Below are 60,948 nucleotides of genomic sequence, written 5' to 3' on the forward strand. Positions count from 1 at the left end.
GCCTACTACCCTCCCAAGCGAAACTCTGGCTCTGGCAGCAGAGGTGACCCTTTTGTCCTGCTCTTGCCTAGGTGGTGGCAGCAGCTCCTCACAAGAGCAGCGACCAGGCAGTTGCTGCCTTGCAGCTGCTGCAGGCCCTCCGGGGCAGGATCCACGGAGCCTTGGGGGCAGTGTGGGTGACCGAGATCCCCCTCCTCCTGCAGTACCTGGAAGGTAAAGGGTGGGTGGGGAGGGAGAGGCAGGGAGAGGGTAGGGGAGTGGGGGAGAAAATGTGTGTTGCCGGTGCATGCTGGGACTCAGTGTTCGGAGCTGTTCTGGGAGCTGCAAGTGAAGCCACGGGGGTCAGTCGCAGTCAGCGGGTCCTTCCCCAGCTGAATCAGTGGCTCTGACTAATGCCCCCTGGGATCCCTTCTGTGTCTTTGGCCTTGCAAGGGCTTTGGAGTAGATGTTTGTGGGCCTTTTGTAGTGTGATGGGCCGGGACTCTTGGGAGGTGTGACTGCAGAGGAGGCCACTGGGCTCTTCTCTGGTGTGAGCTTCAGTAGCAACAAGGGCTTCTGCTTCCCCTTGCTTTCTAGGAGAAAAGGACATGTCCCTTGACTCTGCAGAGTGGGAGCACCGCCTGCTGAAGGTACAGCATCCCTGGGGGAGAAGAGGGAGCAGACAAAGTTGTGGGAGGAAGCTCAGGGCTGCCTGTGTAGGCAGCAGGGGCTGGGGCACCTCCTGAGCACCCTGCACCCCCCCCCACAGAGTGACTGGGTGCCTGCCTGCTCAGAGGAGCTGCTGTCTGCACAGGTGACACAGCTGATGGCTAATGCCCTCTAAAGCTGTGGCACACGCCTTAACACTGCATCCTCTAGGCCTGGCATGCTGGGGGAGGTGTGGGGGGTCTCGCCTGAGGTGTTAGAGGAGAAGAGGGAGGCTGGTGAAAAGAGGGTTGTCTGGGGCCGGCTCTTCCCCACCGCTGTCCTGGGACACTCGGGTGTCGCAAGGGTCTTGGCCAAGGGCTGGGGAACACTCGCTTCCTCTCATGTTCGCCCCAGTTTCTGCGAGCATCGCTGGAGCCCATTGAGGACGAGGTCTGGACCATGGACCTGAGCCAGGAGCTGAGCCGGCAGCTGGACAGCTCTGCCCGTGGCTCCTGGGAGAAGGTGGGTCTTCTGCCCCACGCCAGGGCTGGGGCTGGTGCCGGTGGTGTGCCACACTGGTGGTTTTCACTGCTTCCCCTTCCTTCCCCCCCAAAAGGCCCTTCCCCTGGGCTGCTCCAGCAACTGGCTACAGCCTGCTGCCATGGCTGGCCTTGCCTGCTCCCTCCTTGCTTGGGGCCGCCCTCTCCTGACAAGGTGGGGCTCTTCTCTTTCAGCTTTTCCTGTACAAGGCTTTTGGGGTGGTGCTGGCAGCTTGTCAGGACCTCAGACACATCGAAGGGCAGGTGCTGAGGTTCCTCCAGCAGGCGACCTCTGTGGAGCCATCTGAGGCCCAGGTGAGGTGACATTCATTTCCTGAGCATCCCCTGCCTATTCCTGGGAGAGAGGAAAGGCGGCTCCAGACCTCCTTGATCTCCCCATTTCTCTGCTGTTTCCCCCTTGTTGCAGTGGCCTGCCTGAACATTGGCACTGGCCATGGCTGAGTGCTGGGGCTGGAGCCAACTCCCCGTTTCTCTGTGGTTGCAGGGAATGATTTCTGTTGTGTCCCATGCTTCCGAGAGCCACTTCCGCCTGGTCTTGGACACGGTGACAACGTTCTCTGCCGCTTTCACAAACAACTGGCTTTATCCACCTGCCATGGAGCCGAGGGTAAAGGACTTTGCTGTTGGGCTTTCCTCTTTTTGCCTTATTTGCACTTCTACACCGGCAGCAGACAAAGTACGGCAGCCGTGTTTGAATAAGCAGCCTTGTGTTACAAGCTCCCCAAGAGCTGTGTTTCAGAGGGGACATCCTGGCACTGTGGCCCCTGAGGTGTCTTTGGGAAGGACGGGGCTTGACACTTGGTGGACCAGAGCCCTGCCCAGATGGGGCAGCTGCAGCAGTTACTCGCATGCAGCCCTGCTGCCCGTGACTTCAGCTGGAGGTGGTGACAAGGGGGCAGGCACAGTGTGTCACACTGCTCGTTCCCCAAAGCTGAGGTCTGGGAGCAGAAGCCTGGCCAGGTCTCACTGGCTCTGCTCCCGCCCTGGGAGGGAAAGGCGTGGGGAAGCCTTTCATGGCATGGCAGGTGCAGGATGCGTGGCTCTGAGCAGGACAATGACAGGCTGTGTCAGAAACCTTTCCACAGAAAGGTTCCAGACAGCTCCCCGACCCCCGCAAATCACTGGCAGAACCACCGTCAGGGCGCGTGAGGCTGGCTGCGCCTTCCAGCCCATCCTCATGCGAGAACCCGAGCTGTGGGATGGGAGCAGCTAGCATCCCTGGAGCTGGCAGCCTGGGGGCCTGCTGGGAGGTGCCCAGCTGAATGAGGAGCTGATGAGGGTGCAGAGCAGTAGCCTACTGCAGAATCCCACGGGAGTTCTGGGACTGACATCTTGTGTCATCTCTCTTGGCACAGCAGAAGCAGCAGCAGCAGATGGAGAGAGTCCAGGCCACCTGTGCTGCGCTCATGAACATCTACAGCAGCATTGCGCTGCATGCCCCCAAGGAACTGCTGCTGCCCTGCGTGGATGCAGAAATCATGGGCAGAATCCTGTGGCTCTCCAAAGCCCAACGGCGGGTAGGAGCGCAGGGCGTGCAGGGGGAGGGGAGGGATGCCTGTGCATCCCAGCTCCAGAGAGGGGGTACCAAGACAGACAATCTATTTCTCAAGATCCCCCGAGGAACGCTTTGTCCTCGATGACCAGATCCAAGCCCCCACCCTGCCCATACTCTTCTTTGACCCTTTAGCCCTCCAAAGAGTTCAATGTGTTCTTTGCTCTCTTTGGCCTCAGGACACGCAGCTGAAGCTGGCCTTGGTGCAGAGTATCTCCCAGGTCAGCAGTGCCATCCAGGCTGTGGGTGACTGTGGCAGCTTTGAGCTCTCCTCAAAGCAGGAGGCGACACAGACCCTGCTGGTGAGTGCGGGTAGCTGGGGCAGATGCACGGGGGAGTTTGGGCTGTGCCAGGAGGCTGCTCTCCCCAGGGGCGGGATGGTCTTGGCCTTAGGCGAGCGGCTCGTGTCCCAAGCTGGTGGGGCCCCTAGGTGCTTGTGCCGGCTGTGGGGGAGGAGCAGGGTCCATCCTTGGGGATGTGTGGGAGCGACGGGGCAGTGTCTGCCCAGGCCTGTCAGCAAAGGCTGTCCCCAGGGAAGGCGGGAGGGCTGTCCCCTGTCCCTGCCCGCAGCCAACTCTGTGCTTGTCTCTCGGGGTCTTGCAGGACTGGATAGAGGAGGAGCCTTGGGACACCGTGGTGTATGGAGTGTTTGGGGCTCTGGAGGAGTTGAGGTGAGGTCTGCTCCCCGGGATTTGGGGACTCGCCGTGTGCCCCAGCTCAGCTGGCTTGGCCTTGAGCGTGCGGCCAGGAGCTGCTGGGGCTGTGCAGTGGGAGGGTATTCCTCCTTCTGGGTGTTTCCCAAAGGAAGGGAGGGAGATGCAGGGTCTCCCTGACCTGGGAGGGGGCCAGGCTTTGCCTACCTCCTGGGAGGAGGCAGGACTTGCTGGAGCTGAAGGCGGAGCTTGCTGGCATGGGCTGGGAGGTGCTGGATTTGGGGCCCTTGGTTCCGAGGAAGCCAGCTGGGCTTTGAGCTGCTCTGGAGAGGGTCAGTAAATCACCTTTCTCTCTTTCTGTTCCCTCTGGCCAGCAAGCTGAGGCCCCCTCTGAGAAGGGAGGACAGTCGGAAGCTGCTGACTGTGTGCTACCACAAGGTCTTGTCTTATCCTTCTGCGGAACAGAGGTGGAAGGGAAGGAAGACAGCGAGGGCAGCTGTGAACATGACGGTACACCCCCCACCAGTGCCTGCCCACCTCTGGGTCAGGATCCCACCTCAGCGTGCCCTGGCAGCCCCCATGATGCTGAACCTCAGCTCTCCTTTCCTGCTTTCAGCTTCTGCACAGGAGATGCGTGGAAGATCTGGGCCAGCTCATACAAACCCTTGTGAAGGGGAGCCCTGCCTGCTTTGACGACCTGGTCTATGTGAGTAGCCACGGGGCAACAAGGAAAGCATCGTGGGGGCAGAGAATCAAGGCCTTAGCAGGTGATCAGAGATGGATGCCTTTCCTACGGGAAAGGTGGGCTTTGGCTCCTCACTCTGAGGTTGCACATCTGGCTGGGGCCAGGAGCTGAGCTGGGGGACCGGAGCGCCTGGCCACTGCAGCTTTGGGACAGGCAGAGAAGCGGGCCCTGATGGAGCAAAAGCCAAGAGCCAGCCCTCAGCTGGGTGAGAGCAGCCTGCGGGAAGGCCAGAGTGGGGAGATGTCGGGAGGGCTCGACCCTGTCGTGTAGGCAGAGGCAGCTGGAGAGAACGAGGCGCGTGGCAGCGGGGCTTTGTGGGGCTGGGGGCCACACCGGGAAGGGGCCAGAGCAGGAGAGAGATGGAGAGGGATCTCGGGGAGAGAAAGATGCCTGTGTCAAGAGCGATGCACCCTGCCTCAGGTCCTGAAGGGCTGGCTCACCTCAGACAACGCACGGGAGCAGGAGAGAGGCCTGGACTACTGTGCTTCTGTGCTGAGAGCCTGCCAGGAGCAGCTCAAGCTCATGGTGAGTAAGGACACCCTGAGTGCCCCACTGCCCCCTCCCCACCATTTGTGGGCCCAGAAGGGACCCCTGCCTGGCCAGACGCTGGGTTTCAGGGCTTCTGGGATTATGGGGCAGGCAGAAGGGTCTCTGCCTGGTCACTGCGCAGTGAGCAGGGTGGGAGGTAGAGGCAAGTGTGTGCTGGGGCTGCCTGCGACCCTTTTCCTGCTGCTCTCCACTGCAGGGAGGGCATTCGTGCAAGGAGTTGGGCTACCTGATGGGATTTCTGGCGGCTCTGGCCACTCACTGCCTGGACACGTGCTGGCAGAGGGCATGGGTCTGCCTTGGCTGCTTTCTTCAAATGCAAGGTGAGGAGAGTGGGCCTTTTCCAGCCTTGCCTGGCTGATGCTCCCTTCAGCCTGGCCTAGCACCACTGGGATGCCGCAGGGAGGGAAGAGGGAGGGCAAACTGGTTGGCTTTTTTTTGTGGAGCGTGCTTCAAAGGGTTGTGTTCAAACCCTTTCTTTCCTCTTCCAGCAGCAGGCTCTGCCTGTGCTGAGCAAGTGACAGGGAGGTTTCCTGCCTCCCAGAGATGATGGTGGCCTGTGCAGGGGATAGGGGATGCAGCTGCTGGGCGCAGAGGCCAGTGGCTGCTGAAAGCCTGAAGCCCCAGCGAACGGGCTTTTCCCGAGTGGGCCTGTCCAGCCCAGGATTTGTTAGCCATTTATCCGGCTGGGGAAGTCCTGCTGGAGTCCTTTTTTCTCCTGGTTTTTCTTCCAGACAAGACCATGACCGTGGCATCTCAGGACATTGAGACCAGGTGCCTGGCTGAGGAGCTGAACAGCCTAGACATCGAGACACTGGTGGAGACCCATGCCAAGGTAACTGGAGCAGATGCCCTGTGTGTGTGTGTCTGTGTCTGTGTGTCTGTGCGTGTGCACATGTGTGTGTGCTCTTGTCAGAATACAGACTTGGTGTACATGCAAGCAAAAGCAGGGAGACACTTCCAAATCAGTTAGTGCCCTGGTTTTCAGCCTGGGGCTTAGTTGCCAGCTGGGTGGGGTTAAGCCACATCACTTGGCTGCAGCAGAAGTAAACAGCACGGTCTCTTCTGTTCCTGAATTCTCTCCAGTCTGTCTGCAAATGGGTCCCTCCAGCACAGGCTACATCGTTTCTGACTCCCATCCTGGACACCCAGATGTTTTCCAGCTCCACACATTGGAAGGCTGCGTGGAAGTGGGTGTTCACCTTCCTGGTGGTATGCGGAAAGGAAATACTTCAGGAGGTAGAGGAGACCTTCATTTTTTTTCCCGTTTGAATTTGTGTCTCTTCCTGTTGGCATTTGCACTGCACCCTGTGCCACTGGCATGGGCTCAAGACTCAGCTGCTGATGGTCTGAGTGAGCACGGGCTGCTGGTGTCTGGGGACAAGGACATGGGAATGTCTTTGCAGAGTCTCCCAATGGTCCAGGGCTTTGCCATGAGTGAGGCACTGTGAGGCACCAACCTTGCTGTTGCCACACTTCCCTGGGATCATTGTCAGTCCTCCCTGCCCCGAGACCCACTTCACCCTGGGTTTCAACGTTTGATGGTTTCAGGCTTGATCTGGACTCTGTGCCAAGGGAGCAGGCATTGCTCACGTGCTGAATGGGGTTTCTGGGTCCTGCAGGAGGGGGTAAAGGCTTCATCGAGCGCTTCTTTCTCCTCCTCGTCCATTCAGGTGCCAAAAATCCAGAGCCTCTTTTACACCTTCTTGGAGCGGGACGCCCACAGGAGCTACTCAATGGAGGCAGTACTGCTCCTTGCCCAGTATCAGAAGAAAGCCACAGTCACCAGCCTCCTCCAGAAGAGCATGTACCTCATGGACAGGTAAGTGCTCTACCCGGTTGTCCTACTGAAGGGAAAGCCAGACCCTGCAGCTTGCTGGCACCGGATGGGCCCGGTTGGGAAGCAGGTCTTTTCCCTGCCTGAACCCTCTGGAGTGTTGTGAAACCACGCGGTTGTGTTGGAAGCTGCACTGCGGAAGAGGGGAGGGGAAGGTTTGAGGGCACTGCAAGACTGCGATGATGCGGGCTCAGGGGTGAACGTCTGTTCCCTTGCAGTGGAGCAGTGGAGCTGTGGAGGAGCCTGGGAAGACACACCACTGGGATTCCGGTCCTGAGGTGCTTGGCAGACAAGCTGAACGAAGCAGGAAACAACCGCCAGCAGAGACACTCCTCTGCTCCTGAGCTGTGCAACCGTCAGACTGCTCTGGAGGCACTGACAGTACGTTCAATGGCAGACACATTCCGCAGCTTTGCACCTGCTTTACAAGTCACAGTGCAGCATGAAGAACTGGGGTGCCCTTTGTGGATGCTCGCGGAGACTCCCACGTGGAGACCGTGCTGGGCCGGCCTCAAGGAGTGTGGGGAGCCGGGACAGTCTTGAGCTCCTGAGCCACAGGGCTGTTGCAGAAGTGGCAATTGCGGCCAGTAACGTGTCCCCCGCCCGCGAGCTCCAGGCAGGTGGGGAAACGAGGCTGGTGGGAAAAGGCCTTGCCTGAACAGGTGGTTCTTCCTCATGTTTCTCTGTAGATCACCCGTGCCATCTGCGAGATGATGATTGCCATGAAGAGCACGCAGCTCAGGAAACTGTTTTCCCACCTCCTTCCCAGCCTCCTGAGGTGGGCCAGTGAAACCCTGGGTGAGGAAAGGCAGCTTTCCCCCGTGAGCATCTGGGGACAGCTGTACCTGGAGGGCCTGATACTTGAGAGGAAGCCGTGTAGGTAAGGAGCCAAAGGGGCCTGTGGAGGGCTTGGCTTCAGTTCCTCAGGGGAACTGAGGGGCGTGGGTCGAGGGGCATGGCTTTTCTTCCACTTCAGTTGGTTTGGGGCTGGAAGAAAATAAATGCCGGTGGTGTTTGCTTCAGCCATGAAGGTGCTGAGGCACCATTTCAAGGGTGTTTAGCTCTGCATCCCCTCACCTGCTGTGATTTGAGAGTTCTTTGAGTTCGTGGTAGTGCTGCTACTTTGCTTTGCTTTGCTTTGCTTTGCTTTGCTTTGCTTTGGTCGGCTGCGTCTTTGACTTCCCTTGTGCTTTGTTTCTTTTGCCAGGGTCTTCCTTTCAGCTTTAGAGTCGCTGCTAGAAAAATGCATGCCCAGCAAATGGATGAAGCAGCTCATGCATCAGGCAGTGTGGGCTCGCCTGGAAGACCCCCTGGCTCACCCTGAGGGGATGTGTCTCCTGACCAAGTAAGAGCCGTGGGCATGAATTTGGCCACTCCTGCGGGGCTGTGCCCAGGGAAAGGGCTGCTGGGACACACTCTCCCAGCATGTCTGGGAAGCCATCCCCACTGGAAGAACAGCGCCTGCACTGGGGCGAGGGAATTTTGGAGCCTTTGCCTGCAGCCTTCCTGGCTAACTGTGTGGCCCTTGCTTGTGCTCCCTTGCGCAGCGTCCTGCTCAAAGCTGGCTTTGTCTCCCCCTGCCTGCTGAAGAAGATCTCGCCATGGCTGGATTCCTGCTCACCTAAGCTGCGGGTGACAGCTACAGCTTTCTTGGAAGAGGTGAGGCAGCGGTAGGGAAGGAAGGGTTCAGCGGGCTTTTGCTGAGATACCGCTGCTTGGGATGTCTTTTTTATGGGAAGATTCCTGCAGAAAGGGGCCCTGAAGTGGAACTGCCAGCAGAGCACCTGACTGGCACCAGGTCCCCACAGCTCTGCCTCTGTCATTGCAGGCTTCTCGAGGATCACGGTACATCAAGGGCCTGTTAGTGAGGCAGGCACCAGAGAAGACTCTCCACCATACCTGACCCCAGCCAGCACCAAGGAGTGAATTAAATAAAGTTCAGCACAAGATGCCTACAGGGTGGGGGTCTTCTGTCTTTTCCCCCCGCTGATTGCGCCAGGGTGGTTGGCAAGACCACATGTGGGTGACACCAAGGCTGGGACCTTCTTGGATCTTCCTGTACTGGGGACAATGGAGTGATGCTGGGACAGACCCCAGCACCGCTGTCTCCCCGTGGCGTCCTGCAGCACGTGCAAACACACCGCTTTCAAAATGCCAAGTCATAAACCTCCCACACTGGCTCTTGTCACCAAGTGCCTCAAAAGTTACAGAGAAGAAAACACCCCATGAGTTACATATGCAGGGCCAAGGAGTGTTTGCAGTTTTGGCTTTGGCGAGGCGATTCCAACAGCTGAACGGGGATTATGCTTTTCCTCGAGGTACCTGTGGGCAGGCGGTTCAGCCAGCAGAGCTGGCTGGGTCTCTGCAAGGTGAGCCTCGAGCTCTTCCTGGCAGGAGGCAGCGCTGGGAAGAGGGACAGGGTGGGCTGCAGGTGTTCCCTGTGCAGCTTGGCCCCTGGCAGGGGCAGTGCTGGTGCTTCCTGGCTTCTTCCTCCTCATTCCTGCTCCCCTGCTCATCTTCTCTGGCACAGCAGAGGCACGATGCTGTGCTCCATCTCCATCCACGATCGCAATCTCCCCCCTCACCACTGCAGCCCTTTTAGTATTTTAGTAGGTTTGTGGCATAGCTCCCTGGGGTGCTGGAACCCATAAAGGCCATGGCACCAACAAACCGGGTAACCAGATCATATCCCCAACCGCGATGATCCGCTCTGCTGCCTCTGCATCGGCATGCTGTGCTGCTGAGCAGTCCAGGGTGAGCAGGAGCCGACTGGGAGGTGGCACTGGAGGGCCCAAGAGCTGCATCATCCTGGCAAGTGCAGTTGCCACTTGGAAGAACAGAGCGCCTCCTCCTCCTCTTCCTCCTCCTCCTCACTGAGGCTGGTGGTTTTCATGAACCAGCTATGGAGTTCATTGTCCTGCTGCGATGTTCTGCTCTGCTCCCTCTGCATCAGCACACTTTGCTTCCAAGCAGCTTGGACCTGGCCATGCAGTGCAAGGGAGTGAGAGCAGATCAGCTGCAGACTTTGTTGCCCCACTGTGGCAGTCTGCTCTGCATCCTCTCCTCACAGCAGCAGGAAGGGCTGACTCCATGCCTTGAGGCTGTGAAGACAGCTGCTAGGTGGGAGGGTAAAGAGAGTATTGTCAGGGTCCCAGAAGGAGAACTATCCCCTGTCCCTCTGGTACCCTTAGCTACCCTCCGGAGTGACCTTAGTCCTCGCAGGCAGACCCTGTGGTCGCACAGAACCTGCCTTCAGGCCAAGAATCTTCCACGTCTCACGCATCCTCACGCTGTTTCAAGGCTATCCAGTACCAAAAGGCCATACTAAAACAAAACCTGCCTCTCATTCTTGTGCATTCAACCTATGGGAAAAGGGGACATGACACGCAGCAGCTTCCTGCAGGATCTAGTATTAATACATTGTTACTTGTCGTCTTACTTGCTCCATTTCAAGCAGGTGTTGCCAGCCATGTGCTCAGGTTTCACAAGGTCTTCCAGAGCTCCTGGAAGAGGGTGAAGGGAGAGCACTGAGCTAGCAGAAATGCTCCCCCCCCAACACAACCACTTCCTAGGAGTGGACAAGCAGTGTGCAGGAGGAGGCAGAGAGAGGATCTTCTGCTGAACCTTTCCCTCAATGCCCAGGGGTTCCCAGCGCCATCAAGAGCGAGCACTCTGGGGCACCACTCAGTTTAACAACCAATGGCGTGCAGGGTCATGAGCAATGGCAAAACATAAGACAAGCCATCAGCCCAGGAGCCAGCCAGCTGTGGAGGGCAAAGGGAAGGATGAGAGATCATCGAGGGTGCAGGGAGAATAATGTGCTCTCAAGCAGATGAAAGCCAGCAAGCTACAGAGAGACCACTGCCACGGCCTCCACAGGACACCATGGAGCCTGCCTCGCCAGGGTCTGCTCCAGGGGCGGCAGGGGAATCTCTGCTCCTGCACCTGGAGCACCTGCTGCCCCTCCTTCTGCACTGACTTGGGGGTCTGCAGAGTTGTTCCCCTCACATCTTCTCACTGCTCTCTCTGGCTGCAAAATGTGCTCCTGGTTGTTGGGTTTTTTCCTTCTTAACTCTGTTATCCCAGAGGCGCTGCCACCGTCACTGACGGGCTCGGCCTTGCTGAGCGGCGGGCCCGTCTTGGAGCCAACTGGCATTAGCTCAAAGGGACCTAGGGGAAGCTTCTAGCAGCTTCTTGCAGAAGCCCCCCACGTAGCCATCACCAAAGGTAGACTGCAGCTGGGCCCTTCTCCAGGCCTTGGGCAGAAGGGGCGCTATGGAAGACCAGCAACACAGGAAGCGAGCACTTGAGAGCCTACTTGCAGAAGCCCCTTGCTGCTCCGGGCCCACCCCCCGGCCTGTACCCACGCAGCATCATGCAGTGCCCATGGCAGCAAGGTTGGGACAGGGAAGGGTGCTGGCCCCAGCAGGCCCGACCCATAGCCTTGCCACAGGCCACTTCTCTGCATGCTGAGAATTATATATCATTATCTATTGTTGTTACAGCTGTGTAGACCAATAAAGTTCACCTTTGTTCAGTTTCTATATATCCTAAATTCTTCTACAGAAAATACAATAACCCTTTTCAATTTGCAAAAGCAACATTTCCCAGCGTTTTCCACAGTAATAAATTAGGTAGTTTCTCTCTTCTTCACTTTGTGCTGAGTCTGTTTTGCCCATGTCATTGCTGACAGAATGATCTCTCCCTGTCCTTATTTTGTCTCCTGGGCCTCTTAATATATATTTTCTCCCCTGCCCAACTAAGAAGGGGAGTAATAGACTGACTTTGGTGGGCGTCTGGCCTCCAGCCAGGGCGAAACCACCACAGGACCTAATGACTTTCCATAACTGGAATTTGTGTGTGTGCAGCAGAAAAAACCTTTTGTTTGGGAAAGTGTGTCTGAAGTTACTGACTTATCAATCCACCTTCAGAATTAAAGAAAAAGCATAGATTTGATGGCATGCAAATTTTAATCAAATCACCAGCAGGCATCTAGAGATTTCTCTAGTTAGGTGTTGGAATACGCTCAACTTTCTCTGGAAAGACCTTTGCTGTTCTGTATCTGCTGCTAAGCAGTGATTTGGCTACCTAAATCATAGAATGATACAATGTACTGCGTTGGAAGGGACCTTTAAAGATCATCTAGTCAAACCCCCCTGCAGTAAGCAGGGACATCTTCACTAGATCAGGTTGCTCTGGGGCCCCAACAAGCCTGACAGGGATGGGGCCTCCACTAACTCTCTGGGCAAACTGCTCCAGTGATCTACCACCCTCAAAGTGAAGAATCTTTTGCTACTATCCAACCTAAATTTCCCCTTTTCTAGTTTAAAACTATTACCCCTCGTCCTATTGCTACATGCCCTCATGAACAGTTCTTCCCCAGCTTTCTTACAGGCACCTTTCAGGTACTGGAAGGCCGCCATAAGGTCCCTCTGGAGCCTTCTCTTCTCCAGGCTGAACAACACAAACTCTCCACCTAGCTTCACAGGAGGGCTGCTCCAGCCCTTTGTTCATTTTTGTGGCCCTTCTCTGGACACAGTCCAACAGGTCCATGCCCTTCTTATGTTGAGGGCTCCAAAGCTGGACACAGTACTGCAGGTGAGGTGTCACCAGAGCAGAGCAGGCACTTCTTTTATTGCAGCGCTGGAGAACACAGGGGATATCTCCTCCAAAGACGTGTTCACCCAAAGGTACAAAGCAGAAGATATTTATAAAATTTTAGCAAAATTATTCTGCAAAAATGCTCACTTCTTAGCTTGACCTTTACAAGGATTGGCTTTTGATTGCTTTGCTTCATCTATATTCTTATTCTGTAAAAATCATTGGTTAACAATACTGATTGTTATAAATACAAAGAGGGGAGGGTAATGATTAGCACATTCTGGTGGAAATCATTATCATATGTAAATGTCCTCAGCACCTGCCTAGTTATGTTGAGTGGGGATCCTCTGGTGGTCATCGATAGTCTTCCTCACTGTGTCCGCCACTGAACCCATCCTTGCACAAGCTCACTTTGACTTCGGCTGCTCTTTTGTAACCATAGCCAGTTTCTTCATATACTTACTGTTTTAACTCAAGGTCCATAACCAGTACCCTTTGTTTTGCTTCCGAGTCCATAGAGATTTTCCATAGTGATAAAGGCACAAATCATCTTGTTCCTAACAGTCCTAACATGCTGTATAGTCTCATAGCTGCTATTACTCCTTTACAATCAAAATCAAATCCTACACTAGATCCAAAATAACCTACAAGTTAAGCTATTTTATTAGGGTGACTGTAACAACCATCCAGCCAATGCCTTATCCACTGAACAGTCCACCCATCAGATCCGTATCTCACCAACATAGGGAGAAGGATATTGTGGGCGACTGTGTCAAAGGTCTTGCAGAAATCCAGGTCGATGACATCCATAGTTCTTCCCTGTCTATTGACCATCAGCAACAGTCACAGCATCTCTGGAAATGACAATTAGGAGAAAAAAAACCCACAAGGAACTGCTTTTTGCCATCAGAGAAGGGAATGAGAAGATGTAAGAAACTGTGCAGGCACCAAGGTCAGAGAAGGCGGTGGGAGGAGGTGCCCCAGGTGCTGAAGAGAAGGATGCCTCTGCAGGCCATGGAGGAACCCACGGTGGAGCAGGTGTCCCGCCACAGCCCATGGGAAAGGCCAAGACCCCACCTGCAGCCCGCGAGAGGCCCCACGCTGGAGCAGATGGAGACATGCAGAAGACGCTGTGACTCGCGTTGGAGCAAGCCTCCACACACGAGTGTTGTATAGAGCAGGTTACTAGTGCCTGACTGTATCCACATGTATATGCTGCTAATGACTGGGAATCTTGATAGTTATATGGAGTACTGTTCTGATTTGGATTTGCCTTGTAAAGGTCTTGTGCAGGCGTGACTGAGACGTTTAAGTAATCATGCAGTGAGTGCGGAGTCCTGCTGCGTACTTCTGGTGACAGCGTACTGCTCAGTGGTTCAGTGGGAGGAGAACTGCCCGTCACACAGGAGACTAGGGTTCCATTCCCCAACAGTGAGTCACTTTTCAGGTGGCATTGATTTATTGGTACTGACTTTGGATATTGTTACAAGGAACTGAGTTTTGAAAATCGATTTAGATTTGACGACCTGTTGGTGTGAGTGAAATGCGTTAACTCTGGTGTGAGTGGTGAGTGACTGAGTTGCAGCATATCTGTGAGAGAGAGAAAAACCTACCCACTAGAAATGTATAGGTTGGGGTTTTTTTATATTTGATGTAATCAGCATGGAACTGAGAATGTAGGGGAGAAACTGTATCGTTCTCGTTAGTATTGCTGGAGAGCTAGACAGGAGTTGAGTTATAAACAAGAACAGGAATCAAGAGGTAAATGTGACTAAGGATGGGAGGGAAACAAAGTAGTGAAATCCCTGAGAAAAGCCCTCTGGCTTGTGTGATTTTGCATTGGAAAGATATCAGAGGAGAACCCGATGGAAGTGTGAATAAAAGAATTTGATGAAGTATTGCAATTCATGCTTTTTAAAGGGAAAAGGAAAATGGGATGAAATTGGCTATGCTGGTATGGTTTTCAATCTCCGAGATCATCCGGAATGGCAGAGGGAGTGTGGGCTTACAATAGCACAGCGCCGCTTAGTATTGCCTTTAGAAAAAAGATAAAGTGAGAGAAAGAGGAACACCTGAAGAGATGCTGCTCTGCTTGTAGTACAGGGGAGTGTTGTGTTCATAGCCTGAATGGTATGAAGACACGTCTGACCTCTCCAGCTCTCCTCACGTTGGAAGCTGAACCAGAAGTGAAACTAATGAAGGCCCACAATTATTAGCCGCTTCACGAGAAACTGTGGGACCGGCAGGGGAAACACTTAGAGTAAGGACCGCCTTTACGCTCAGTGATTTGGACAATTGGGAGGAAATTGCTAAAGGATGTAGGGATGACCCCTCTAAGGCGGCAAAAAGATTTGAATTGATTGTTGAGACTTTGGATCCAGACTGGAAGGATGTCGATCTAACGTGAAGTGAAATGATAGAGACTGGAAATATTGCAAGCTGCCCAGACTAATGTGCAGGCACGGGTAAAGGGACACTTCATATAATATGGATTGTGAGTGGAATGGGAATCAGAACAGAATACTCCTGTTTTACCAATTAAAAAGCCCAATGGAATGTATCGAGTACCGCAAGACTTCAGAGCAATAATTGATACTGTTAAAAATCTCCCCCCGGTGGTAGCTGATCCCTATACACTGCTGACAAAGCTTAAGAATACACAGATTTGGTTGAGAGTCCTAGATTGAAAAGAAGCTTTCTTCTGCCTGCCATTAGCCAAAACCAATCCAACGTTATTTGCAAGGGAATGGGAAGGTCCTACCACCGGTAGGAAAACCCAGCTTACACGGACAGGGTTACCCCAAGGTTTTTCAAATAAATAAAAAATCAATCAAGCATCAATCAATCCAACAATCTTTGGGGATCAATTTGCAGGAGAACTTGAAACATGGAACCCTCCCTCCAGAGACGGAATCTTTCTGCAGTAGGGGAATGACCTATAAATAGTAATAGAAAAAAAAAAACCCTGACTGTATCCAAGGGACAAGTTTGTTGCATTTTTGGGGGGCCTAAATGGATATCGAGTCTCTCAAGAGAAAGCTGAAATGTGCACCAATGAGTATCCTAACTGGGGTATGACATTTCTGGAGGGCAACAAGAATGGGATACCCAGCAAAAAGAAGCCATGTGTAAGACCGTAGCTGCCGTAATACCTAACGCTGAAGAAGCCTGGAAATTCACTTTAGGCCAGAAGACGACAGGAATGGTCTCCCATACCATGTCTGACGTTCTGGAACAAAAGGGAAATCATTGGCTTTCCCCATCCAGATTGCTGAAACACCGAGGTATTCTTGTGGAGACTGATGATGTTGTGATTGGAGGAACTACCACTGTGAATTAAGCTCCCTTCCTCAGTGAAACTACAACCGAACCACTGACACATGGTAGCTTGGAGACAACGGAAGCTGTGGATTCTAGCAGAATTTGAAAGAAGAGCTGGGCCAGTCCCTGTGAGACCACGTTGCCCCAGGTCCCTTCCAATGCAGGCTATTCCATGATTCTATGAGAGTTGAAGAGATGGAGAATGGGGAAAGCCTGTATTTCCGGGCCTGTGGGGACCCCCATGGTGCCTGGTGTCTCTAGCAGCAGCCCATTGTTAGGCGCTGAGTGATGTCATGAAGAGCCGGAGTTTCTACCTGGTTGCTGGGGCAGCCCCAGTTTCTCCTAGCACTCGCAGGAGTAGGACCCAGAGAGAGCGGTGTGCCCATCTGGGAGCTCCTGCTGCGATGAGGAGAGCATTGAGAGGTGAGGGGCTGGTGGGAGGTGGGGGGCTGATGCCTGCTGGAGGCAGTGTCCGTCCCAGCCAGGAGCTGGAGACCATTTTCCTGTCCCCTCTCCTCCTGGGCCAGAGTCCAGGTTGGGCTCTGGCTCCATCTTGTCCCTGCCCTGCGTGGGGCAGCTGGGGGGCTGTTCAGAGACGACCTCACCCAGCCAGACCTGCCTGGCTCAGGGACCCCACCCAGCCTGAATTCACTCTGGCACGTTGCTGCTGTTGTGGCACCAAGAATCCCAGAATGGTCCCGGTCCCCCAGTGTCCCTCCCCTCATCCCACGGACGCTGGGAAGATCCTCACTGCTCCCTGGTTCAAAGCCCTGCAGCCAGCAAGACTCTTTCCTTCTTTTCTTCCAGTTCTTTGCCCATGCCTGGGCTTTAGGCCCAGATCTGGACATCATGAGGATAGAGGCAGAGCGAAGGAATCTGTCCCTGCTGGCGCCACTACTGTAGCGGCCAGCGGGACTTCTCTGCTGAAACAACTGCAAGACCATGAGGTGAGTGAGGTAGGAGGGCTTGAGGGTTCCCCTCGATGCCCCTGGCTTCCCCGGGTAGCGTGGCAGAGGCGGATCTTGCTGGGGGCACCTCTGCAGCAGGTGTCTCTCTCGTGGCTCCCTGAGAACGAGGGCAAAGCGAGTCCCATCACTCTTTGTGATCTGTGCCCAGGGTGACCGAGTGGAGACCTATCGAGAGCTGGAGAGCGTCTTGCAGGGGGATGACAGTTGCCTGCAGAGCGGTGTCGTGAACCGCCTGATTGCAGAGGCCTCCAGTGACCTGCAGGCAGCCCAGGTGAGCTTGTTCCCTTTCAAGGCCATCCAAGCAGCGTGCAGGAAGGCAGAGCAGGCAGCAATGCAGGGCTGTGCCAGGGAAAAGCCTCCCTACCCTCAGCGGGGGAGCTGCTCGCCTTCCCCAGGGGAAGATGAGGCAGCAGACACCCAGCCCAAGCAAAGGTGCCCCAAGGGGGCTCACAGGGGAACCGGAGGTGTTTGGTTTGTCCGGGTGCCTCCACGTTTCTCCCGGGTGCGTTTAACCTGTGGCGCTTTTTCAGGGTGTGCCGGATGAGACAAAGTCGGCTGCCAGTGACGTGCTGATGGCTCTGGCCCGCTCCCACTTCCACTTCGTCATGTCCGAGCTCCAGCACCACCTGAAGGTCATGGCGAAGGCCCCTGAGGAGCCGGTGCTCCTCACCTTGGGCAAAATGGCCTGCAGCTACGGTACAGCACCCTCAGTCTGCTGGGTTGGGTAGGGGCCAGTGTTAACTGGGGGGCTATGAATTTGCCGTGCCCCCTTGCTCCATGCCAGGGCAGCCAGCAGCATTGCCTTACCAGCCCAGTCCTGGGTCCTGGAGGGTGGGAAGCCCTTGGAGACAAATCCACGGGGTTTCTGTTCCCCACCATCCTCCTCTTTTACCCAAGGGTCTTTTCAGTGTCCCCCTTGGGGAAGGCAGCCCTCCCCAATGCCTCTAGCATGTCCCGCGTGGCCCAGCACCCCAGCCTTGCCGGGGATTAACGCCAGTCTCCCATGTGTCTCCCTGACCCTCTGTGTCCCTCTGCCCTGCCTTCTCTGCAGCCCTGCAGTGCATCCCCTTTGTGGGAATGACACTGCTCTCCCTGCACGCCATGCTGAGCCAGGTGAGGAGCGGCCGGACCCTGCGCGTCATCTGCAGTGGTGAGTGTGGGTTCCCGGGCTGGGATCCCAGGGGTAGCAGCTGGGGTGGCCTTTGATGCCTCCATGCAATCTCAGAGGGAACACGGTGGGTGTCACCCTGCATTCGGGTCAGGCCTTGGCAATCCCAGACTGATGTGAGGGTGCCAGAGGAGCGGAGGAAACCTGGAATGTTTCTGTGGGCAGGCAGGATGCGGGGACGCTGCGCAGAGGAATTCCTGGGTGCGGGTGCAAGGTCCCATCCCTGCTGCAGCCTCTCACGTGCTGCCTTTTCCTTTCTCCTGGTGCAGTTCTGGAGCAGTGGTCCAAAGCAGTCATCGAGTACTTCTGCAGCCGGAAGCAGCGCCCCTTCCCTCGACCCGCGGAAGGGCAGCTCTCCGAGCACATGTACCCGGTCTTCTGCTACGTGGTGGCAAATTGGCTGGGCTGCAGGGAGGAAGAGGTGAGGAGTGCTGCTTTCCATGGCTGGGGCTTTGCAGGGATGTCCACGTCAGTGTGCACGGTGGGGTGCGAGCAGAGAGGGGAGGGAACGGTTTGGGTGAGAAAACACCCCAAGCCGGGAGCCGACCGGCACTGTGCTTGGGCCTGGGAGCTCCCTGGCAGGGAGCAGGCTGGGGCATTTCTGCAGGGGAGGCTGGAGTAGCAGCACAGGGAAGTAAGTGCTCTCCTCTGGAGTGAGCTCTTGTCCTGCTGGGGAGTAGAGCTTGGGAAGTCTGCCAGTGGGAAGGGCAGACTGGTGTCCAGGGGATGCTGAGCACTAGGCAGACCTTCAGGCCTCCAAGCAGAACCTCTCCTTTCCCTCTCCAGGACAAGCAGGCTGTCTTCAGGGCAGTGGCTGCCATGATGGACGTCCTTGTGCATGAGGGGCAGCACCGAGAGCATGCCTGGGAGCAAGTCCTGGCGCTCCTGCACCAGCGTTGGGACATCCGAGACACCTCCCAGGTCACCAAGGCAAGGAGCTGTGTGGGGCCTGGTGCGGCTGCTGGGCTGGCTCTGAGCAAGTGTCAGAAGGCACTGGGGAGCTGTGGGGTGCCAGGAGGAGCTGGGAAGCTCTTAGAGAAGGAACCCAGAGAGTGGGAAAGGCCTGAGGCTTCCGACAGAGTCAAGAATCAATGGCAAACAAGAAGCCCTGTGCAAGTGGCTTGGGCTATTTCCCTGGGAGCTGGTGTTAGAGGCTCCCATTATCCCTAGTTGTTTTCAGTTGCTTTAGCCTCTTCTTCCTCCCCCATGCTCTCACAGACCTTCCTGCAGGCCAGGGGCACGGCCAAGATTTGGGAGCCAGGCACCTTGGGGCTGCAGGAGGCCTGATCCTGGCTGTTTGGGGTGGGCCCAAGGGGCATCCCAGTTCCCACAGGGATTTCCCTCTCAGCCAAGTTACGGGAGGAGACTGGGAGAGGAAGGCAGAGAGCATCCCTCAAAAGCACTGGGAATTTCTTTAAAACAAACCTTGTTCCCACAGCTCCTGGATGTGACCGAAGAGCCTGGCCCAAGCCATAAGGCAGAGCTGTCCCACTGCATCGTGCGGCAGGGTAAGGAGAGGAGACTGGGCGATGCCCTGCCATGCCATGGCAGCGCTCCCCCTGTCCTGGGCAGCCCGAGGCACGTGCCTGCTAGTGCAGAAGGTGATTTCTTCCCTGCAGCGATAATCTGCCCGGAGGAGCCAGTGGTGCATCTGCACTCCTGGGAGAGCGGTGGGAGCGAGGCCAGCTGCGTGGGAGCTCTGGGCCTGCTGGCAGCGCTGGCCCACTCTGACGGTCAGTGCCATGGGCCAGGGACACAAGGCCCGGCTTGGGGCTGCTGGGCCGAGAGCAGGAACGGGCTGAAAGTGCTGCAGCTGCACCCAAAAGGAGCTGCCAAGAGCGGGTCCCCCAGCTGAACTGATGCCCCATGACAGGGCTCAGTCTCCCCCTTGGCAGTTAGAAATGGCAGCACACCAGGGGTGATGCTCCAAACCCAGTAGTGTGGGCGAGCTGGTGGGTGAGTAGGTGGGCTGGCAGGCACAGGAGTTGCTTGCACCTGTGCTATTTCTCTTAAGCTCTGGGCTGCCACACAGAGTGCTTACAAAGCAGCTGTGCCTCTAGACTAAAGCCAGAGCCAGGCCCTGCTTTGCTGTCCCCCTGGTGCATGAAAAGCTTGGGAGCTTCAAGGGATCCTTTCTGCCTCTGGGGCTGTGCCTCACGGCACACCTTATCTCTTCCAGCACCTGCAGTGAGAGAGAAGCTGCCCCAGGTGGTGGAGGCCCTGCAGTCATCGTGCCATGACCCCAGTGTCCAGGTGAGCTGGTTTGCGGGGGGGCACGGTGCTGCCAGGGGAGGCAGAGAAACCCTTTCCCTTTCCCAAGCCTGGCAGGGTCACAGCAGGAAGCAGTGGTTGGGAGTCTGTCCTAGGTGACGGCTCCCTTTCCCCGCTTCCTGATGCTGCTCAGAGAGCTGATGGCAAGAGGTGGCCCTGCTGCTGGAGAGGGCAAGACTGGGGTGCCTGGGCAAGTGCTGGTGCATTGTCCAGGCAGTGTGTGATGGCTCCTCCCTGGGGAGAGCTGTCAGAGCAGAGTGGGGAGGTGGTGGTGCTCTGCAGGGCAGATGCCCATCCAGCCTGGTGCTAAAGCCCATCCCTGAAGCCTGGAGCAAAAGCGGCTGCTGTGCCCTCCTCATCTCTGCGCAAGCCACAAAGGCTGCCCCCAAGCAAAGGCATCTTCCTTTTGGGTTTTGAACAGGAGGGTCGTAACCACACTCTCCCCTGGCAGGTGCGGCGCGCCGTGCTGGAATTCATCAGGGAGCTGCTCAGCTCCGGCTCCCAGACCAGCTGTGCGTGGGGTGTGGTGGGACTCATCTTCAACGAGTTCAGCCGGACTTCGGGCAGGCTGGTAAGGACAGAGTGGGAAAACCAAGGGCTTTGACCGGTGCCTTGACTGTGCTGAGAGCTCCTGCAGGTGTCCTTAGCCACAGAGAGCTCCACCCCGCAGGGCCATCAGCGCTGGCACTGCCGTCAGAGTGGCCTCCTAATGGTCATTCCTCAGGGGCGCCAGCGCTGATGTTGGCAGCGATGTCAGTGGATGACATGGGTTTGCACCCCTAGTGCCACAAAGGACCGCAGGGCTGCGTGTGCACCCCTTGGCCTGACCTGTGTCCACGCGTGCCTTCAGCACGGCCGCTTTGTGAAGGGAGGGGCTTGTAGGGACACCCCCATCCATAAATGCTGACGACCAGGAAATGACAGCTGGCGATGGCCAGGCCTCCTGCTGACGTGCTGAGGGTCTTCCCTCTGGCTGGAGGTGCAGGCAAGCAGCGTGTGTCTCTGCTCCCAGGCTTCCCAGCCGTTCACTGGGTCTGGGAACTGGCCATTGAGCTGGGTCTGGCTGTCCTTGTCCTCCTTCAGGAGGTCAGTGCTCCCGCGGGGTTGGTGCAGGAGCACCGGTGGGGCCATGCCTCAGCCCCATGCTGTCTTGCAGGCGGCAGGAGGCCTTTTTGCTTGGGAAACTCCAGAGGAAGGAGCTCTGCGAGCCCTTTGCATGGACATCGTGGGCTCACTGGATGTCTCCCTAAGAGGGATGACCAAAGTAAGTCACCCTGTGCCCTGCTGCTGCAGCCAGGTTTTTTGGCCTTGTGCTTCCAAGTGCTTCCATGTACCCTGAAACTTTTGCTTCAGAAGCACACAGGGCTCAGGAAAGCCCAGACCATCCTTTATGTCTTTGAGCTGAATGGGAATGCTGATGTGGCCAATTGCCTGGTGGTTCTCTGCAGCTCCTGTGGCCGAGGCTGCTGCAGTATGTGGTGCCAGCCCAATACAGCGGCATGCTGATCCCACTCTCCAAGTGCCTCGCAGCCCTGGCTGAGACACGGGACAGAGCAGGGTGTGAAGAAGAGGAGCCTGATGCTGTGGACTCCCAGGAGCAAGGTAGGAGCTGCTGGGCTTGTCTGGGGGCCTGGCCACTCAGTGTCTACATACGCTTTGCTGGCCCTGCGCAGGAGCCCGGGAGAAGCAAAGGGCAGAGCCAGGCTCTGCTGCTGGGCACAAGGAGCTCTTTTCTGCATGGCCCCTGGCCCGGCGCAGAGTCCTGGCTCTCACGCTTGCAGTGATGTCCCGGTGAGCCCGGGCTGGTTCTGGCCATGCGTGAGCTGCCTTGGTGTCACGCTGAGCAGCCCTTAGGAGCCCCCTGGGCCTGCGCTGTGGCAGCGCTGCTGCTCTCAGCCCTCAGCCCTGTGCAGGCTCATTAGAGCTACATGGGGCAGGGCATGGTAGGGGCTTGTCAGCTCACCCAGCCTTTCTTCTTCCCTGCAGCCCAGCTGCCAGCTCCCCAGGCCCTGCTGGCTCGACTGCTGGTGAGTAGTGGGGCCACGAGGAAAGAGATTTTCTGGCCAGGGGTGGTGGGAGAGCTTTGGGCAGAGATGCTCTTGAGGCTGGTGCTGGGATCCCCCCAAGGAGGAGGAGAAGGAGGAGGCAGTGTGCCTGAGCCTGCTCAGGCCTGCTGGGGATCTGACTCCCTTTGGGGCTGGCTGTGCCCCAGGCCATGGAGCGGTGCTGAGCCTACTACCCTCCCAAGCGAAACTCTGGCTCTGGCAGCAGAGGTGACCCTTTTGTCCTGCTCTTGCCTAGGTGGTGGCAGCAGCTCCTCACAAGAGCAGCGACCAGGCAGTTGCTGCCTTGCAGCTGCTGCAGGCCCTCCGGGGCAGGATCCACGGAGCCTTGGGGGCAGTGTGGGTGACCGAGATCCCCCTCCTCCTGCAGTACCTGGAAGGTAAAGGGTGGGTGGGGAGGGAGAGGCAGGGAGAGGGTAGGGGAGTGGGGGAGAAAATGTGTGTTGCCGGTGCATGCTGGGACTCAGTGTTCGGAGCTGTTCTGGGAGCTGCAAGTGAAGCCACGGGGGTCAGTCGCAGTCAGCGGGTCCTTCCCCAGCTGAATCAGTGGCTCTGACTAATGCCCCCTGGGATCCCTTCTGTGTCTTTGGCCTTGCAAGGGCTTTGGAGTAGATGTTTGTGGGCCTTTTGTAGTGTGATGGGCTGGGACTCTTGGGAGGTGTGACTGCAGAGGAGGCCACTGGGCTCTTCTCTGGTGTGAGCTTCAGTAGCAACAAGGGCTTCTGCTTCCCCTTGCTTTCTAGGAGAAAAGGACATGTCCCTTGACTCTGCAGAGTGGGAGCACCGCCTGCTGAAGGTACAGCATCCCTGGGGGAGAAGAGGGAGCAGACAAAGTTGTGGGAGGAAGCTCAGGGCTGCCTGTGTAGGCAGCAGGGGCTGGGGCACCTCCTGAGCACCCTGCACCTCCCCCACAGAGTGACTGGGTGCCTGCCTGCTCAGAGGAGCTGCTGTCTGCACAGGTGACACAGCTGATGGCTAATGCCCTCTAAAGCTGTGGCACACGCCTTTAACACTGCATCCTCTAGGCCTGGCATGCTGGGGGAGGTGTGGGGGGTCTCGCCTGAGGTGTTAGAGGAGAAGAGGGAGGCTGGTGAAAAGAGGGTTGTCTGGGGCCGGCTCTTCCCCACCGCTGTCCTGGGACACTCGGGTGTCGCAAGGGTCTTGGCCAAGGGCTGGGGAACACTCGCTTCCTCTCATGTTCGCCCCAGTTTCTGCGAGCATCGCTGGAGCCCATTGAGGACGAGGTCTGGACCATGGACCTGAGCCAGGAGCTGAGCCGGCAGCTGGACAGCTCTGCCCGTGGCTCCTGGGAGAAGGTGGGTCTTCTGCCCCACGCCAGGGCTGGGGCTGGTGCCGGTGGTGTGCCACACTGGTGGTTTTCACTGCTTCCCCTTCCTTCGCCCCCAAAAGGCCCTTCCCCTGGGCTGCTCCAGCAGCTGGCTACAGCCTGCTGCCATGGCTGGCCTTGCCTGCTCCCTCCTTGCCTGGGGCCGCCCTCTCCTGACAAGGTGGGGCTCTTCCCTTTCAGCTTTTCCTGTACAAGGCTTTTGGGGTGGTGCTGGCAGCTTGTCAGGACCTCAGACACGTCGAAGGGCAGGTGCTGAGGTTCCTCCAGCAGGCGACCTCTGTGGAGCCATCTGAGGCCCAGGTGAGGTGACATTCATTTCCTGAGCATCCCCTGCCTATTCCTGAGAGAGAGGAAAGGCGGCTCCAGACCTCCTTGATCTCCCCATTCCTCTGCTGTTTCCCCCTTGTTGCAGTGGCCTGCCTGAACATTGGCACTGGCCATGGCTGAGTGCTGGGGCTGGAGCCAACTCCCCGTTTCTCTGTGGTTGCAGGGAATGATTTCTGTTGTGTCCCATGCTTCCGAGAGCCACTTCCGCCTGGTCTTGGACACGGTGACAACGTTCTCTGCCGCTTTCACAAACAACTGGCTTTATCCACCTGCCATGGAGCCGAGGGTAAAGGACTTTGCTGTTGGGCTTTCCTCTTTTCGCCTTATTTGCACTTCTACACCGGCAGCAGACAAAGTACGGCAGCCGTGTTTGAATAAGCACCCTTGTGTTACAAGCTCCCTAAGAGCTGTGTTTCAGAGGGGACATCCTGGCACTGTGGCCCCTGAGGTGTCCTTGGGAAGGACGGGGCTTGACACTTGGTGGACCAGAGCCCTGCCCAGATGGGGCAGCTGCAGCAGTTACTCGCATGCAGCCCTGCTGCCCGTGACTTCAGCTGGAGCTGGTGACAAGGGGGCAGGCGCAGTGTGTCACACTGCTCGTTCCCCAAAGCTGAGGTCTGGGAGCAGAAGCCTGGCGAGGTCTCACTGGCTCTGCTCCCGCCCTGGGAGGGAAAGGCGTGGGGAAGCCTTTCATGGCATGGCAGGTGCAGGATGCGTGGCTCTGAGCAGGACCATGACAGGCTGTGTCAGAAACCTTTCCACAGAAAGGTTCCAGACAGCTCCCCGACCCCCGCAAATCACTGGCAAAACCACCGTCAGGGCGCGTGAGGCTGGCTGCGCCTTCCAGCCCATCCTCATGCGAGAACCCGAGCTGTGGGATGGGAGCAGCTAGCGTCCCTGGAGCTGGCAGCCTGGGGGCCTGCTGGGAGGTGCCCAGCTGAAGGAGGAGCTGGTGAGGGTGCAGAGCAGTAGCCTACTGCAGAATCCCACGGGAGTTCTGGGACTGACGTCTTGTGTCATCTCTCTTGGCACAGCAGAAGCAGCAGCAGCAGATGGAGAGAGTCCAGGCCACCTGTGCTGCGCTCATGAACATCTACAGCAGCATTGCGCTGCATGCCCCCAAGGAACTGCTGCTGCCCTGCGTGGATGCAGAAATCATGGGCAGAATCCTGTGGCTCTCCAAAGCCCAACGGCGGGTAGGAGCGCAGGGCGTGCAGGGGGAGGGGAGGGATGCCTGTGCATCCCAGCTCCAGCTGGGGGGTACCAAGACAGACAATCTATTTCTCAAGATCCCCCGAGGAACGCTTTGTCCTCGATGACCAGATCCAAGCCCCCACCCTGCCCATACTCTTCTTTGACCCTTTAGCCCTCCAAAGATTTCAATGTGTTCTTTGCTCTCTTTGGCCTCAGGACACGCAGCTGAAGCTGGCCTTGGTGCAGAGCATCTCCCAGGTCAGCAGTGCCATCCAGGCTGTGGGTGACTGTGGCAGCTTTGAGCTCTCCTCAAAGCAGGAGGCGACACAGACCCTGCTGGTGAGTGCGGGTAGCTGGGGCAGATGCACGGGGGAGTTTGGGCTGTGCCAGGAGGCTGCTCTCCCCAGGGGCGGGATGGTCTTGGCCTTAGGCGAGCAGCTCGTGTCCCAAGCTGGTGGGGCCCCTAGGTGCTTGTGCCGGCTGTGGGGGAGGAGCAGGGTCCATCCTTGGGGATGTGTGGGAGCGACGGGGCAGTGTCTGCCCAGGCCTGTCGGCAAAGGCTGTCCCCAGGGAAGGCGGGAGGGCTGTCCCCTGTCCCTGCCCGCAGCCAACTCTGTGCTTGTCTCTTGTGGTCTTGCAGGACTGGATAGAGGAGGAGCCTTGGGACACCGTGGTGTATGGAGTGTTTGGGGCTCTGGAGGAGTTGAGGTGAGGTCTGCTCCCCGGGATTTGGGGACTCGCCGTGTGCCCCAGCTCAGCTGGCTTGGCCTTGAGCGTGCAGCCAGGAGCTGCTGGGGCTGTGCAGTGGGAGGGTATTCCTCCTTCTGGGTGTTTCCCAAAGGAAGGGAGGGAGATGCAGGGTCTCCGTGACCTGGGAGGGGGCCAGGCTTTGCCTACCTCCTGGGAGGAGGCAGGACTTGCTGGAGCTGAAGGCGGAGCTTGCTGGCATGGGCTGGGGGGTGCTGGATTTGGGGCCCTTGGTTCCGAGGAAGCCAGCTGGGCTTTGAGCTGCTCTGGAGAGGGTCAGTAAATCACCTTTCTCTCTTTCTGTTCCCTCTGGCCAGCAAGCTGAGGCCCCCTCTGAGAAGGGAGGACAGTCGGAAGCTGCTGACTGTGTGCTACCACAAGGTCTTGTCTTATCCTTCTGCGGAACAGAGGTGGAAGGGAAGGAAGACAGCGAGGGCAGCTGTGAACATGACGGTACACCCCCCACCAGTGCCTGCCCACCTCTGGGTCAGGATCCCACCTCAGCGTGCCCTGGCAGCCCCCATGATGCTGAACCTCAGCTCTCCTTTCCTGCTTTCAGCTTCTGCACAGGAGATGCGTGGAAGATCTGGGCCAGCTCATACAAACCCTTGTGAAGGGGAGCCCTGCCTGCTTTGACGACCTGGTCTATGTGAGTAGCCACGGGGCAACAAGGAAAGCATCGTGGGGGCAGAGAATCAAGGCCTTAGCAGGTGATCAGAGATGGATGCCTTTCCTACGGGAAAGGTGGGCTTTGGCTCCTCACTCTGAGGTTGCACATCTGGCTGGGGCCAGGAGCTGAGCTGGGGGACCGGAGCGCCTGGCCACTGCAGCTTTGGGACAGGCAGAGAAGCGGGCCCTGATGGAGCAAAAGCCAAGAGCCAGCCCTCAGCTGGGTGAGAGCAGCCTGCGGGAAGGCCAGAGTGGGGAGATGTCGGGAGGGCTCGACCCTGTCGTGTAGGCAGAGGCAGCTGGAGAGAACGAGGCGCGTGGCAGCGGGGCTTTGTGGGGCTGGGGGCCACACCGGGAAGGGGCCAGAGCAGGAGAGAGATGGAGAGGGATCTCGGGGAGAGAAAGATGCCTGTGTCAAGAGCGATGCACCCTGCCTCAGGTCCTGAAGGGCTGGCTCACCTCAGACAACGCACGGGAGCAGGAGAGAGGCCTGGACTACTGTGCTTCTGTGCTGAGAGCCTGCCAGGAGCAGCTCAAGCTCATGGTGAGTAAGGACACCCTGAGTGCCCCACTGCCCCCTCCCCACCATTTGTGGGCCCAGAAGGGACCCCTGCCTGGCCAGACGCTGGGTTTCAGTGCTTCTGGGATTATGGGGCAGGCAGAAGGGTCTCTGCCTGGTCACTGCGCAGTGAGCAGGGTGGGAGGTAGAGGCAAGTGTGTGCTGGGGCTGCCTGCGACCCTTTTCCTGCTGCTCTCCACTGCAGGGAGGGCATTCGTGCAAGGAGTTGGGCTACCTGATGGGATTTCTGGCGGCTCTGGCCACTCACTGCCTGGACACGTGCTGGCAGAGGGCATGGGTCTGCCTTGGCTGCTTTCTTCAAATGCAAGGTGAGGAGAGTGGGCCTTTTCCAGCCTTGCCTGGCTGATGCTCCCTTCAGCCTGGCCTAGCACCACTGGGATGCCGCAGGGAGGGAAGAGGGAGGGCAAACTGGTTGGCTTTTTTTTGTGGAGCGTGCTTCCAAGGGTTGTGTTCAAACCCTTTCTTTCCTCTTCCAGCAGCAGGCTCTGCCTGTGCTGAGCAAGTGACAGGGAGGTTTCCTGCCTCCCAGAGATGATGGTGGCCTGTGCAGGGGATAGGGGATGCAGCTGCTGGGCGCAGAGGCCAGTGGCTGCTGAAAGCCTGAAGCCCCAGCGAACGGGCTTTTCCCGAGTGGGCCTTTCCAGCCCAGGATTTGTTAGCCATTTATCCGGCTGGGGAAGTCCTGCTGGAGTCCTTTTTTCTCCTGGTTTTTCTTCCAGACAAGACCATGACCGTGGCGTCTCAGGACAATGAGACCAGGTGCCTGGCTGAGGAGCTGAACAGCCTAGACATCGAGACACTGGTGGAGACCCATGCCAAGGTAACTGGAGCAGATGCCCTGTGTGTGTGTGTCTGTGTCTGTGTGTCTGTGCGTGTGCGCATGTGTGTGTGCTCTTGTCAGAATACAGACTTGGTGTACATGCAAGCAAAAGCAGGGAGACACTTCCAAATCAGTTAGTGCCCTGGTTTTCAGCCTGGGGCTTAGTTGCCAGCTGGGTGGGGTTAAGCCACATCACTTGGCTGCAGCAGAAGTAAACAGCACGGTCTCTTCTGTTCCTGAATTCTCTCCAGTCTGTCTGCAAATGGGTCCCTCCAGCACAGGCTACATCGTTTCTGACTCCCATCCTGGACACCCAGATGTTTTCCAGCTCCACACATTGGAAGGCTGCGTGGAAGTGGGTGTTCACCTTCCTGGTGGTATGCGGAAAGGAAATACTTCAGGAGGTAGAGGAGACCTTCATTTTTTTTCCCGTTTGAATTTGTGTCTCTTCCTGTTGGCATTTGCACTGCACCCTGTGCCACTGGCATGGGCTCAAGACTCAGCTGCTGATGGTCTGAGTGAGCACGGGCTGCTGGTGTCTGGGGACAAGGACATGGGAATGTCTTTGCAGAGTCTCCCAATGGTCCAGGGCTTTGCCATGAGTGAGGCACTGTGAGGCACCAACCTTGCTGTTGCCACACTTCCCCTGGGATCCTTTTCAGTCCTCCCTGCCCCGAGACCCACTTCACCCTGGGTTTCAACGTTTGATGGTTTCAGGCTTGATCTGGACTCTGTGCCAAGGGAGCAGGCATTGCTCACGTGCTGAATGGGGTTTCTGGGTCCTGCAGGAGGGGGTAAAGGCTTCATCGAGCGCTTCTTTCTCCTCCTCTTCCATTCAGGTGCCAAAAATCCAGAGCCTCTTTTACACCTTCTTGGAGCGGGACGCCCACAGGAGCTACTCAATGGAGGCAGTACTGCTCCTTGCCCAGTATCAGAAGAAAGCCACAGTCACCAGCCTCCTCCAGAAGAGCATGTACCTCATGGACAGGTAAGTGCTCTACCCGGTTGTCCCACTGAAGGGAAAGCCAGACCCTGCAGCTTGCTGGCACCGGATGGGCCCGGTTGGGAAGCAGGTCTTTTCCCTGCCTGAACCCTCCGGAGTGTTGCGAAACCACGCGGTTGTGTTGGAAGCTGCACTGCGGAAGAGGGGAGGGGAAGGTTTGAGGGTACTGCAAGACTGCGATGATGTGGGCTCAGGGGTGAACGTCTGTTCCCTTGCAGTGGAGCAGTGGAGCTGTGGAGGAGCCTGGGAAGACACACCACTGGGATTCCGGTCCTGAGGTGCTTGGCAGACAAGCTGAACGAAGCAGGAAACAACCGCCAGCAGAGACACTCCTCTGCTCCTGAGCTGTGCAACCGTCAGACTGCTCTGGAGGCACTGACAGTACGTTCAATGGCAGACACATTCCGCAGCTTTGCACCTGCTTTACAAGTCACAGTGCAGCATGAGGAACTGGGGTGCCCTTTGTGGATGCTCGCGGAGACTCCCACGTGGAGACCGTGCTGGGCCGGGACAGTCTTGAGCTCCTGAGCCACAGGGCTGTTGCAGAAGTGGCAATTGCGGCCAGTAACGTGTCCCCCGCCCGCAAGCTCCAGGCAGGTGGGGAAACGAGGCTGGTGGGAAAAGGCCTTGCCTGAACAGGTGGTTCTTCCTCATGTTTCTCTGTAGATCACCCGTGCCATCTGTGAGATGATGATTGCCATGAAGAGCACGCAGCTCAGGAAACTGTTTTCCCACCTCCTTCCCAGCCTCCTGAGGTGGGCCAGTGAAACCCTGGGTGAGGAAAGGCGGCTTTCCCCCGTGAGCATCTGGGGACAGCTGTACCTGGAGGGCCTGATACTTGAGAGGAAGCCGTGTAGGTAAGGAGCCAAAGGGGCCTGTGGAGGGCTTGGCTTCAGTTCCTCAGGGGAACTGAGGGGCGTGGGTCGAGGGGCATGGCTTTTCTTCCACTTCAGTTGGTTTGGGGCTGGAAGAAAATAAATGCCGGTGGTGTTTGCTTCAGCCATGAAGGTGCTGAGGCACCATTTCAAGGGTGTTTAGCTCTGCATCCCCTCACCTGCTGTGATTTGAGAGTTCTTTGAGTTCGTGGTGGTGCTGCTGCTTTGCTTTGCTTTGCTTTGCTTTGCTTTGCTTTGCTTTGGTCGGCTGCGTCTTTGACTTCCCTTGTGCTTTGTTTCTTTTGCCAGGGTCTTCCTTTCAGCTTTAGAGTCGCTGCTAGAAAAATGCATGCCCAGCAAGTGGATGAAGCAGCTCATGCATCAGGCAGTGTGGGCTCGCCTGGAAGACCCCCTGGCTCACCCTGAGGGGATGTGTCTCCTGACCAAGTAAGAGCAGTGGGCATGAATTTGGCCACTCCTGCGGGGCTGTGCCCAGGGAAAGGGCTGCTGGGACACACCCTCCCAGCATGTCTGGGAAGCCATCCCCACTGGAAGAACAGCTCCTGCACTGGGGCGAGGGAATTTTGGAGCCTTTGCCTGCAGCCTTCCTGGCTAACTGTGTGGCCCTTGCTTGTGCTCCCTTGCGCAGCGTCCTGCTCAAAGCTGGCTTTGTCTCCCCCTGCCTGCTGAAGAAGATCTCGCCATGGCTGGATTCCTGCTCACCTAAGCTGCGGGTGACAGCTACAGCTTTCTTGGAAGAGGTGAGGCAGCGGTAGGGAAGGAAGGGTTCAGCGGGCTTTTGCTGAGATACCGCTGCTTGGGATGTCTTTTTTGTGGGAAGATTCCTGCAGAAAGGGGCCCTGAAGTGGAACTGCCAGCAGAGCACCTGACTGGCACCAGGTCCCCACAGCTCTGCCTCTGTCATTGCAGGCTTCTCGAGGATCACGGTACATCAAGGGCCTGTTAGTGAGGCAGGCACCAGAGAAGACTCTCCACGACACCTGACCCCAGCCAGCACCAAGGAGTGAATTAAATAAAGTTCAGCACAAGATGCCTACAGGGTGGGGGTCTTCTGTCTTTTCCCCCCGCTGATTGCGCCAGGGTGGTTGGCAAGACCACATGTGGGTGACACCAAGGCTGGGACCTTCTTGGATCTTCCTGGGCTGGGGACAATGGAGTGATGCTGGGACAGACCCCAGCGCCGCTGTCTCCCTGTGGCGTCCTGCAGCATGTGCAAACACACTGCTTTCAAAATGCCAAGTCATAAACCTCCCACACTGGCTCTTGTCACCAAGTGCCTCAAAAGTTACAGAGAAGAAAACACCCCATGAGTTACATATGCAGGGCCAAGGAGTGTTTGCAGTTTTGGCTTTGGCGAGGCGATTCCAACAGCTGAACGGGGATTATGCTTTTCCTCGAGGTACCTGTGGGCAGGCGGTTCAGCCAGCAGAGCTGGCTGGGTCTCTGCAAGGTGAGTCTCGAGCTCTTCCTGGCAGGAGGCAGCGCTGGGAAGAGGGACAGGGTGGGCTGCAGGTGTTCCCTGTGCAGCTTGGCCCCTGGCAGGGGCAGTGCTGGTGCTTCCTGGCTTCTTCCTCCTCATTCCTGCTCCCCTGCTCATCTTCTCTGGCACAGCAGGGGCACGATGCTGTGCTCCATCTCCATCCACGATCGCAATCTCCCCCCTCACCACTGCAGCCCTTTTAGTATTTTAGTATGTTTGTGGCATAGCTCCCTGGGGTGCTGGAACCCATAAAGGCCATGGCACCAACAAACCGGGTAACCAGATCATATCCCCAACCGCGGTGATCCGCTCTGCTGCCTCTGTATCGGCACGATCTGCTGCTGAGCAGTCCAGGGTGAGCAGGAGCCGACTGGGAGGTGGCACTGGAGGGCCCAAGAGCTGCATCATCCTGGCAAGTGCAGTTGCCACTTGGAAGAACAGAGCGCCTCCTCCTCCTCTTCCTCCTCACTGAGGCTGGTGGTTTTCATGAACCAGCTATGGAGTTCATTGTCCTGCTGCGATGTTCTGCTCTGCTCCCTCTGCATCAGCACACTTTGTTTCCAAGCAGCTTGGACCTGGCCATGCAGTGCAAGGGAGCGAGAGCAGATCAGCTGCAGACTTTGTTTCCCCACTGTGGCAGTCTGCTCTGCATCCTCTCCTCACAGCAGCAGGAAGGGCTGACTCCATGCTTGGAGAGGGAGCAGCCTTGAGGCTGTGAAGACAGCTGCTAGGTGGGAGGGTAAAGAGAGTATTGTCAGGGTCCCAGAAGGAGAACTATCCCCTGTCCATCTGGTACCCTTAGCCACCCTCCGGAGTGACCTTAGTCCTCGCAGGCAGACCCTGTGGTCGCACAGAACCCGCCTTCAGGCCAAGAAGCTTTCACGTCTCATGCATCCTCACGCTGTTTCAAGGCTATCCAGTACCAAAAGGCCGTACTAAAACAAAACCCACCTCTCATTCTTGTGCATTCAACCTATGGGAAAAGGGGACATGACACGCAGCAGCTTCCTGCAGGATCTAGTATTAATACATTGTTACTCGTCGTCTTACTTGCTCCATTTCAAGCAGGTGTTGCCAGCCATGTGCTCAGGTTTCACAAGGTCTTCCAGAGCTCCTGGAAGAGAGTGAAGGGAGAGCACTGAGCTAGCAGAAATGCTCCCCCCCCCAACACAACCACTTCCTAGGAGTGGACAAGCAGTGTGCAGGAGGAGGCAGAGAGAGGATCTTCTGCTGAACCTTTCCCTCAATGCCCAGGAATTCCCAGCGGCATCAAGAGCGACCACTCTGGGGCACCACTCAGTTTAACAACCAATGGCGTGCAGGGTCATGAGCAATGGCAAAACATAATACAAGCCATCAGCCCAGGAGCCAGCCAGGTGTGGAGGGCAAAGGGAAGGATGAGAGATCATCGAGGGTGCAGGGAGAATAATGTGCGCTCAAGCAGATGAAAGCCAGCAAGCTACAGAGAGACCACTGCCATGGCCTCCACAGGACACCGTGGAGCCTGCCTCACCAGGGTCTGCTCCAGGGGCGGCAGGGGAATGTCCGCTCCCACACCTGGAGCACCTGGTGCCCCTCCTTCTGCACTGACTTGGGGGTCTGCAGAGTTGTTCCCCTCACATCTTCTCACTGCTCTCTCTGGCTGCAAAATGTGCTCCTGGTTGTTGGGTTTTTTCCTTCTTAACTCTGTTATCCCAGAGGCGCTGCCACCGTCACTGACGGGCTCGGCCTTGCTCAGCGGCGGGCCCGTCTTGGAGCCAACTGGCATTAGCTCAAAGGGACCTAGGGGAAGCTTCTAGCAGCTTCTTGCAGAAGCCCCCCACGTAGCCATCACCAAAGGTAGACTGCAGCTGGGCCCTTCTCCAGGCCTTGGGCAGAAGGGGCGCTATGGAAGACCAGCAACACAGGAAGCGAGCACTTGAGAGCCTACTTGCAGAAGCCCCTTGCTGCTCCGGGCCCACCTCCCGGCCTGTACCCACGCAGCATCATGCAGTGCCCATGGCAGCAAGGTTGGGACAGGGAAGGGTGCTGGCCCCAGCAGGCCCGACCCATAGCCTTGCCACAGGCCACTTCTCTGCATGCTGAGAATTATATATCATTATCTATTGTTGTTACAGCTGTGTAGACCAATAAAGTTCACCTTTGTTCAGTTTCTATATATCCTAAATTCTTCTACAGAAAATACAATAACCCTTTTCAATTTGCAAAAGCAACATTTCCCAGCGTTTTCCACAGTAATAAATTAGGTAGTTTCTCTCTTCTTCACTTTGTGCTGAGTCTGTTTTGCCCATGTCATTGCTGACAGAATGATCTCTCCCTGTCCTTATTTTGTCTCCTGGGCCTCTTAATATATATTTTCTCCCCTGCCCAACTAAGAAGGGGAGTAATAGACTGACTTTGGTGGGCGTCTGGCCTCCAGCCAGGGCGAAACCACCACAGGACCTAATGACTTTCCATAACTGGAATTTGTGTGTGTGCAGCAGAAAAAACCTTTTGTTTGGGAAAGTGTGTCTGAAGTTACTGACTTATCAATCCACCTTCAGAATTAAAGAAAAAGCATAGATTTGATGGCATGCAAATTTTAATCAAATCACCAGCAGGCATCTAGAGATTTCTCTAGTTAGGTGTTGGAATACGCTCAACTTTCTCTGGAAAGACCTTTGCTGTTCTGTATCTGCTGCTAAGCAGTGATTTGGCTACCTAAATCATAGAATGATACAATGTACTGCGTTGGAAGGGACCTTTAAAGATCATCTAGTCAAACCCCCCTGCAGTAAGCAGGGACATCTTCACTAGATCAGGTTGCTCTGGGGCCCCAACAAGCCTGACAGGGATGGGGCCTCCACTAACTCTCTGGGCAAACTGCTCCAGTGATCTACCACCCTCAAAGTGAAGAATCTTTTGCTACTATCCAACCTAAATTTCCCCTTTTCTAGTTTAAAACTATTACCCCTCGTCCTATTGCTACATGCCCTCATGAACAGTTCTTCCCCAGCTTTCTTACAGGCACCTTTCAGGTACTGGAAGGCCGCCATAAGGTCCCTCTGGAGCCTTCTCTTCTCCAGGCTGAACAACACAAACTCTCCATCTAGCTTCACAGGAGGGCTGCTCCAGCCCTTTGTTCATTTTTGTGGCCCTTCTCTGGACACAGTCCAACAGGTCCATGCCCTTCTTATGTTGAGGGCTCCAAAGCTGGACACAGTACTGCAGGTGAGGTGTCACCAGAGCAGAGCAGGCACTTCTTTTATTGCAGCGCTGGGGAACACAGGGGATATCTCCTCCAAAGACGTGTTCACCCAAAGGTACAAAGCAGAAGATATTTATAAAATTTTAGCAAAATTATTCTGCAAAAATGCTCACTTCTTAGCTTGACCTTTACAAGGATTGGCTTTTGATTGCTTCGCTTCATCTATATTCTTATTCTGTAAAAATCATTGGTTAACAATACTGATTGTTATAAATACAAAGAGGGGAGGGTAATGATTAGCACATTCTGGTGGAAATCATTATCATATGTAAATGTCCTCAGCACCTGCCTAGTTATGTTGAGTGGGGATCCTCTGGTGGTCATCGATAGTCTTCCTCGCTGTGTCCGCCACTGAACCCATCCTTGCACAAGCTCACTTTGACTTCGGCTGCTCTTTTGTAACCATAGCCAGTTTCTTCATATACTTACTGTTTTAACTCAAGGTCCATAACCAGTACCCTTTGTTTTGCTTCCGAGTCCATAGAGATTTTCCATAGTGATAAAGGCACAAATCATCTTGTTCCTAACAGTCCTAACATGCTGTATAGTCTCATAGCTGCTATTACTCCTTTACAATCAAAATCAAATCCTACACTAGATCCAAAATAACCTACAAGTTAAGCTATTTTATTAGGGTGACTGTAACAACCATCCAGCCAATGCCTTATCCACTGAACAGTCCACCCATCAGATCCGTATCTCACCAACATAGGGAGAAGGATATTGTGGGCGACTGTGTCAAAGGTCTTGCAGAAATCCAGGTCGATGACATCCATAGTTCTTCCCTGTCTATTGACCATCAGCAACAGTCACAGCATCTCTGGAAATGACAATTAGGAGAAAAAAAACCCACAAGGAACTGCTTTTTGCCATCAGAGAAGGGAATGAGAAGATGTAAGAAACTGTGCAGGCACCAAGGTCAGAGAAGGCGGTGGGAGGAGGTGCCCCAGGTGCTGAAGAGAAGGATGCCTCTGCAGGCCATGGAGGAACCCACGGTGGAGCAGGTGTCCCGCCACAGCCCATGGGAAAGGCCAAGACCCCACCTGCAGCCCGCGAGAGGCCCCACGCTGGAGCAGATGGAGACATGCAGAAGACGCTGTGACTCGCGTTGGAGCAAGCCTCCACACACGAGTGTTGTATAGAGCAGGTTACTAGTGCCTGACTGTATCCACATGTATATGCTGCTAATGACTGGGAATCTTGATAGTTATATGGAGTACTGTTCTGATTTGGATTTGCCTTGTAAAGGTCTTGTGCAGGCGTGACTGAGACGTTTAAGTAATCATGCAGTGAGTGCGGAGTCCTGCTGCGTACTTCTGGTGACAGCGTACTGCTCAGTGGTTCAGTGGGAGGAGAACTGCCCGTCACACAGGAGACTAGGGTTCCATTCCCCAACAGTGAGTCACTTTTCAGGTGGCATTGATTTATTGGTACTGACTTTGGATATTGTTACAAGGAACTGAGTTTTGAAAATCGATTTAGATTTGACGACCTGTTGGTGTGAGTGAAATGCGTTAACTCTGGTGTGAGTGGTGAGTGACTGAGTTGCAGCATATCTGTGAGAGAGAGAAAAACCTACCCACTAGAAATGTATAGGTTGGGGTTTTTTTATATTTGATGTAATCAGCATGGAACTGAGAATGTAGGGGAGAAACTGTATCGTTCTCGTTAGTATTGCTGGAGAGCTAGACAGGAGTTGAGTTATAAACAAGAACAGGAATCAAGAGGTAAATGTGACTAAGGATGGGAGGGAAACAAAGTAGTGAAATCCCTGAGAAAAGCCCTCTGGCTTGTGTGATTTTGCATTGGAAAGATATCAGAGGAGAACCCGATGGAAGTGTGAATAAAAGAATTTGATGAAGTATTGCAATTCATGCTTTTTAAAGGGAAAAGGAAAATGGGATGAAATTGGCTATGCTGGTATGGTTTTCAATCTCCGAGATCATCCGGAATGGCAGAGGGAGTGTGGGCTTACAATAGCACAGCGCCGCTTAGTATTGCCTTTAGAAAAAAGATAAAGTGAGAGAAAGAGGAACACCTGAAGAGATGCTGCTCTGCTTGTAGTACAGGGGAGTGTTGTGTTCATAGCCTGAATGGTATGAAGACACGTCTGACCTCTCCAGCTCTCCTCACGTTGGAAGCTGAACCAGAAGTGAAACTAATGAAGGCCCACAATTATTAGCCGCTTCACGAGAAACTGTGGGACCGGCAGGGGAAACACTTAGAGTAAGGACCGCCTTTATGCTCAGTGATTTGGACAATTGGGAGGAAATTGCTAAAGGATGTAGGGATGACCCCTCTAAGGCGGCAAAAAGATTTGAATTGATTGTTGAGACTTTGGATCCAGACTGGAAGGATGTCGATCTAACGTGAAGTGAAATGATAGAGACTGGAAATATTGCAAGCTGCCCAGACTAATGTGCAGGCACGGGTAAAGGGACACTTCATATAATATGGATTGTGAGTGGAATGGGAATCAGAACAGAATACTCCTGTTTTACCAATTAAAAAGCCCAATGGAATGTATCGAGTACCGCAAGACTTCAGAGCAATAATTGATACTGTTAAAAATCTCCCCCCGGTGGTAGCTGATCCCTATACACTGCTGACAAAGCTTAAGAATACACAGATTTGGTTGAGAGTCCTAGATTGAAAAGAAGCTTTCTTCTGCCTGCCATTAGCCAAAACCAATCCAACGTTATTTGCAAGGGAATGGGAAGGTCCTACCACCGGTAGGAAAACCCAGCTTACACGGACAGGGTTACCCCAAGGTTTTTCAAATAAATAAAAAATCAATCAAGCATCAATCAATCCAACAATCTTTGGGGATCAATTTGCAGGAGAACTTGAAACATGGAACCCTCCCTCCAGAGACGGAATCTTTCTGCAGTAGGGGAATGACCTATAAATAGTAATAGAAAAAAAAAAACCCTGACTGTATCCAAGGGACAAGTTTGTTGCATTTTTGGGGGGCCTAAATGGATATCGAGTCTCTCAAGAGAAAGCTGAAATGTGCACCAATGAGTATCCTAACTGGGGTATGACATTTCTGGAGGGCAACAAGAATGGGATACCCAGCAAAAAGAAGCCATGTGTAAGACCGTAGCTGCCGTAATACCTAACGCTGAAGAAGCCTGGAAATTCACTTTAGGCCAGAAGACGACAGGAATGGTCTCCCATACCATGTCTGACGTTCTGGAACAAAAGGGAAATCATTGGCTTTCCCCATCCAGATTGCTGAAACACCGAGGTATTCTTGTGGAGACTGATGATGTTGTGATTGGAGGAACTACCACTGTGAATTAAGCTCCCTTCCTCAGTGAAACTACAACCGAACCACTGACACATGGTAGCTTGGAGACAACGGAAGCTGTGGATTCTAGCAGAATTTGAAAGAAGAGCTGGGCCAGTCCCTGTGAGACCACGTTGCCCCAGGTCCCTTCCAATGCAGGCTATTCCATGATTCTATGAGAGTTGAAGAGATGGAGAATGGGGAAAGCCTGTATTTCCGGGCCTGTGGGGACCCCCATGGTGCCTGGTGTCTCTAGCAGCAGCCCGTTGTTAGGCGCTGAGTGATGTCATGAAGAGCCGGAGTTTCTACCTGGTTGCTGGGGCAGCCCCAGTTTCTCCTAGCACTCGCAGGAGTAGGACCCAGAGAGAGCGGTGTGCCCATCTGGGAGCTCCTGCTGCGATGAGGAGAGCATTGAGAGGTGAGGGGCTGGTGGGAGGTGGGGGGCTGATGCCTGCTGGAGGCAGTGTCCGTCCCAGCCAGGAGCTGGAGACCATTTTCCTGTCCCCTCTCCTCCTGGGCCAGAGTCCAGGTTGGGCTCTGGCTCCATCTTGTCCCTGCCCTGCGTGGGGCAGCTGGGGGGCTGTTCAGAGACGACCTCACCCAGCCAGACCTGCCTGGCTCAGGGACCCCACCCAGCCTGAATTCACTCTGGCACGTTGCTGCTGTTGTGGCACCAAGAATCCCAGAATGGTCCCGGTCCCCCAGTGTCCCTCCCCTCATCCCACTGACGCTGGGAAGATCCTCACCGCTCCCTGGTTCAAAGCCCTGCAGCCAGCAAGACTCTTTCCTTCTTTTCTTCCAGTTCTTTGCCCATGCCTGGGCTTTAGGCCCAGATCTGGACATCATGAGGATAGAGGCAGAGCGAAGGAATCTGTCCCTGCTGGCGCCACTACTGTAGCGGCCAGCGGGACTTCTCTGCTGAAACGACTGCAAGACCATGAGGTGAGTGAGGTAGGAGGGCTTGAGGGTTCCCCTCGATGCCCCTGGCTTCCCCGGGTAGCGTGGCAGAGGCGGATCTTGCTGGGGGCACCTCTGCAGCAGGTGTCTCTCTCGTGGCTCCCTGAGAACGAGGGCAAAGCGAGTCCCATCACTCTTTGTGATCTGTGCCCAGGGTGACCGAGTGGAGACCTATCGAGAGCTGGAGAGCGTCTTGCAGGGGGATGACAGTTGCCTGCAGAGCGGTGTCGTGAACCGCCTGATTGCAGAGGCCTCCAGTGACCTGCAGGCAGCCCAGGTGAGCTTGTTCCCTTTCAAGGCCATCCAAGCAGCGTGCAGGAAGGCAGAGCAGGCAGCAATGCAGGGCTGTGCCAGGGAAAAGCCTCCCTACCCTCAGCGGGGGAGCTGCTCGCCTTCCCCAGGGGAAGATGAGGCAGCAGACACCCAGCCCAAGCAAAGGTGCCCCAAGGGGGCTCACAGGGGAACCGGAGGTGTTTGGTTTGTCCGGGTGCCTCCACGTTTCTTCCGGGTGCGTTTAACCTGTGGCGCTTTTTCAGGGTGTGCCGGATGAGACAAAGTCGGCTGCCAGTGACGTGCTGATGGCTCTGGCCCGCTCCCACTTCCACTTCGTCATGTCCGAGCTCCAGCACCACCTGAAGGTCATGGCGAAGGCCCCTGAGGAGCCGGTGCTCCTCACCTTGGGCAAAATGGCCTGCAGCTACGGTACAGCACCCTCAGTCTGCTGGGTTGGGTAGGGGCCAGTGTTAACTGGGGGGCTATGAATTTGCCGTGCCCCCTTGCTCCATGCCAGGGCAGCCAGCAGCATTGCCTTACCAGCCCAGTCCTGGGTCCTGGAGGGTGGGAAGCCCTTGGAGACAAATCCACGGGGTTTCTGTTCCCCACCATCCTCCTCTTTTACCCAAGGGTCTTTTCAGTGTCCCCCTTGGGGAAGGCAGCCCTCCCCAATGCCTCTAGCATGTCCCGCGTGGCCCAGCACCCCAGCCTTGCCGGGGATTAACGCCAGTCTCCCGTGTGTCTCCCTGACCCTCTGTGTCCCTCTGCCCTGCCTTCTCTGCAGCCCTGCAGTGCATCCCCTTTGTGGGAATGACACTGCTCTCCCTGCACGCCATGCTGAGCCAGGTGAGGAGCGGCCGGACCCTGCGCGTCATCTGCAGTGGTGAGTGTGGGTTCCCGGGCTGGGATCCCAGGGGTAGCAGCTGGGGTGGCCTTTGATGCCTCCATGCAATCTCAGAGGGAACACGGTGGGTGTCACCCTGCATTCGGGTCAGGCCTTGGCAATCCCAGACTGATGTGAGGGTGCCAGAGGAGCGGAGGAAACCTGGAATGTTTCTGTGGGCAGGCAGGATGCGGGGACGCTGCGCAGAGGAATTCCTGGGTGCGGGTGCAAGGTCCCATCCCTGCTGCAGCCTCTCACGTGCTGCCTTTTCCTTTCTCCTGGTGCAGTTCTGGAGCAGTGGTCCAAAGCAGTCATCGAGTACTTCTGCAGCCGGAAGCAGCGCCCCTTCCCTCGACCCGCGGAAGGGCAGCTCTCCGAGCACATGTACCCGGTCTTCTGCTACGTGGTGGCAAATTGGCTGGGCTGCAGGGAGGAAGAGGTGAGGAGTGCTGCTTTCCATGGCTGGGGCTTTGCAGGGATGTCCACGTCAGTGTGCACGGTGGGGTGCGAGCAGAGAGGGGAGGGAACGGTCTGGGTGAGAAAACACCCCAAGCCGGGAGCCGACCGGCACTGTGCTTGGGCCTGGGAGCTCCCTGGCAGGGAGCAGGCTGGGGCATTTCTGCAGGGGAGGCTGGAGTAGCAGCACAGGGAAGTAAGTGCTCTCCTCTGGAGTGAGCTCTTGTCCTGCTGGGGAGTAGAGCTTGGGAAGTCTGCCAGTGGGAAGGGCAGACTGGTGTCCAGGGGATGCTGAGCACTAGGCAGACCTTCAGGCCTCCAAGCAGAACCTCTCCTTTCCCTCTCCAGGACAAGCAGGCTGTCTTCAGGGCAGTGGCTGCCATGATGGATGTCCTTGTGCATGAGGGGCAGCACCGAGAGCATGCCTGGGAGCAAGTCCTGGCGCTCCTGCACCAGCGTTGGGACATCCGAGACACCTCCCAGGTCACCAAGGCAAGGAGCTGTGTGGGGCCTGGTGCGGCTGCTGGGCTGGCTCTGAGCAAGTGTCAGAAGGCACTGGGGAGCTGTGGGGTGCCAGGAGGAGCTGGGAAGCTCTTAGAGAAGGAACCCAGAGAGTGGGAAAGGCCTGAGGCTTCCGACAGAGTCAAGAATCAATGGCAAACAAGAAGCCCTGTGCAAGTGGCTTGGGCTATTTCCCTGGGAGCTGGTGTTAGAGGCTCCCATTATCCCTAGTTGTTTTCAGTTGCTTTAGCCTCTTCTTCCTCCCCCATGCTCTCACAGACCTTCCTGCAGGCCAGGGGCACGGCCAAGATTTGGGAGCCAGGCACCTTGGGGCTGCAGGAGGCCTGATCCTGGCTGTTTGGGGTGGGCCCAAGGGGCATCCCAGTTCCCACAGGGATTTCCCTCTCAGCCAAGTTACGGGAGGAGACTGGGAGAGGAAGGCAGAGAGCATCCCTCAAAAGCACTGGGAATTTCTTTAAAACAAACCTTGTTCCCACAGCTCCTGGATGTGACCGAAGAGCCTGGCCCAAGCCATAAGGCAGAGCTGTCCCACTGCATCGTGCGGCAGGGTAAGGAGAGGAGACTGGGCGATGCCCTGCCATGCCATGGCAGCGCTCCCCCTGTCCTGGGCAGCCCGAGGCACGTGCCTGCTAGTGCAGAAGGTGATTTCTTCCCTGCAGCGATAATCTGCCCGGAGGAGCCAGTGGTGCATCTGCACTCCTGGGAGAGCGGTGGGAGCGAGGCCAGCTGCGTGGGAGCTCTGGGCCTGCTGGCAGCGCTGGCCCACTCTGACGGTCAGTGCCATGGGCCAGGGACACAAGGCCCGGCTTGGGGCTGCTGGGCCGAGAGCAGGAACGGGCTGAAAGTGCTGCAGCTGCACCCAAAAGGAGCTGCCAAGAGCGGGTCCCCCAGCTGAACTGATGCCCCATGACAGGGCTCAGTCTCCCCCTTGGCAGTTAGAAATGGCAGCACACCAGGGGTGATGCTCCAAACCCAGTAGTGTGGGCGAGCTGGTGGGTGAATAGGCACGGGAGTTGCTTGCACCTGTGCTATTTCTCTTAAGCTCTGGGCTGCCACACAGAGTGCTTACAAAGCAGCTGTGCCTCTAGACTAAAGCCAGAGCCAGGCCCTGCTTTGCTGTCCCCCTGGTGCATGAAAAGCTTGGGAGCTTCAAGGGATCCTTTCTGCCTCTGGGGCTGTGCCTCACGGCACACCTTATCTCTTCCAGCACCTGCAGTGAGAGAGAAGCTGCCCCAGGTGGTGGAGGCCCTGCAGTCATCGTGCCATGACCCCAGTGTCCAGGTGAGCTGGTTTGCGGGGGGGCACGGTGCTGCCAGGGGAGGCAGAGAAACCCTTTCCCTTTCCCAAGCCTGGCAGGGTCACAGCAGGAAGCAGTGGTTGGGAGTCTGTCCTAGGTGACGGCTCCCTTTCCCCGCTTCCTGATGCTGCTCAGAGAGCTGATGGCAAGAGGTGGCCCTGCTGCTGGAGAGGGCAAGACTGGGGTGCCTGGGCAAGTGCTGGTGCATTGTCCAGGCAGTGTGTGATGGCTCCTCCCTGGGGAGAGCTGTCAGAGCAGAGTGGGGAGGTGGTGGTGCTCTGCAGGGCAGATGCCCATCCAGCCTGGTGCTAAAGCCCATCCCTGAAGCCTGGAGCAAAAGCGGCTGCTGTGCCCTCCTCATCTCTGCGCAAGCCACAAAGGCTGCCCCCAAGCAAAGGCATCTTCCTTTTGGGTTTTGAACAGGAGGGTCGTAACCACACTCTCCCCTGGCAGGTGCGGCGCGCCGTGCTGGAATTCATCAGGGAGCTGCTCAGCTCCGGCTCCCAGACCAGCTGTGCGTGGGATGTGGTGGGACTCATCTTCAACGAGTTCAGCCGGACTTCGGGCAGGCTGGTAAGGACAGAGTGGGAAAACCAAGGGCTTTGACCGGTGCCTTGACTGTGCTGAGAGCTCCTGCAGGTGTCCTTAGCCACAGAGAGCTCCACCCCGCAGGGCCATCAGTGCTGGCACTGCCGTCAGAGCGGCCTCCTAATGGTCATTCCTCAGGGGCGCCAGCGCTGATGTTGGCAGCGATGTCAGTGGATGACATGGGTTTGCACCCCTAGTGCCACAAAGGACCGCAGGGCTGCGTGTGCACCCCTTGGCCTGACCTGTGTCCACGCGTGCCTTCAGCACGGCCGCTTTGTGAAGGGAGGGGCTTGTAGGGACACCCCCATCCATAAATGCTGACGACCAGGAAATGACAGCTGGCAATGGCCAGGCCTCCTGCTGACGTGCTGGAGGTGCAGGCAAGCAGCGTGTGTCTCTGCTCCCAGGCTTCCCAGCCGTTCACTGGGTCTGGGAACTGGCCATTGAGCTGGGTCTGGCTGTCCTTGTCCTCCTTCAGGAGGTCAGTGCTCCCGCGGGGTTGGTGCAGGAGCACCGGTGGGGCCATGCCTCAGCCCCATGCTGTCTTACAGGCGGCAGGAGGCCTTTTTGCCTGGGAAACTCCGGAGGAAGGAGCTCTGCGAGCCCTTTGCATGGACATCGTGGGCTCACTGGATGTCTCCCTAAGAGGGATGACCAAAGTAAGTCACCCTGTGCCCTGCTGCTGCCTTGTGCCTCCAAGTGCTTCCATGTGCCCTGAACCTTTTGCTTCAGAAGCACACAGGGCTCAGGGAAGCCCAGACCATCCTTTATGTCTTTGAGCTGAATGGGAATGCTGATGTGGCCAATTGCCTGGTGGTTCTCTGCAGCTCCTGTGGCCGCGGCTGCTGCAGTATGTGGTGCCAGCCCAATACAGCGGCATGCTGATCCCGCTCTCCAAGTGCCTCGCAGCCCTGGCTGAGAGACGGGACAGAGCAGGGTGTGAAGAAGAGGAGCCTGATGCTGTGGACTCCCAGGAGCAAGGTAGGAGCTGCTGGGCTTGTCTGGGGGCCTGGCCACTCAGTGCCTACATACGCTTTGCTGGCCCTGCGCAGGAGCCCGGGAGAAGCAAAGGGCAGAGCCAGGCTCTGCTGCTGGGCACGAGGAGCTCTTTTCTGCATGACCCCTGGCCCGGCGCAGAGTCCTGGCTCTCACGCTTGCAGTGATGTCCCGGTGAGCCCGGGCTGGTTCTGGCCATGCGTGAACTGCCTTGGTGTCACGCTGAGCAGCCCTTAGGAGCCCCCTGGGCCTGCGCTGTGGCATCGCTGCTGCTCTTGGCCCTCAGCCGTGTGCAGGCTCATTAGAGCTACATGGGGCAGGGCATGGTAGGGGCTTGTCAGCTCACCCAGCCTTTCTTCTTCCCTGCAGCCCAGCTGCCAGCTCCCCAGGCCCTGCTGGCTCGACTGCTGGTGAGTAGTGGGGCCACGAGGAAAGAGATTTTCTGGCCAGGGGTGGTGGGAGAGCTTTGGGCAGAGATGCTCTTGAGGCTGGTGCTGGGATCCCCCCAAGGAGGAGGAGAAGGAGGAGGCAGTGTGCCTGAGCCTGCTCAGGCCTGCTGGGGATCTGACTCCCTTTGGGGCTGGCTGTGCCCCAGGCCATGGAGCGGTGCTGAGCCTACTACCCTCCCAAGCGAAACTCTGGCTCTGGCAGCAGAGGTGACCCTTTTGTCCTGCTCTTGCCTAGGTGGTGGCAGCAGCTCCTCACAAGAGCAGCGACCAGGCAGTTGCTGCCTTGCAGCTGCTGCAGGCCCTCCGGGGCAGGATCCACGGAGCCTTGGGGGCAGTGTGGGTGACCGAGATCCCCCTCCTCCTGCAGTACCTGGAAGGTAAAGGGTGGGTGGGGAGGGAGAGGCAGGGAGAGGGTAGGGGAGTGGGGGAGAAAATGTGTGTTGCCGGTGCATGCTGGGACTCAGTGTTCGGAGCTGTTCTGGGAGCTGCAAGTGAAGCCACGGGGGTCAGTCGCAGTCAGCGGGTCCTTCCCCAGCTGAATCAGTGGCTCTGACTAATGCCCCCTGGGATCCCTTCTGTGTCTTTGGCCTTGCAAGGGCTTTGGAGTAGATGTTTGTGGGCCTTTTGTACTGTGATGGGCTGGGACTCTTCAGAGGTGTGACTGCAGAGGAGGCCACTGGGCTCTTCTCTGGTGTGAGCTTCAGTAGCAACAAGGGCTTCTGCTTCCCCTTGCTTTCTAGGAGAAAAGGACATGTCCCTTGACTCTGCAGAGTGGGAGCACCGCCTGCTGAAGGTACAGCATCCCTGGGGGAGAAGAGGGAGCAGACAAAGTTGTGGGAGGAAGCTCTTGGCTGCCTGTGTAGGCAGCAGGGGCTGGGGCACCTCCTGAGCACCCTGCACCCCCCCCACAGAGTGACTGGGTGCCTGCCTGCTCAGAGGAGCTGCTGTCTGCACAGGTGACACAGCTGATGGCTAATGCCCTCTAAAGCTGTGGCACACGCCTTAACACTGCATCCTCTAGGCCTGGCATGCTGGGGGAGGTGTGGGGGATCTCGCCTGAGGTGTTAGAGGAGAAGAGGGAGGCTGGTGAAAAGAGGGTTGTCTGGGGCCGGCTCTTCCCCACCGCTGTCCTGGGACACTCGGGTGTCGCAAGGGTCTTGGCCAAGGGCTGGGGAACACTCGCTTCCTCTCATGTTCGCCCCAGTTTCTGCGAGCATCGCTGGAGCCCATTGAGGACGAGGTCTGGACCATGGACCTGAGCCAGGAGCTGAGCCGGCAGCTGGACAGCTCTGCCCGTGGCTCCTGGGAGAAGGTGGGTCTTCTGCCCCACGCCAGGGCTGGGGCTGGTGCCGGTGGTGTGCCACACTGGTGGTTTTCACTGCTTCCCCTTCCTTCGCCCCCAAAAGGCCCTTCCCCTGGGCTGCTCCAGCAGCTGGCTACAGCCTGCTGCCATGGCTGGCCTTGCCTGCTCCCTCCTTGCTTGGGGCCGCCCTCTCCTGACAAGGTGGGGCTCTTCTCTTTCAGCTTTTCCTGTACAAGGCTTTTGGGGTGGTGCTGGCAGCTTGTCAGGACCTCAGACACATCGAAGGGCAGGTGCTGAGGTTCCTTCAGCAGGCGACCTCTGTGGAGCCATCTGAGGCCCAGGTGAGGTGACATTCATTTCCTGAGCATCCCCTGCCTATTCCTGAGAGAGAGGAAAGGCGGCTCCAGACCTCCTTGATCTCCCCATTTCTCTGCTGTTTCCCCCTTGTTGCAGTGGCCTGCCTGAACATTGGCACTGGCCATGGCTGAGTGCTGGGGCTGGAGCCAACTCCCCGTTTCTCTGTGGTTGCAGGGAATGATTTCTGTTGTGTCCCATGCTTCCGAGAGCCACTTCCGCCTGGTCTTGGACACGGTGACAACGTTCTCTGCCGCTTTCACAAACAACTGGCTTTATCCACCTGCCATGGAGCCGAGGGTAAAGGACTTTGCTGTTGGGCTTTCCTCTTTTCGCCTTATTTGCACTTCTACACCGGCAGCAGACAAAGTACGGCAGCCGTGTTTGAATAAGCACCCTTGTGTTACAAGCTCCCTAAGAGCTGTGTTTCAGAGGGGACATCCTGGCACTGTGGCCCCTGAGGTGTCTTTGGGAAGGACGGGGCTTGACACTTGGTGGACCAGAGCCCTGCCCAGATGGGGCAGCTGCAGCAGTTACTCGCATGCAGCCCTGCTGCCCGTGACTTCAGCTGGAGCTGGTGACAAGGGGGCAGGCGCAGTGTGTCACACTGCTCGTTCCCCAAAGCTGAGGTCTGGGAGCAGAAGCCTGGCGAGGTCTCACTGGCTCTGCTCCCGCCCTGGGAGGGAAAGGCGTGGGGAAGCCTTTCATGGCATGGCAGGTGCAGGATGCGTGGCTCTGAGCAGGACCATGACAGGCTGTGTCAGAAACCTTTCCACAGAAAGGTTCCAGACAGCTCCCCGACCCCCGCAAATCACTGGCAAAACCACCGTCAGGGCGCGTGAGGCTGGCTGCGCCTTCCAGCCCATCCTCATGCGAGAACCCGAGCTGTGGGATGGGAGCAGCTAGCGTCCCTGGAGCTGGCAGCCTGGGGGCCTGCTGGGAGGTGCCCAGCTGAAGGAGGAGCTGGTGAGGGTGCAGAGCAGTAGCCTACTGCAGAATCCCACGGGAGTTCTGGGACTGACGTCTTGTGTCATCTCTCTTGGCACAGCAGAAGCAGCAGCAGCAGATGGAGAGAGTCCAGGCCACCTGTGCTGCGCTCATGAACATCTACAGCAGCATTGCGCTGCATGCCCCCAAGGAACTGCTGCTGCCCTGCGTGGATGCAGAAATCATGGGCAGAATCCTGTGGCTCTCCAAAGCCCAACGGCGGGTAGGAGCGCAGGGCGTGCAGAGGGAGGGGAGGGATGCCTGTGCATCCCAGCTCCAGCTGGGGGGTACCAAGACAGACAATCTATTTCTCAAGATCCCCCGAGGAACGCTTTGTCCTCGATGACCAGATCCAAGCCCCCACCCTGCCCATACTCTTCTTTGACCCTTTAGCCCTCCAAAGATTTCAATGTGTTCTTTGCTCTCTTTGGCCTCAGGACACGCAGCTGAAGCTGGCCTTGGTGCAGAGCATCTCCCAGGTCAGCAGTGCCATCCAGGCTGTGGGTGACTGTGGCAGCTTTGAGCTCTCCTCAAAGCAGGAGGCGACACAGACCCTGCTGGTGAGTGCGGGTAGCTGGGGCAGATGCACGGGGGAGTTTGGGCTGTGCCAGGAGGCTGCTCTCCCCAGGGGCGGGATGGTCTTGGCCTTAGGCGAGCGGCTCGTGTCCCAAGCTGGTGGGGCCCCTAGGTGCTTGTGCCGGCTGTGGGGGAGGAGCAGGGTCCATCCTTGGGGATGTGTGGGAGCGATGGGGCAGTGTCTGCCCAGGCCTGTCGGCAAAGGCTGTCCCCAGGGAAGGCGGGAGGGCTGTCCCCTGTCCCTGCCCGCAGCCAACTCTGTGCTTGTCTCTTGTGGTCTTGCAGGACTGGATAGAGGAGGAGCCTTGGGACACCGTGGTGTATGGAGTGTTTGGGGCTCTGGAGGAGTTGAGGTGAGGTCTGCTCCCCGGGATTTGGGGACTCGCCGTGTGCCCCAGCTCAGCTGGCTTGGCCTTGAGCGTGCAGCCAGGAGCTGCTGGGGCTGTGCAGTGGGAGGGTATTCCTCCTTCTGGGTGTTTCCCAAAGGAAGGGAGGGAGATGCAGGGTCTCCGTGACCTGGGAGGGGGCCAGGCTTTGCCTACCTCCTGGGAGGAGGCAGGACTTGCTGGAGCTGAAGGCGGAGCTTGCTGGCATGGGCTGGGGGGTGCTGGATTTGGGGCCCTTGGTTCCGAGGAAGCCAGCTGGGCTTTGAGCTGCTCTGGAGAGGGTCAGTAAATCACCTTTCTCTCTTTCTGTTCCCTCTGGCCAGCAAGCTGAGGCCCCCTCTGAGAAGGGAGGACAGTCGGAAGCTGCTGACTGTGTGCTACCACAAGGTCTTGTCTTATCCTTCTGCGGAACAGAGGTGGAAGGGAAGGAAGACAGCGAGGGCAGCTGTGAACATGACGGTACACCCCCCACCAGTGCCTGCCCACCTCTGGGTCAGGATCCCACCTCAGCGTGCCCTGGCAGCCCCCATGATGCTGAACCTCAGCTCTCCTTTCCTGCTTTCAGCTTCTGCACAGGAGATGCGTGGAAGATCTGGGCCAGCTCATACAAACCCTTGTGAAGGGGAGCCCTGCCTGCTTTGACGACCTGGTCTATGTGAGTAGCCACGGGGCAACAAGGAAAGCATCGTGGGGGCAGAGAATCAAGGCCTTAGCAGGTGATCAGAGATGGATGCCTTTCCTACGGGAAAGGTGGGCTTTGGCTCCTCACTCTGAGGTTGCACATCTGGCTGGGGCCAGGAGCTGAGCTGGGGGACCGGAGCGCCTGGCCACTGCAGCTTTGGGACAGGCAGAGAAGCGGGCCCTGATGGAGCAAAAGCCAAGAGCCAGCCCTCAGCTGGGTGAGAGCAGCCTGCGGGAAGGCCAGAGTGGGGAGATGTCGGGAGGGCTCGACCCTGTCGTGTAGGCAGAGGCAGCTGGAGAGAACGAGGCGCGTGGCAGCGGGACTTTGTGTGGCTGGGGGCCACACCGGGAAGGGGCCAGAGCAGGAGAGAGATGGAGAGGGATCTCGGGGAGAGAAAGATGCCTGTGTCAAGAGCGATGCACCCTGCCTCAGGTCCTGAAGGGCTGGCTCACCTCAGACAACGCACGGGAGCAGGAGAGAGGCCTGGACTACTGTGCTTCTGTGCTGAGAGCCTGCCAGGAGCAGCTCAAGCTCATGGTGAGTAAGGACACCCTGAGTGCCCCACTGCCCCCTCCCCACCATTTGTGGGCCCAGAAGGGACCCCTGCCTGGCCAGACGCTGGGTTTCAGTGCTTCTGGGATTATGGGGCAGGCAGAAGGGTCTCTGCCTGGTCACTGCGCAGTGAGCAGGGTGGGAGGTAGAGGCAAGTGTGTGCTGGGGCTGCCTGCGACCCTTTTCCTGCTGCTCTCCACTGCAGGGAGGGCATTCGTGCAAGGAGTTGGGCTACCTGATGGGATTTCTGGCGGCTCTGGCCACTCACTGCCTGGACACGTGCTGGCAGAGGGCATGGGTCTGCCTTGGCTGCTTTCTTCAAATGCAAGGTGAGGAGAGTGGGCCTTTTCCAGCCTTGCCTGGCTGATGCTCCCTTCAGCCTGGCCTAGCACCACTGGGATGCCGCAGGGAGGGAAGAGGGAGGGCAAACTGGTTGGCTTTTTTTTGTGGAGCGTGCTTCCAAGGGTTGTGTTCAAACCCTTTCTTTCCTCTTCCAGCAGCAGGCTCTGCCTGTGCTGAGCAAGTGACAGGGAGGTTTCCTGCCTCCCAGAGATGATGGTGGCCTGTGCAGGGGATAGGGGATGCAGCTGCTGGGCGCAGAGGCCAGTGGCTGCTGAAAGCCTGAAGCCCCAGCGAACGGGCTTTTCCCGAGTGGGCCTTTCCAGCCCAGGATTTGTTAGCCATTTATCCGGCTGGGGAAGTCCTGCTGGAGTCCTTTTTTCTCCTGGTTTTTCTTCCAGACAAGACCATGACAGTGGCGTCTCAGGACAATGAGACCAGGTGCCTGGCTGAGGAGCTGAACAGCCTAGACATCGAGACACTGGTGGAGACCCATGCCAAGGTAACTGGAGCAGATGCCCTGTGTGTGTGTGTCTGTGTCTGTGTGTCTGTGCGTGTGCGCATGTGTGTGTGCTCTTGTCAGAATACAGACTTGGTGTACATGCAAGCAAAAGCAGGGAGACACTTCCAAATCAGTTAGTGCCCTGGTTTTCAGCCTGGGGCTTAGTTGCCAGCTGGGTGGGGTTAAGCCACATCACTTGGCTGCAGCAGAAGTAAACAGCACGGTCTCTTCTGTTCCTGAATTCTCTCCAGTCTGTCTGCAAATGGGTCCCTCCAGCACAGGCTACATCGTTTCTGACTCCCATCCTGGACACCCAGATGTTTTCCAGCTCCACACATTGGAAGGCTGCGTGGAAGTGGGTGTTCACCTTCCTGGTGGTATGCGGAAAGGAAATACTTCAGGAGGTAGAGGAGACCTTCATTTTTTTTCCCGTTTGAATTTGTGTCTCTTCCTGTTGGCATTTGCACTGCACCCTGTGCCACTGGCATGGGCTCAAGACTCAGCTGCTGATGGTCTGAGTGAGCACGGGCTGCTGGTGTCTGGGGACAAGGACATGGGAATGTCTTTGCAGAGTCTCCCAATGGTCCAGGGCTTTGCCATGAGTGAGGCACTGTGAGGCAGCAACCTTGCTGTTGCCACACTTCCCTGGGATCCTTTTCAGTCCTCCCTGCCCCGAGACCCACTTCACCCTGGGTTTCAACGTTTGATGGTTTCAGGCTTGATCTGGACTCTGTGCCAAGGGAGCAGGCATTGCTCGCGTGCTGAATGGGGTTTCTGGGTCCTGCAGGAGGGGGTAAAGGCTTCATCGAGCGCTTCTTTCTCCTCCTCTTCCATTCAGGTGCCAAAAATCCAGAGCCTCTTTTACACCTTCTTGGAGCGGGACGCCCACAGGAGCTACTCAATGGAGGCAGTACTGCTCCTTGCCCAGTATCAGAAGAAAGCCACAGTCACCAGCCTCCTCCAGAAGAGCATGTACCTCATGGACAGGTAAGTGCTCTACCCGGTTGTCCCACTGAAGGGAAAGCCAGACCCTGCAGCTTGCTGGCACCGGATGGGCCCGGTTGGGAAGCAGGTCTTTTCCCTGCCTGAACCCTCTGGAGTGTTGCGAAACCACGCGGTTGTGTTGGAAGCTGCACTGCGGAAGAGGGGAGGGGAAGGTTTGAGGGCACTGCAAGACTGCGATGATGCGGGCTCAGGGGTGAACGTCTGTTCCCTTGCAGTGGAGCAGTGGAGCTGTGGAGGAGCCTGGGAAGACACACCACTGGGATTCCGGTCCTGAGGTGCTTGGCAGACAAGCTGAACGAAGCAGGAAACAACCGCCAGCAGAGACACTCCTCTGCTCCTGAGCTGTGCAACCGTCAGACTGCTCTGGAGGCACTGACAGTACGTTCAATGGCAGACACATTCCGCAGCTTTGCACCTGCTTTACAAGTCACAGTGCAGCATGAGGAACTGGGGTGGCCTTTGTGGATGCTCGCGGAGACTCCCACGTGGAGACCGTGCTGGGCCGGCCTCAAGGAGTGTGGGGAGCCGGGACAGTCTTGAGCTCCTGAGCCACAGGGCTGTTGCAGAAGTGGCAATTGCGGCCAGTAACGTGTCCCCCGCCCGCGAGCTCCAGGCAGGTGGGGAAACGAGGCTGGTGGGAAAAGGCCTTGCCTGAACAGGTGGTTCTTCCTCATGTTTCTCTGTAGATCACCCGTGCCATCTGTGAGATGATGATTGCCATGAAGAGCACGCAGCTCAGGAAACTGTTTTCCCACCTCCTTCCCAGCCTCCTGAGGTGGGCCAGTGAAACCCTGGGTGAGGAAAGGCGGCTTTCCCCCGTGAGCATCTGGGGACAGCTGTACCTGGAGGGCCTGATACTTGAGAGGAAGCCATGTAGGTAAGGAGCCAAAGGGGCCTGTGGAGGGCTTGGCTTCAGTTCCTCAGGGGAACTGAGGGGCGTGGGTCGAGGGGCATGGCTTTTCTTCCACTTCAGTTGGTTTGGGGCTGGAAGAAAATAAATGCCAGTGGTGTTTGCTTCAGCCATGAAGGTGCTGAGGCACCATTTCAAGGGTGTTTAGCTCTGCATCCCCTCACCTGCTGTGATTTGAGAGTTCTTTGAGTTTGTGGTGGTGCTGCTGCTTTGCTTTGCTTTGCTTTGCTTTGCTTTGCTATGCTTTGCTTTGCTTTGCTTTGGTCGGCTGCATCTTTGACTTCCCTTGTGCTTTGTTTCTTTTGCCAGGGTCTTCCTTTCAGCTTTAGAGTCGCTGCTAGAAAAATGCATGCCCAGCAAGTGGATGAAGCAGCTCATGCATCAGGCAGTGTGGGCTCACCTGGAAGACCCCCTGGCTCACCCTGAGGGGATGTCTCTCCTGACCAAGTAAGAGCTGTGGGCATGAATTTGGCCACTCCTGCGGGGCTGTGCCCAGGGAAAGGGCTGCTGGGACACACCCTCCCAGCATGTCTGGGAAGCCATCCCCACTGGAAGAACAGCGCCTGCACTGGGGCGAGGGAATTTTGGAGCCTTTGCCTGCAGCCTTCCTGGCTAACTGTGTGGCCCTTGCTTGTGCTCCCTTGCGCAGCGTCCTGCTCAAAGCTGGCTTTGTCTCCCCCTGCCTGCTGAAGAAGATCTCGCCATGGCTGGATTCCTGCTCACCTAAGCTGCGGGTGACAGCTACAGCTTTCTTGGAAGAGGTGAGGCAGCGGTAGGGAAGGAAGGGTTCAGCGGGCTTTTGCTGAGATACCGCTGCTTGGGATGTCTTTTTTATGGGAAGATTCCTGCAGAAAGGGGCCCTGAAGTGGAACTGCCAGCAGAGCACCTGACTGGCACCAGGTCCCCACAGCTCTGCCTCTGTCATTGCAGGCTTCTCGAGGATCACAGTACATCAAGGGCCTGTTAGTGAGGCAGGCACCAGAGAAGACTCTCCACCATACCTGACCCCAGCCAGCACCAAGGAGTGAATTAAATAAAGTTCAGCACAAGATGCCTACAGGGTGGGGGTCTTCTGTCTTTTCCCCCCGCTGATTGCACCAGGGTGGTTGGCAAGACCACATGTGGGTGACACCAAGGCTGGGACCTTCTTGGATCTTCCTGGGCTGGGGACAATGGAGTGATGCTGGGACAGACCCCAGCACTGCTGTCTCCCCGTGGCGTCCTGCAGCATGTGCAAACACACTGCTTTCAAAATGCCAAGTCATAAACCTCCCACACTGGCTCTTGTCACCAAGTGCCTCAAAAGTTACAGAGAAGAAAACACCCCATGAGTTACATATGCAGGGCCAAGGAGTGTTTGCAGTTTTGGCTTTGGTGAGGCGATTCCAACAGCTGAACGGGGATTATGCTTTTCCTCGAGGTACCTGTGGGCAGGCGGTTCAGCCAGCAGAGCTGGCTGGGTCTCTGCAAGGTGAGTCTCGAGCTCTTCCTGGCAGGAGGCAGCGCTGGGAAGAGGGACAGGGTGGGCTGCAGGTGTTCCCTGGGCAGCTTGGCCCCTGGCAGGGGCAGTGCTGGTGCTTCCTGGCTTCTTCCTCCTCATTCCTGCTCCCCTGCTCATCTTCTCTGGCACAGCAGGGGCACGATGCTGTGCTCCATCTCCATCCACGATTGCAATCTCCCCCCTCACCACTGCAGCCCTTTTAGTATTTTAGTATGTTTGTGGCATAGCTCCCTGGGGTGCTGGAACCCATAAAGGCCATGGCACCAACAAACCGGGTAACCAGATCATATCCCCAACCGCGGTGATCCGCTCTGCTGCCTCTGTATCGGCACGATCTGCTGCTGAGCAGTCCAGGGTGAGCAGGAGCCGACTGGGAGGTGGCACTGGAGGGCCCAAGAGCTGCATCATCCTGGCAAGTGCAGTTGCCACTTGGAAGAACAGAGCGCCTCCTCCTCCTCTTCCTCCTCCTCCTCACTGAGGCTGGTGGTTTTCATGAAGCAGCTATGGAGTTCATTGTCCTGCTGCGATGTTCTGCTCTGCTCCCTCTGCATCAGCACACTTTGCTTCCAAGCAGCTTGGACCTGGCCATGCAGTGCAAGGGAGCGAGAGCAGATCAGCTGCAGACTTTGTTGCCCCACTGTGGCAATCTGCTCTGCATCCTCTCCTCACAGCAGCAGGAAGGGCTGACTCCATGCTTGGAGAGGGAGCAGCCTTGAGGCTGTGAAGACAGCTGCTAGGTGGGAGGGTAAAGAGAGTATTGTCAGGGTCCCAGAAGGAGAACTATCCCCTGTCCATCTGGTACCCTTAGCCACCCTCCGGAGTGACCTTAGTCCTCGCAGGCAGACCCTGTGGTCGCACAGAACCCGCCTTCAGGCCAAGAATCTTCCACGTCTCACGCATCCTCACGCTGTTTCAAGGCTATCCAGTACCAAAAGGCCGTACTAAAACAAAACCCGCCTCTCATTCTTGTGCATTCAACCTATGGGAAAAGGGGACAGGACACGCAGCAGCTTCCTGCAGGATCTAGTATTAATACATTGTTACTCGTCGTCTTACTTGCTCCATTTCAAGCAGGTGTTGCCAGCCATGTGCTCAGGTTTCACAAGGTCTTCCAGAGCTCCTGGAAGAGGGTGAAGGGAGAGCACTGAGCTAGCAGAAATGCTCCCCCCCCCAACACAACCACTTCCTAGGAGTGGACAAGCAGTGTGCAGGAGGAGGCAGAGAAAGGATCTTCTGCTGAACCTTTCCCTCAATGCCCAGGAATTCCCAGCGGCATCAAGAGCGACCACTCTGGGGCACCACTCAGTTTAACAACCAATGGCGTGCAGGGTCATGAGCAATGGCAAAACATAAGACAAGCCATCAGCCCAGGAGCCAGCCAGGTGTGGAGGGCAAAGGGAAGGATGAGAGATCATCGAGGGTGCAGGGAGAATAATGTGCTCTCAAGCAGATGAAAGCCAGCAAGCTACAGAGAGACCACTGCCACGGCCTCCACAGGACACTGTGGAGCCTGCCTCACCAGGGTCTGCTCCAGGGGCAGCAGGGGAATGTCCGCTCCCGCACCTGGAGCACCTGGTGCCCCTCCTTCTGCACTGACTTGGGAGTCTGCAGAGTTGTTCCCCTCACATCTTCTCACTGCTCTCTCTGGCTGCAAAGTGTGCTCCTGGTTGTTGGGTTTTTTCCTTCTTAACTCTGTTATCCCAGAGGCGCTGCCACCGTCACTGACGGGCTCGGCCTTGCTCAGCGGCGGGCCCATCTTGGAGCCAACTGGCATTAGCTCAAAGGGACCTAGGGGAAGCTTCTAGCAGCTTCTTGCAGAAGCCCCCCATGTAGCCATCACCAAAGGTAGACTGCACCTGGGCCCTTCTCCAGACCTTGGGCAGAAGGGGCGGTATGGAAGACCAGCAACACAGGAAGCGAGCACTTGAGAGCCTACTTGCAGAAGCCCCTTGCTGCTGCGGGCCCACCCCCCGGCCTGTACCCACGCAGCATCATGCAGTGCCCATGGCAGCAGGGTTGAGACAGGGAAGGGTGCTGGCCCCAGCAGGCCCAACCCGTAGCCTTGCCACAGGCCACTTCTCTGCACGCTGAGGGCTGGTGCCCCATCTTCTCTTGGGCCAGAGTCCACGTGGGCTCTGGCTCCATCCTCTCCCTGCCTTCCATGGGGCAGCTGGTGGCTGTTTAGAGACGACCTCTCCCAGCCAGACCCAGGCTGAATTCACTCTGGCACGTTGCTGCTGTCGTGGCACCAAGAAGTCCAGAATGGTCCCAGTCTATCAGTGTCCCTCCCCTCATCCCACTGATGTTGGGAAGATCCTCACTGCTCCCTGGTTCAAAGCCCTGCAGCCATCAAGACTCTTTCCTTCTTTTCTTCCAGTTCTTTGCCCATGCCTGGGCTTTAGGCCCAGATCTGGACATCATGAGGATGGAGGCAGAGCGAAGGGATCTGCCCCAGCTGTCGCCACTACTTTAGCGGCCAACGAGACTTCTCTTCTAAAACGACTGCAAGACCACGAGGTGAATGTGGTAGGAGGTTTGCCATCTCCTCACCACTTTCCTCAGTGCAGCTCCCTTTCATGGGGTGCTGACCCTCGGGCCCAGACTTCTCCAGCCTGGTCCCTCACAGAGTCACAAGTCCCCCAGCAAACCTGCTCCAGCATGGGTCGATCTCTTCACATGCTGTAGTTGGTCTCTGCTCCCTGTCCTTACCCATGGGCTATGGGGACACACCGGCTCCACCATGGTCTTCTCCATGGACTGCAGGGGAATCTGTCTCCCATACCTGTAGTGTTTTATTCTTCCCCCCCTCCTTCTTCTCTGGTCTCGGTGTCTGCATGGCTTCTTACATCTTCTCACTCCCTTCTCTGGTGGCAAAATATCTTTGCCTGCAGTTTCTTTTTTCTCCTAAATGTGATTCCCAGAGGTGTTGTGACCATCGCTGATTGGCTCGGCCTTGGTCAGCAGCAACTCTGGCCTTGAATTGGCTAATGTTTACTCTCTGGGGCCTGCAGAGAGCTTCTGGCTGCTTCTTGCAGAAGCCACTTCTGCAGCCCCTCCCTTCTCCATTAGAATCCAGCTATTCAAAATTCTGACAGTGTGTAAAGTTTCTAGAAATACATGCAAGAAAGCTGAACCACATGAGACAGAGATGGAATCTGAGTACCATATGAAGATATACTTGATGTAGCCATAAAAATGAGATGATGCTGCCAGTCAGTGTGATGCAACTCAGCTCACATCCCTGTTTCCTGTACAAGAAAAATGCTGGACTGCTGTCTTACAGACAAAGACAAACTGTAAACTGTTTGGTGGGGTCCTGTCATCAGCCAAAGCATTGGCTGACAGCCAGGGAATGTGGTTTTCCACAGTGAAAATGTATTCAGTTTTAGGACAGTATAACAATTATCCCTGACAAACAACCCAACATAGCACTGTCTCAGATGTTAATCAAAGGTAATTATGTTATTCGTATTTATAAGATGAGCATATAAGTACATACACATACATGAGTACATATGCACGTGTGTGCGTGTTGGGAGTGTGTTAAAAAGGAATAGTTCTTCCCATTAATGCTTGTGATGGTGCAGTGTATTAAAATGGGTCACTGCCACTTCTAAAAAATGTTTGGTAAAAATGTTTTATGTCAAAAAGGAATTGCTGCCACTCCTGAGATGTGACATGGAGGAAGATGTGGTTATTCAGTGCACTGACAGCAGGGTAAGGCACCTCAATTAACAAGAAATTAACCAAAATTAAGCATGCAGATCCAGGTTGGGAAAGCAGACAAACGTTACTTTATATGCATTTCTGAGAGGCAAAATCTGTAATCCAAATTTCTCTTGAGTCACCTGAACCAAAACCATGGCATCTGATTGTTACTACTCCTGTCCAGATACATGTAGTTGTGCTGGGGCAAGGTAAGGGCTGCACAGACACATTGACTTGTGTGGCGTAAGCGTAACCATGGGCAGTTTATACAGACACTTTGTTAAAGACCCTGTAACATCTTCATTAATTCTAACATTATTTCTGCTTCAACTGCTATTCCTCAATTGTAGGCTTATATGGGAGCTTTCTAATCCCAGGGTAAATTAAAGCAAACTTGAAGTTGTTTACACTTATGTTAAACTCCCTGTAGTGCCAAGAAGTAATTCACACTGCATTTATCTTTGTCCATATTCTGAGGTATCCTAAACAGAGTTCACTGACAGCCTTGGCTTCACAGCTTTCCCCTAGACATGGAGACTTCTGTACTGAGACATGTCATCCTAGCAAACATTAAAGTGGTTTGTTTTTTTTTTTCTCCTATGACATCATCTGTGATGCAGGATTCATGTTCTCAGAGAGGGTATTTGTTCAGAGAGATTTCCTTTCCTTCATTTGGCCATATAACTGCTTCATTGTGAGATGGTTTTCTTTCATCTGAGCTTGGTATTATTTTAAAAGTGGTTGAGGCAGTTACTGTTTGGCCACAGCAATATCATCCTTGACTTCATTCCTGTGGGGTTTTTTGCTAGCTTCCAGTAAACAATGAGAGACAGATCCCAATGAATTTTTGTCAATGTAGAATTGAAAATGAATTTAATCTTTAAATAGAAAATCAACTAAATATTGAGACTGCGGGAGGAAGTAGCAACTAAGTCATCACATTTGTGGACTGAACTTTAATATCACAATTTTAATCTATGAAAATAAAAAAAACAGCTAAATTTCAGCCTGCGCAGATAGACTGCTTACTGAGACTAGTAAGAAATCCTATCTACTTCGCAGCTTGAACTTTTTCAGCAGCTTATTTTCCCTGGCCCTGCAGCTGTCTCAGTCTTATGCCAAGCCACAGCAAAATAAATTTGGGTTTTAAATAAGTAGAGAGGAGAAAAATTACACACTACAATTTTTAATAAACTTAATTAATTATTAAATGGTGCTAATGACAGCAAGCAAAAAATTGATTTGCTGTTTTACTGAGCTGAAATAATTTACTAGTAAAATGAAAGTGATTAACCAGTAAGACTAACAGTGATAATGTGATAATCTAACATTTCTAATTCACTACATTAATGAAGAGGTGTCTATTTGGTGAATGATAAGCATAGGAATGCAAGATAGTTTTTGTTAGTAGATCTTTCACTGCATTTATCACTACTATGTTGTTGTTGCTTTCAACTACAATAAATAATGCATGATTTGGGGAGAAAAGCTGTACAAACCTTGGATGATAGAATTTTTTTTCTTACAGTACCCTTTGGGTAGCAATAAATGACCATGTAGAACTGACCTCTTTCTTCTTGGTGTCTTTCAGCTACTTTGTCAATATTTGCAACCACCATAGTTTTTCTCAAAGCATACTAGCACTTAACCTACATAACCTGTACTCCACTTTTATCTAAAGAAAAATCCCTGCTGCCTTTGAGAATTTCTGCACTTAATGTTTTTTCTTCTCTTCACTTACTAGTGTGGTCTCATAGTCAGGTATACCCTGTGCTTGTGACATGAAAACAGCATTTTCTGTGTTATTCTTTTAATAGTTTAAACTGACCATTGAACATCCATTCTGAAACTACATGCAGTATTTCACTGGTATCATATACTGAGCATCATATTCCACTTTGAAGCTTCTATTGGGTATTCCCCATCTGTAGGTCCAGCAGATGTTTGCCCCATAATTTACAGTTTCATAGAAGAAGTTAGTTATCACCAGGCTCGTCTTGATAACTCTCCCCAACAATCCCCTAGGATGTTTGTATAGTACTATTTCATGACCAGGTATGATCAGATGCTTCCTAATTATGGCCTATATATTATGTTTCTATGTGCATCTAAGAGGTTGCAGGCAAAAGGACTGGAGACAGATAGGAGACAGATCAGGTTGATCACCAGAATAAGCCATAATCATAGTGTAGCAGAAGCCTAATTATTGGTTTGGTTTGTTGGTGTTTTTTTTTTTTTTTCCTGGGTATATATCATAGCAAAAGGCAGTGAAAATGAAAGAATTTGTAAGAGATAGCTCTTTTGGTATTTAAGATGAATAAAAACCTTTTATGTGTAGGTGTCTTTGATTGGGACGACAATGAGCTGATCAGAGATGCAGGCCATGTTTCCTGTTAGAGAGTAAGGAGATGTGTGTGGGGATGGGCTATCCATGAAAATGTCACAGAGGTATCATTTCAGAATAAAGAGATCCATGATGGTGCTAGGCTTACAAGTGACCAGCAAGTTGAATATGTTGCCCACAGAAATCAGGAAAGAGAGGGGGAGTCTAGGCACGTTAAGAGCTCTGGTTGAGATCCATTAAACTCAGCAGAACTTTTTGTCTGTGAGGACTGAGAGAGAGGGCTGTGATTTTTACTTTTGTACAAAAGAGTACTAGCCTGAAGAGAGAGAGAGCTAGAATACAAGTAAGAACCCAATTTGTATTCAGCAAAGAAAATCAGAAAATTTAAAAGAAAAAAATGTCTTCTGATACTCAACTATGAGGAAAAAACACTTTTCATTTGAGGACACTTCAACTGTTAGTTTCAAACTTCCAGTAACTTGTTTCTTTGTGAAACTAGTGAAGCTGCTAAACCTCCCTTTGTGTCAATATGGATTCTGCTGATACCTCAGTTTTGCTTATTCAGAGATCTCAAGACACTGCATATGTTGAATCCAGTTTCATTCTAAAAAGATCAAAGGCAAAATGATTTAACAGCTACATAAATTATTTATGGATCAAGTCACGATACTAAATGTGTCTTGATCAAAGCTCTGCTATGATTCAAAAGGGAATGCTGACCTCTACTCCAACTCAGCATAATTCTGAAACTGATATATCAAAATTGTTCATGTTTAAATTGTCACTGTTACTGAGACCACCACAGCAAATATACCTCAGCTGCATCAGCGATTCTTGGATCCAGGCATGGAAGAAATGCCCAGCGCTACATACCTCACGTGTTCTGGCAGGTTGTCACACACTCATGCAGTACTCAGAAGCTTGTTGTGTATGCACTGGCTTAGTATGCTTTTGTTACTTCCAGTGGAAGTTAGTAATTAGAAACACCTTTGCTGCTTTTCCCATCCCCCATACATATATTCTAATATGCAAATAACTGGCTGAATTAAGAATTGCACAGTGGTCCAGAAATGAATAGCACGTATGGCAGCAACATGCCATGTAGAAGGAGACCAGAGGGACTCTGGGGAGTAGCAGGCAGGAATATTTTGAGGCAGAAAGTGGGAGCTCACTGATTGTGAATGCTGTGCAGAGAACAGCAAGAGAGGGCTGTGATGGAGAGTCCTGGAGGTGGGAATGTCAAATGAGAAATTATAGTGTGCAGGAGTTGATGTCATAGGTATGGATATATCCTTGGCATCCAGTAAAACAGTTTGTAGCAATCTTTAACAAAAATATCTTCCAAAAACAGGGATGCCAGCTCTACAGCAAAGGACTGGCAAACCATCCAATAAATTGCTGTTATATATATATGATGAAGTATGCTAGTTTTCTTCTGGAGTTCATGGTGAAATGAAACATGAAAGAATGGACTATATCTTGACAACATTTCCACAATAAGTATGAAGAAAAGGTGTGATATCCCATGTCTTTCTATAATTGAAGATATAACTATTTTTTGATGGCATCTTGGATAGTGGCAGTGAAATAGACAGCCTAGAAAATATTAAGTCTGGAATAATGAAACAAAAGGTGCAAGTGTGATTCAGACAGATTTGGTGACAGACATGTCAGCCATTTTCACAGAATAAAGCTTTAATATTATAATCTTTCTGAAAGGGGATAACAATGGAGCAAGGGCTATTGGTCTCACATTTATGTCCTGCAGTGTCAGATGTGGCCAGTGGCTTGATGTCCCCAGCCCAAGGGTGGTGGTATAGAGAATCGTCCCAGGTTCTTATGTATGGCCAGTGCCTGTGTCTC

General features: G+C 55.2%; 1 protein-coding gene across 1 annotated transcript; it reads left to right on the top strand.

Annotated features, from left to right (window-relative positions):
- Positions 1-37,233: 37,233 nt before the first annotated feature.
- On the top strand, positions 37,234-52,537 carry LOC311205115 (maestro heat-like repeat-containing protein family member 2B; the record flags this gene model as incomplete). Its single annotated transcript, XM_084279407.1, has 32 exons — positions 37,234-37,317; positions 38,627-38,749; positions 39,009-39,174; positions 39,530-39,628; positions 39,916-40,067; positions 40,433-40,576; positions 41,085-41,154; positions 41,266-41,379; positions 41,814-41,887; positions 42,357-42,476; positions 43,043-43,150; positions 43,319-43,472; positions 43,857-43,897; positions 44,172-44,313; positions 44,677-44,729; positions 45,141-45,248; positions 45,461-45,580; positions 45,771-45,893; positions 46,642-46,803; positions 47,018-47,140; positions 47,442-47,509; positions 47,866-48,001; positions 48,108-48,197; positions 48,657-48,761; positions 48,982-49,105; positions 49,517-49,617; positions 50,456-50,604; positions 50,838-51,000; positions 51,309-51,499; positions 51,842-51,979; positions 52,182-52,293; positions 52,463-52,537. 32 exons carry the CDS (start codon positions 37,234-37,236, stop codon positions 52,535-52,537), a joined length of 3,732 nt encoding a protein of 1,243 aa, XP_084135533.1.
- Positions 52,538-60,948: the final 8,411 nt, after the last annotated feature.

Source organism: Gallinula chloropus (genome assembly GCF_964237585.1).
Source record: "Gallinula chloropus genome assembly, chromosome: 1".
Classification (NCBI taxonomy): domain Eukaryota; kingdom Metazoa; phylum Chordata; class Aves; order Gruiformes; family Rallidae; genus Gallinula; species Gallinula chloropus.